The sequence below is a fragment of the Chelonoidis abingdonii genome, chromosome 7, assembly GCF_003597395.2.
Source record: "Chelonoidis abingdonii isolate Lonesome George chromosome 7, CheloAbing_2.0, whole genome shotgun sequence".
Lineage (NCBI taxonomy): Eukaryota > Metazoa > Chordata > Testudines > Testudinidae > Chelonoidis > Chelonoidis abingdonii.
The window spans coordinates 16,389,021-16,454,358 of record NC_133775.1 but is presented as its reverse complement, the minus strand read 5'-3'; the positions used below and the strand labels follow the sequence as shown (position 1 = coordinate 16,454,358).

Here is a 65,338-nt window from a genome sequence, read left to right as displayed (position 1 = left end):
CTGTAGCACACCCCTTGTTCCAGAACACAGCCCCTTCCTACAACTAGTGACCCCTCCTGCACCCTGAACTAACCCTTTCTGCACAACCCCTAGGTAGCCCCCCTCTACACCCTGAACTACACCCCTCATGCACAGACCTTGTTAAACCCTCACCTGCACCTGAACTACCCCATCCCAGCAGCAGCCCTAGCTACTCCTCTGCCTGCACCTGAACTACACCCCTCTCTGCATATAGCCCTACGTCCTCTGCCTGCACCCTAAGGCACTTCGCTAAATGGCACCCTGGCGGAGTCCACCACCAGATACTTTCTGAAGGGAATTACTAAAGCCAGCAAACATTGACAGGAGGGACCAGGAGCACGGTTGGAATTCAACTTAGCCCTGTAATTCAATGAGGAAGGGGCTGACATTGAATAAGACCCATTCAAGGGTGGAGGAAGCCAATTATCTCTACTCTTTTATTTTTAGTCACAGAAAAGCCTGGAAAAAAATCTGGAAGGGCAGCCCCGGAAGAAGGACTGCTAAGGCTCTACAAAGTGGAGTCTTGATCAAATCCTGGGGCAGCTAACGCGGCTAGACACACCACTGCTTTTGACCTAATGGCAAACCTATGGTGAGGATGGTAAATAAGTAAGAAACAGGGGGTGGGAAATGAATACAGGCAAATAATTTGCAGGCCTTGTAATAAACGTTGAGCATGTTGATCAGGTAGTGTCAGTAACAGGCATATAAACCAAAAACTTTATTCTGTGTAAAGATATAGAGAAGAGCCATGAAGATTTTAGTTGTTAGGAGCAGGTAGGCTAGCCCACCTCCTGACCAGTTGTTTTTAGGTAACTGATCCTGCCTCTCTCAAATAACCCTGCATTAAACACATCCAATGATATTATTTTTTAAAAAACTTTTTTGGTGTCAGCACATGGTAAGTAGCTGTTGTTTCAGTCCAGCATTTCAAGAGCAGCTAACTTTAATTCCAGTAAACACGTTATACTTATTGTATTGAGCATTGTTATTCTATTGCAGAGAACAGCTGGCATGCTATCAACATGCTATTTACCCTCAAGACTACCTCGGAAACTTCGATCATTACACCCATTTTTTCAGAGGCGTAACTTTCTGACTCTTTTCATTTTTGAGGCGCAATTTTCTGGGCCTGCCTGAGTCAGTGTGAATGAAATTTTCACTTTAGAGTGTATACGGTTCAGCCTCTTTTATTGTGGTACGGGGTGAGTTCCCCTCCCCACCAATGCTGTGGATGTGAGAGTGAGAACGATGTGTGAAATAGATCACTTTAAATGATTTTTGGCCTAACATTGAAGTGTCTGGGGGCTAGAAAGTTGCATTTTATTAAGGAGAGAATTCTTAAGGAGGTGCTTTCCAGGAGCCTGGTCGTTTGGCTGGTTTAGGTTTGAAATCATACCTGGTGTATAAATTTAACAGCAGCTATTTCTGTTTTAAAGCAAGATGGCTGAACACACGAAAACATACTGGATCCTGGCTAGGTGCAGTGGTTGCTGCTGCTCATGAACTGTATATAGTCCTGTGTAGGGAGGGTTGATTGCGCTCAAATAACTTATCCAGCTCTTTTAGTTTTCTTTGATGTATACAAGGATGGGATGCAACAAAACAACAGCAAGACATTGAGCTATCATGCACACTTCTCAGTCCATCCTTTCTGTATCAGCTTCTTATTTGTTTGCATCATCTCTTCTGTTAACAGTGGCTCTTGAGAGAACTAAGTTTCAGTCATCTTTTAAATCTCTTTTAAACATAACACTGAAAATTTATCCATGATCTCAGTGCTTTAGAAAGGGTGGACAAGGATCCTTGTTTCCTTTTACAGACGGAGACACACAGAGATGAATCCCTTGCCTAGGTCAGGTTTCTGAGTAGCGCCGGGTTAGTCTGTATCCGCAAAAAGAACAGGAGTACTTGTGGCACCTTAAGAGACTAACAAATTTATTTGAGCCTAAGCTTTTGTGGGCTGCAGCCCACTTCATCGGATGCGTGCAGTGGAAAATACAGCATCCAAAGTGGGCTGTAGCCCCCAAAAGCTTATGCTCAATATAAATTTGTTAGTCTCTAAAGTGCCACAAGTAGTCCTGTTCTTTTTGCCTAGTCAGAGAGTCAGCTGTCAGGATGGAGAAGAAACCACAGCTATGACTATCTGGCAGTTTCGCAGGAACACCACTGCCCCTTGGAGGAAAAGTGGTCAGTGTCAGCAGGCTGCTACGGAAAAAGGGACTGCAGGAAGAAGCCAAGAAATTGAGAGTGGTGAATGCATGCTGGGAAAGAACAGTTACTTACTTTAGTAACTGTGGTTCTTTAAAAATATGTTGCCCATGTATATTCCACTTGTGGTGGTGCGTATGCATCCCATAGACGAGATCAAATTCTTTTGAAAAGCAGCATCTCTTAGGATGCGCTTGTGTGCTGCATGCCCTGTGTGTTCCATAGCCAAGTGCAATCAAGGGCAAAGCAGCTGAAATCGCTAGACAGAATTGGGTGTTATAGAAGACAATTGCCTCGTGTTACCAGATTTGCCCGGTTACTCTTCAGGGGTGGGGGAGGGGCGGTCTGTAAGTCTATCAGTGTGCTGCTTGTGTCAGTTGTGTTTCCATATGGAGCTCTACTTCCCTGCTGCAAGTGCCCTCCCAATGGAGCTCTCCTGCAGGACCTAGGTTCCCCAGGGCTGGTTCCTCCAGCCCCAGAACCAGATGAACACACATATTAACAAAGCACGTCTGAGCGACCGGGTCAATCAACACTTTCAGGCTGATCCCTGCCCCCTTAGTATGCCCTGGCTCATAGGCTGGGCCAAGCAGCACATTCAAGCTGCATCCCTTAGATGCCCACAGGTTCAGCACATCCCTATCCCCACTTTTCATGGTACAATTGTGCTAGTAGTAACCCATTCGATGAGCAACCCATAGTATTGTTGGGCTCTGCAGGGAATCTTAGCTTAGAGAGAGAGAGAGAAGCAACCAGCTTAACCGTAAAAGTTATTTATTGAATAATAGTGATAAGTACAACAAGAAAAGCCAAACAGGGTACCCCAACGCGGCATCCATGGGGCATCTAAATGCACCCGCGTCCTGGCCAGCATCTGCAAAAAAGCCACCAAATTTAGTCAGCATTTTGGGGGCAACGCCTCTCGATGACGCCAACTGCTGTCGGCAACCGCCTCATTGAGAGGCAGCGCTGCCGAATTTCTGCAGCATTTAGAGGCGATGTCTCTCGATGAACCACCGCTTGCTGCCGACAAGTGAACATCATCGAGAGATGTCGCCGCCGAAATACCCATGAATGAATTGGACAGGTTTGGTATTGTGCCACGGAGATTAACAGGAGAGGGGCTCGTCATGCACTCCTTATGTCCTCTTCTGAAAAAATATCCTCTGGACTCACTGTTGGAGTAATTTGGCTTACCAACTCTCCTGGCTATAAGAACATGGGCAACATGTCTGCACGTTTGCTCTGATGCAGAGGAGGAGAAAATACATGTCTTCATAGGATGAGCCCATCCTCTTGGAGTTCTAGAGGATCCTGAGTGTCCTGTGCAGGAACTGAGGTGGCCGATTACGGGCAAGACGGTACCGGGGACTAGGAATTTCTTTACAAATGCCCACAAGGTGACTCTGGTTGTTTGGTTACTTCCAGTCACAGCAATACCGTGAATCTTCCTGGTACCAAGAAGTCAGTTCTAGAGTGTTTCCCTCAACATAGCTGGTTGCATGTAGGTGTAGTGGATGAGGGCACAGGAGCACTCCATATTAGGTGCCAGTAATAGAAAGGTACACTTCGGCTCCTGACGGGCGGTGTCGGTGACCATGTCAGTGCTCAGGTGTCAGTCAGCGATACCTGATCTGGGCCTCAAATGCTTGCATCTAGTTGGTGTCAGTAAGAGAGTGCTTCATTCTTATACTCCCGAGCAGTGCTCTTCCTCCCTCTCTCCTCAGAAGATTGCCTTGAGAAGGTTTGGAGGCTCTTGACAGTTTCCATATCAGCATGTAAAGTCTGGAGCTTGGGGTGGCCCGGGGCTAACAGAAGCAGTAGCAGACACGATCTGGTCCAGTTTCTTCCTTATATGGCACAGAAGATACATTCACAGGTCTTTCACAAGGAAAAACGTTTTATGGAAGGATTCCCTCCCCTTCGGTGTCTTTTTTTTTTAAAAAAAGGCAATAAACTAAGCACTTAAGTGCTATATATGCTTCACTGAGGCAGAGTGCAGCATTTTGATCTCCATCATTGATATGAACAGCTGCCTTGCAGGAGGGACATACTTAAATCCTGTGAATTTAGACTCTGCCATGTTTTTGGGAACTGCGGGGTCCAGTACCCATACACTCCTGAAGCTGGAGACCTTGTCTTTTTTATTGTTAATTGTGCCAACACAAATAAAAAAGGATTACCATACTAAGGAATACTAAGCTCAAAACTAGGAACACTTGCAGAAAGACATGGATGCTGAAAGATTTCCGTCTCACTGCCACTGGGAGGCAAGACGAAGTGATAGTAGTTGTGGCCACTCTGCCTTTGTACCCTTGGCTACAAAACACCAGAGGGCATGTAGGGTGTAGGAGCAGTCCAATGGACCAAAAATCCAATCCCTGTGCATATGCACGGCTAAAAAGTGGATAGAAACGGCCAATCACTTGAAGAAAAGTTAGTAATGTAGCTTAAATGAAAACAAGAGCAGAAAGGTAGGAGGAGTAAGTTATGCAGGACTTTGATGGCAAGAACGAGAAGCTCGAGTTGCTTTAAACAAATCTATAGCTTGTAAGCTACAAACTTTTCAGGCACAGTAATTATGACAGCACCCAAAGGTGCTGATCAAGGACACCATACAAACTAAAGGATAGAGACGGCTCCTATCCAAAGAATTTTATAGTATAAAGGACTGCTAAATGCAGACTTAAAATAAAGAGACCACTGAATTCATTTTAAAACTCTTTATGTGAATATAAAATCATATTTTCCAGAGAAAGAATAAAACCAGAGTTTTAAAAATTAGTGCATTTTTTCCGTTCCAGTTCTATGTGATAACACAGTCTTTAAGTTTGTTTTAAAAACAGAAAATTTAGACACTGATATACAGTAAACCTCAAACCTGGCAGAACAAGTGGAAACAAAAGTAAAAGTTTTGGGAAAGTTACCTTATCAGACATTAATTAAGTAGCATTTGTTATTTGAAAAAAAATTCCTAATCCATAACTGCTTAAATAAAACATTAGTATTGCTTTTACTAGTTGTCATGAAGTAAATGCTTATGATAGAAAACAGAATACTTTTGCATATTTCTTAAGAAAAAAATCAATATTAGGTGAATTTTTCATTAATTTCACTGAATCTATCTTAATCTCTTAAAATATACGTGTTAAAGCTGCCTGATACACCTAGGAATGACAGAAACTAATCCAAAATTAGGATTATTAATGGAAACAACCAGAACAGCCATATTTCAACCAAACGGGCAGAGTTAATCCCATACAAATATATCGTATTACAAATTAAATTTAATGGTCTCACAGCAGGTGGAATCTCTATCCCCAAAACCATCCATGAAACAACGCTCTAGTAATTTACAACATAGGGTTCAAAGGGCATTTTTTCTTTCATCATTGGATCTATATTACCAGCTTTATTAGAAAGTTACTTCTTTCCAACATTATTAGCTGTATTGGAGAAATACAGCAGGAGTCAATTATCTCATTTAATAATCTGTGTGCATTTATAGCTGTGACATCTGGACACAACATAAATTAGATTTATCATGAGACAGCCAACAGCCCTAGTCTCTGAATCAGACCACACTAAGTAAATTTGGTAAACAATACGAGTTGTACATAGCTCAGTAATTTGTAGCTAAACAATTCAACACTTTTCTAAAGAGTGTGCCATCAATAAAGATTCTCAAAACATGCTCAATATAAAGGTTAATCCTACAACATCTTTTATTATACCACCTTAAAACAAGTGGAAAGGAATAGTACATTAATGGCTCGTGATCAAATACTGAGGTCTGTTGATCAATTCCTCACTCGCAGGTGGAGGTCCAAATTTAACCAGACACATGAAAATAGTTCTTCTACAACTTCTGATTAGTCCTGAACAGATGCTAAAGTAGTAACATATTGCTTTACCAGTTCCAATAATTTTAAGTAAAATTTCATCTGACAGCTAAATACATAGTGATGGCCATCCCAGAAACACGTCATACAGATAATCCTTCTCTGAAGATCCAAGCTTTCCTTGAATAACCACTAAAATGCTTACTGCTACTTAGCTGACACAGCCTCAGCTAAGTAAAAGGGATCATATTCCTTATTCAAGTTCTTTGGAACTGGTGTCTGCAGTTTTGAGAAGGGTTGGTGAAAAGATTCTATTCCCACTAGCACCTGACTTTTGCTATTGACACTACGACATTAATGTGATAACGTATGACAGAATCCATTAGGACTACGTTCTAGATGAGTACTTTCAAAAGGAAGCCGAAGAATTACTGTGTTTTTGAAATCACATTTACAGGGAAAAACACCTATTCAGTGCTATTAGTGATAATTCTGTTCCACGTTTCACAAAGAACATACTGAAATATCAAACCTTTTAAACATAAAAGAGTCATGCTAAGACATCTGCAAAAGTTCCCTTCCCACCCAAGCACCCATTTCAATCAAATAGTAGGCAATCAAAGCTTAGAAACATACAAAAACACAATCTAGCAATATCAATGCATCAGTAAGAGACATCAACAGAAGCACACAATTCTGCAGGACAGACCTTGAAAGACAAAACAACAATAATCCAATTAGAATATTTATTACAAATAAGTGTAGTATACGGTTAGATTTAAGCTCTCTCTATTGATAAACATTTTAGGAGGAAATCAAATTGAATGTTGATATTTATAATACTGTAAAGAGAGCAAAACACTTTTTTAAAGAAACACGAGTGGACAGACTTTTCCTGTAGAATCATGCAGGAGGTCCAGTTCCAGAATTATCAGGACCTTAGGGCAGCAAGAGATCAAAGGATAAGCCTTATTTAGAGGCTTGTGAAGTATCTAATGAAATGCAAAGCTACTCAAAATTCATATTTCATTACAAACTCAAAAAGATCTAATTTTGCAAGCAAAATTGAGTCCAGATTTCAAATTAATATGGCTTTAATACTGAAAAGATGCACACATTCTTTTAATCCAAGCATGTAATGTTTACTATACGATAGGTATGGTAGCCTCACACCTTTATCTTAGTTTGCTAGATTAGGTTTCTTTTCAATCTGCTGTGACTTCATTCACTGTTATTTTACTATTGATGTAACAAACTGGTCTAGTCAGTTTATAAAGATCATGGAAAATTCAAAAATATTTTTAAAGGTGCTTTTTTGTAAGTTGTTGATGTGAAAATAGCCATTTTGTAAACAAATGTCAACTGAAGTGTTGTATGGATAGGTGTGAAACTAATTTTTATTAAAGCTACTGTTAAAATTATCTAACAAACAGGTTTAAGAAAAGAGTGTCTATACATCTGGGTATAATGCTTAAATTATCCCAAAGTACAAAGTTTGATTTAGAAGTCATAAAATATAGATAGTACATAATCTGCAATATCTCAAATTACATTTAATAAATGTAATGATACAGATAAATTTCACACCAATCCATCTAGCTATGTTCATCTTCCGAGGTCTGGAATACCGGATGTCTTCTACCTTTATCTTTCCCATGACAATCTATGTTACTAACCATGTGCAAAGATCTCTCCATTAGCCTCTCTGCTTGATGTGATTAGTTCACAATAATTAAGAAAATATATAAAAACCCGAGGAATGAGAAAGAGTGATTTCCATGTGCAAAGCTGTTTAACTGAACTGAATAAATATTAGGGATTTCCCCCCTCCCAAAGACTGTAATAAAAATTATATATTACAACTACATTTTAAAGGTGTTTTTTTAAAAAACGTTATTGACTACTACATTAATTCAAACAGACAGACTTTTTGGCTTTAGTGAATTCAGCATGTTAAAGACAGGTTTTCCTTAAGAAGTATATACACAAATTTGAACAAATTAAGTAGTTACTATTTTAAGTAGACTGAAACTTTCTGCTTCTTGATTGAGATAGTGATATATCTTCTGTCTTAAAAGTTAAGTCCTGAAGTCACTAAACAGTTTTGGAATGCCAAAATTCTCTTGATTCACAAATGCATCATTTTAAAACTATGGACTCTTCTAGCCAAAGGACTGATTTTTCTTTATGTTATAAAGATCTAGCAAATATACCTAATCTTATCAGTTTTCTGATGTTTTTCAAAAATTGTTCTTCTGTTAAAAAAGTCAGTCAATTCCAGACTAAAAATATTAAATATAATATATATTGCCAATTTTTGTATTTATATACAATATACTGTGAAGACAAATATAAATCTTTAAAGCTGTGCTTGTAAACACATACTTCAGTTATTCAAATCTACTTCCATCTAGGTGCTGCTTTTTAGAAAAGGTTGCTGGCGCAACAGTCTTTAGTAGACTACGTGTGCTGATGATTTTTAGAAACCATTCACCAAATTAATTTACTGTTGTGTATTTAATAAGTTTTGATGTTAAAATAGCTGAAGCCCAGCATCACAACCTCTTTCTCGGTCAGGTAGTAACAATGGAAGCCACAAAATATTTTAAGGACACTTTAGTGTAAACATTTCCTTTGCGGTTTAATCCGATGTTGCATTAGGTACTTTAATAGAGAGACTCCGTCTGGCGTTTGTGACATGTCGTTGCTGTGCTAGGAAAGAACGCGCAGGAGGGCATGACCCAGGGTCTTTGCAGGTACTGCTACCCATCAGTCTGGATTCCATACTGAGCTTCTGGAAAGCCAGGCTCTGGGAAGAAATAAAATAAGCGAATGAGACATCTTTTTTACATCATCAAATGCAGCTGAAGTTTTGCATTGCATGTCCCAGTTCCATTTTCCACTCCCTGCCCCATCCCTGGCTTTCAGTCAAGTTTCTCTTTCCCCTCATCACTCCCAGTCGTCTTGTTTCAATCCACTCCTTTCTTTTCCCTAGCCACATGGAGGAACTGTGAGGGTCTTGAGCATGCTCAATGAAAACAGAATCTTAAGCAGCTAAATCTCTGAAGTCTAAAATCTTCTCTATGAGCACATGGGAATTGAAACATTTCAAAGGCTTATAACTTAGCCAAATTTGAGTGGATTTTCACGGAGACAGCAAAAGGCATATTCCCTAATGCAAAGGCCATGCCTGTGCCGAAGTTCAGGATCCTGCTCCAAAGCATGGGGGTACTAGAGGTTCTCAGAGGGAAAAGTTGTGTGTGTGTGGTGTGTGTGTGCACGTGTGTGTGAGAGAGAGAAACATTGCGAACAGAATAATAGAAATGTAGAGCTGGAAAGGACCATGAGAAGTTAGTTATCAAGTTGAGCCCCCTGCGCTGAGGCAGGACTGAGTATGCCTAGACCAGTGGTCCCCAACCTTTTCGTCTGGCGGGTGCCAGACGAAGGACCATGGCAGCGGTGGAGCATCTGCCAAAACGCTGCCGAATTTCTCGGCATTTTGGTGGCGACGCCTCTTAATGATGACGCCACTTGCCACCAGCGACATCAGAGGCGTCGCTGCCGAAATGCCACAGAAATTCGGCGGCATTTTGGCGGATGCTCCACCGCCGGTCAGGACGCGGGTGCATTTAGATGCCTCTGTGGGCGCCATGGCGCCCATGGGCACTGCGTTGGGGACCCCTGGCCTAGACCATCCCTCACTGGTGTTTGTCCAACTTGTTCTTAAAAACCTTCAGTGAAGGGGATTCCACAACCTCCTTTGGAAGCCTACTGTGTAACTACTCTTATAGTTAAATATTTCCCCCCCCCAATATCTAACCTAAATCTCCCTTGCTGCAGATTAAGCCCATTACTTCTTGTCCTTCCTTCAGTGGACGTGGAAAACAATTGGTCACCATCGTCTTTACAACAGCCCTAAACATATCTGAAGATTTATCAGGTCCTCCTTCAGTCGTCTTTTCTCAAGACTAACATGCCCGACTTTTTTAAACCTTTCTTCACAGATCAGGTTTTCTAAACTTTTTATCATTTTTTGTTGCTCTCCTCTGGACTCTCTCCAATTTGTTCACATCTTGCCTAAAGTGTGGTGCCCAGAACTGGACACAGTACTCCTGCTGAGGCCTCACCAGTGCCAAACAGAAAAAGACAATTTATCTCCCATGTATTACATATGACACCCTGGTTAAATACACTTCAGAATGTTATTAGCACTTCAGAATGATATTTTGCAACTGCATTGCTCTGTTGACTCCTATTCAATCTGTGATCCACTGTAATACTCATATTTTTCAGCAGTTCTACTGCCTAGCAAGTTACTCCACATTTTGTAATTGCGCATTTGATTTTTCCTCCTTAAGTGTAGTTCTTTGCACTTGTCTTTACTGAATTTAATCTTGTAAATTTCAGATCAATTCTTGAATTGGTCAAGGTGGTTTTGAATTCTAATCCTGTCCTCCTAAGTGCTTGCAATCCCTCGCAGCTTGGTGTCATCTGCAGATTTCATAAACATACTCTCCACTCAATTATCCAAGCCATTAATGTAAATACTGACCAATACCAGAGCCAGGACTGATCCCTGTGGAACCCTGCTTGATGCACCCTCTCAGTTTGACAGCAAACCATTGATAACCATTCTGAGTATGGTCTCTCAACCAGTTGTGCAACCTTATAGTAATTTCATCTACACCATATTCCCTAGTTTACTTATGAGAACATTAAGTGGGACTGTCTCAAAAGCCTTGCTAAAAATCAAAATATAGCACATCTTCTGCTTCTCCCCGCATCAACAAAGCAGTAACCCTGCCAAACAAGGAAATTAGGTAGCTGTGGCATGATTTGTTCTTGACAAAGTCATGCTGACTATTCCTTATAATCCTATTTTCCTCCAGGTGCTTACAAACTGATTGCATAATAATTTGTTCCAAGATCTTTCCAGGAATAATTCCCTGGGTCGTCTTTGTCCCCCTTTTTAAAAACAGCTACTACGTTTGCCCTTCTCCAGTCCTCTCCAGACCTCACCTGTTCTCCATGAGTTCTCGAAGAGAATTGCTAATGGTTCAGAAATTGATTCAGCTAGTTCCTTAAGTACTCTAGGATGAGTTTAATCAGGTCCAGCTGACTTGAATACATCTAACTTATCTAAATATTCTTTAACTCGTTTCCCCATTTTGGCTTGCATTCCCTTTCCCCTTGTTGTTAATATTGTTTGTGTTGAGTATTTCGATACCATTTGAAGCAAAAATAGTTTTTGATACTTTGTTCTTACAAATGACTGAACTGTTTTGGCTGAAAATTTTTTTCCAAAAACACCTACTATGCAGAATTTGAGTTAAATTTTGGCAGATAACAAAAAAACTTGTTAAGCAACTGAAAATACAAGTTTCTAATGGGAAGTGTCAGGCAACCTTAATACTAGGTGGTGCTAATAGCCCCACCTATCATATATATTATTGTTTTAGAAAAAGGCTATTTTAGCCTTATCCTTGATGTCGGTGCAAATATAAGTGTAGAGAAATGGGTTTTTCCTTCCATAGCTAACCAAATTCGTAACACATCTAAAAAAATAATCCAGGTCTCAAAATCACCTAAGAAGCATTCAGTGAAACAGGCTTTAAGTATGGAACAGATCAAGATGGCAAGAAAAATGATAGTTTCAAATTGTTTATCAGCTCATCCTGAGTACTTCTGACTTTTAAGTTACCATACTGACAGACAAGTGGAATGTTTGGACTCACCTTGTTATACCATGCAGATACAATTAGCTTTTCTTCATAATCACGCAACTTGGCGATCTTACATTCACTCTAGAGAGAAAGAAACAGATTTAGAAATAGACAAGGGAATCTTAACTACTCAAAAGTTGTGAAAAGTGTAGATAATTATATATACTTTATCAGAGTCCACTCTCCTTAGAGGATTTGACTGAGATAAACACAGTAGTGTGATATACAAATACTGTAACTCAAACAGTGTAAACAATTATATGGATTTTCAAAAGTGGCTATCAAAGTGATGAAATTGTTTATTATTATAATAGACTACTGCAAGAAAAGGAACCACCTCTTAACATGACAGATGGATAAAATTTTTAAATAACGCATCATTGTAAACAGGAAACCTTTTTGTGGATATATAACCAAGAGTATGTTCAGTGCAAATATTTCAGAAAGTCATAATTCCATTGTATGAGCAGCCATAAATGAGCAATTGTCCCCACTGATTTAATAATCTAGGGTCCTAGTCTACTGTCAGTACACAGAAAAGTCAATGGGAATTTTGAGTGCAGAACAAATGCAGGATCAGGCCCTTAAAGATTTAAAAACTGTGTTTAGAAATTTTATATTTAGCCAAGTAGCTGTCACTAGGAACAGCATTTTTAGTATAACCTGTGTAATATTTTAGTGTCTCTAATATTATTTTAATAACTCTGTTACATGTAATGAGTTATGTATTTTGATATAGACTAAATTATACTTAAAAAGTCACACTTTCCATTCAACAATGCATGGTATTATACAGATTTCCAATTACCATAGTGCACTGGTAGCATTATAGTTAAACTACAGTTTACTTTAATTCTCTCTGAGAAGTTTTAAATTCATACACACATTACTTTTCATAAGGAATAAAACACTTAACCTTAAAAATAAACACCTTTTATACACACACACACACTCTTGACAGATTCACCTCAGGATAGAATGTCAGCAAATCAAGGTCAAATCTCTGTGCTTGATAGGTTGAGCAGTTCAAGTAATAGAAAGGCAACTGAATCAAAGAGACTCTTTGCAGTGTCTCACATACAAGTGAGATTTCCAGTTAGGACATACAATTGGATTTTTAAAAGAAAAACAAGAAGAGATAAGTTTTACCTCCAGTGCTTCAATTTTTTTGTCTCTCTCCAGTAGCTGCTTTCTCAGCAACAGAATTTCTGCTGATGCTGGATTTAGTTTAGGGTCTAAGGTTTTTATCACCTGTATAAAGAAAATGAATATGTTTGATGTTTCATCTTCAGCAACCTCACATCTCAGCTGGAAATAAAACCTGCAACAGTGAAATTCAAATGAAGGACACAAGTATGACAGAAGATGGCAATTAATAAGGAAGTGTTAACAATGGCTTTTCATATTTGGGGTTATACTCTGCATTATGCTGCATGCAAGTTACAGAAACCAAGCAATCTGGCCTAAAAATGTAAGATAAAACCACTTTTAATACAGGATATTTGAGAAGCCTGTCAGCATCACTGATTCACAGAGGTGGGGTGATGGGGAGGGGAGAGAAGAGAGACTATTTGTATAGAAATATACCACTCACATTTCTTGCTTTCTCTAGGTACATTTTATATCTTTCTTCCATTGCTTTCATGTCTTCATCTTTTTTACGCAAAGCTGCCTCCAGCTCATCAATCTTTTGAGCTATTTATAAAAAAAAATTTAAACACACCAAAATGACAGGGACTAGAGCTTCATCAATATTCTGCTTGTATTACTCCTAAGGGAATTCTGCACCTCTGTGCGATGCAGAATTTTGTGGAAATTAATGTTTTTTGCACAGAATTTTATTTCTCTCACAAAAATGGGCTGTAGTGCTGCTGGCTGCCACTAGAAGCTGCTGGACCCAGCAGAGCCCGGCTCACATATTGAAGACACTGCCGGAGGGAGCGGGAGAGAGAGCTAGAGAGTTCCCCACAGCTGCAGTTCCCCACACACCCTGAGGGAAGGAGAGGGCGGTGTGCAGGAAAATCTGTGCAAGCCCAGGATAGAGCATCAGGCTGTTTCTCCTTCTGGATCCCAGGGCTTTACGGGGTAGGGGGATTGGTGTCTGGACTGCTGGGTCCCCCCGCAGCTGGACTCTGGGGGGGGAAGAGTGTGTGGATATTTGGGCTCGGGGGTGGGGGGCATGGCTGGGCTCTGGGAATTAGGGGGTTTGGGTGTGTTGGCTGGGGTCGGTGCCCAGCTCAGCTCTGGGGGTAAGGGTATGTGAGTGTCTGGCCCCCTGCCAGTTGGGCTCTGGGGGAGATGGGGGCAGAAAAGCAGGAACTGTGTTGTCGTAGGGGTTTCTTTAACTCTTCACTCCTTGGGGAAATTTTGTGTGTGGCTGTATTGTTACAGACATACTTGCTGACAGGTACTTCGAAATAAATTACCAAAATAATTGAAACTGGCGTGATTATGTAGTGTTATTTTAATAAACATAATTTGCAGAATTTTAAAATAGTCTGCGCAGATTTTTTAGGTGCAGAATTCCCCCAGGAGGATTGTATTTAGGATGTAATGCCTTAGGCTCCTGAAGAGTTCTAGGCCATATCAATATTTCAGTGTAATTTAGAGAGAGATAAATGATAGAGCAGGTGAGAAGTTATTTCCAAGAAATTATTTATATTTCATTAGCACTAAAGGTCCCAAGACTGAAGTCCTATTGTAATGGACAAATATGTACCACACATGCGCGTGCACACACTTATTTTTCTGTTTCAAGTTTACCTTAATTTTCCAAGTTAAACTGGTATGAAAATGTTATCTCATGCATGGAGGCAATTATGACTACAGAGGTACTTTCAGGAGCAAATATTATGTAACCTCATGCAGATACTTACAGTTCTGATTTGCATCTGGCTGGAGCTCTGCAAAAAGTGCCTCTTTTTTCTGTAACTCATCCTGGACTTCATTCAGTTTTTCCCTATGGATTCAGAGATTTGATATAGAGGTTAGGTTAATGCAGGGGCAGGTAAACTTTTTGGCCTGAGGGACACATTGGGGTTCTGAAACTGTATGGAAGACCAGGTAAGGAAGGCTGTGCCTCCCCAAACAGCCTGGCCCTGCCCCCTCCCACTTCCTGACCACCTCAGAACCCCTGACCCATCCAACCCCCCTCCTCCCCTGCTCCTTGTCCTCTGCCCATCCCCTCCTGGGACCCTCTGCCCCTAACCACCCTCCCCAGAACCCCACCCCCTATCCAAACCCCCCTGCTCCCTGTCCCCTGACTGCCCCAACCCCTATCCACATCCCCACCCCCTGACAGGCTCCCCGGGACTCCCATGCCTATCTAACCACCCCTTGCTCACTGCCCTGACTGTCCCCTGAAAGCCCCTGCCCCTTATCCAACCCGCCACTCCCCACCCCCTTACCATGCCGCTCAGAGCAGCAGGACTGGCAGCTGCACCATCCAACTGGAGCCAGACACACCGCTGCACTGCCTGGCAGGAGCTCGTAGCCCTGCCACCCAGAGCGCTGGTGACATGGTGAGCTGAGGCTGCGGGGGAGGAGGGACAGCAGGGGAGAGACCGGGGGCTAGCCTCTCCAGCTGGGAGCTCAAGGGCCGGGCAGGATGGTCTTGCAGGCCGGATTTGGCCCATGGGCCGTAGTTTGCCCACCTCTGACTTAATGCTAGCATCTCACACTCTAGTAACTGAAAACTTGTGTGAAAATTCTTCAGTGTGATGTTAAATATATTGAAAAATGATACAGGTAAAAAAGATTTGTTGTTGTTGAAATACCAAACTATTCTTTCAACTGAACATAAAAAAAAAGTATTAAAAAAAGTGAAAAAAGTCACTACCCCTGAGCTGAGAGACTTGGAAAAAGGCATATTTAACTCCAAACTTAAACAAGAGCACACTATCCTCCTCTGGAAAGGGACTATAGAGGTTGAAAGAAGTTCTTTCAGGAAGCTGAGGGGGCTGTGGCAGTGACAAGAAAAAAAAAAGTCATGGTTATAAAAGAAAAACTGTCCTAGAAAAAAGGACAATTACTTACCTGTACAGCACCTGTTATACTTTGATATGCATTGTGCACATATACATCCCACTGTAGGCGCTTGTGCACCCAGTGCACTCAGGTTAGAGACTTTTTGCTAGCAGTAACAGCAGGCAGTGCATGCAACCCTGCTAGCCTCATGGCCGAAGCAGAGAATAGAAAGGGGCACTGTAGCAGAGTGATTACCCGCTCCTGCCTGGAAGGGCTTGAAACAGCCCAGGAGAGGGCTGTGGCTGGGGCAAGAAACCTGGGCTGATTGGGAGAAAGCAGGCTTGGCTGTGGCCAGGTCCCAATCAGGCCCAGCTGGCCCCCTATAAGAGGCTGTGAGCCAGAAGCCCAAACAATCTTTCTCTGCCTGTAGAGAGAGAAGAGCCTGGCCGCAGGGAGCTAGAGACAAAGTACCTGAGCAGAGCTGGGCTGGGGACAGGCTGAGGAGCTGGGATGCTCCAGCCTGGAAAGCCCCAGGCTGCGGCCTAGCATTGGGTTAAAAGGTACTGGGGGTTACAGAGGGTAGCCCAGGGGTAGGCCAAGGCAGCAGGTCCAAAGACTGAGGAGGTTACTGCCAGGGGGCAGCACCCCATGTAAAAGGGCACCGGGTCCAGGAAGGGACACGAGGGCCAGAGGACAGGTAGATCACCGGCCTGCAGAAGGTGCTCCAGAGCTGGAACAAGCTAATTCCCAGAAGTCACTAGCAGGAGGTGCCGTGGGGGTGAGCCCGCACCTCTACATGCACACTGCCATGCGGTGTGCTCTCCACACCAGCCCAGCAGGAGCTGAAGTAGGCTAGGTGGGCCCAATAGGTAATTGGCCTGTAAGCAGGGGAGGTTTAGGCTGGAGGTAGTTATCAAGGACAGGCTCACCTGTGCAGGAATGGGGAAGAGGCTGTATAAAGATTTTTTTCAGTAAAGTTAGTTAAACAAACTGAAGCTCAAGAGCAATGGGGAGCTCCAACTCTTGCTGTGAGTGGTAAGAAGGAACTGAGGGAGAGGTGGTGGCCATACCCTTTCGCCCGCGGCTCTGTGTGAAAGGATGGCAGGGGTGCATACACTACCTGCTAGCACCGCTGGCAAGAGTCTCCGACTCGAATGCCTTAGGCACAATCACTCAAAGGACAACCATCACAATAGTTAAAAAGCCTGTGGTGCTGGGAAGGCAGGGCAGTTTGGTGCAAGCTTAAACAAAGGGGTAGAGCTGTTAGACAGGATGTGTCCAGTCCCAGACGCTACTTTTCAGAAAGTTGAAACTTACATATGCATGTTGCAAAAGCGGGGGATTGATGTGGACAACACTTGAAGGAGGAGAATATGTATATTCACCCTGTTTGCCTAATACACTGTTTTCAAGGGACCTCAGAACAGTGACTGGCAAAAAACAAGGCTCATATCACTATGAAGCATAACTGCCAAGTTTTGTGCAGGATACTGTTTGCAAGTTTAGTGACCTAATTTTCATAGAATCATAAACTAGAGCTTGTGGTCAACACACACTGCTCTAAGCAATGGTAGAGGTAGGACACGGAGCTATGCAAAACCTGGCAGCTTTGGCTGGCATAGATGAGTGCTGGGGTTTCTAAGGAATAGGGGGCTTGCAGGGTATTGGGTCACAGGGGCCTGTTGTTCAGGAAGTGGGGCAAACTAGGTGCAGTTGGCTGCAGGAACATAGGAGGGAGAGGGAAGTTAGCGAGCACCCTGCGGCCTCTCTTTGCAGAGCTGAGAACCACTGCCCACCCTGGGAATTCCTTCCTGACTGAAATCCAGCAAGGTGAGGAAGGAGAGAAAAGATGCCTGCCTGGCTGACCACTCGACATTGCAGCAATGGCCCTGGGGACCAAAAGGCAGAGTTTCTGCAGCTCAACCAGAAGTCTGAAATTCAGACTGAGCCACAGGCAGGTGTCACAGACCTGTCAAATGAGTGACTATCATGTGACACCTGGGAGCCCAGATGAGGTGACTGAAGGACAGAGTGGCAGTTTCAACTGGATTTCCCATCTTTGGAAATAAGGCTGACCTTTAATAGTGCTTATATGTATTTACTGCTTATATCTAAAACTTAAATTAGAGGTCCGTTTCTTTTTTGGCTGTATATAAATATCAGTTAACTTTACTTACATATGTGCTTCTAACTTCTGCTTCAGCTTGCTGGACTATAAAGGTAAGAGAAGTAAAAATGAATTTAGATACATAATCCCGAAAACTAAAAATATAACTCTAGGTGCATATACAAATGGGAGCTCCAACTTTTACCAATAGTTTTCTTCAAAAGTTTCACTTTTTGGATACTTTTATCATGCATATTTTACTGCACAATTCAGAAGTTAATAGTCTCTGTGCAATCAGATAATTTTATTCATATTCTGTGCATCACTCTGACATTCTGGATTTTATAGTATACTTCTTGCTATAGAATCATTTGGCAGCAAAAGTGGAAAGGCTGCGACAGTTCAAAGGAGGAGGCAGAAAGAAGAAAACAAAGAAGACATGATTACAAAAGCAGACTTCAAATATTTTTCATTCATTAACTTTATATCTCAATTTAGACTATTAGAACATTTAGAAATTTAAAATGGGTTTATTTTAAAATACATAGTACATATTGTAATATTTTCCTGTGTTTGAAATAATTCACTCTGAAACCGTTAGAACAAAAACAAAAAACTAACCTGCTCCTCCTACCAAAAAAACACTGCAAATGAAGCCAATTCATAGGATTTCCATCTAAATTTTGAGTGCTCCATAGTTTACGAAAACACTAGTAGTAACTTTGGCCTTGACTGTTTACTAGGAAGAACTGTAGCCTCAACTGGCATGACTTTCAGCTTCAAAAGGCTAATGTGATTAACTTAAGAAAAAACACAGTAGTCAATTATATAATTTGCCAGGGTGATTTACAGGCAGCATTGGTCTTTCCAGATTCTGCAACTAGTAGGATCTGGGGACAGGACTACTTGCCCTTTCCACAAGAAGAAAATCTCCCCAATCCCATAAGGGAATAAAAATCCAGAGGCAATTCTGCGAGTATAATTCAGAATCTGAATCACTCGGTTAGGCTTATTCTAGTATAGAAAATTCCTTAGAATGATTAAAGCCTGTCATTCAAACACAAAATAAAAAACGTAAAAACCAAACACCCACAACTGCTGTGCTTTGGGTCATAATTTTCACTAGTTTTTCAAGACCTATCAATCATAACCTGAATTTACTACTCCTGAAAGCAAGGATGCAAGTAAATAAAACGAACGTAAACTGTTAATTTTAATTAAATGTTTAAAAAACTATAATTGTAATTATTTAGGATTACATCACACATATTTTTGAAGGGAATTGGTAGACAGAGGACATTATAAAACATGTCTTACAGTGAAAGACTCTGAGGAGGTCAATCTGTTTTGTGATCAAGTCTTCCTGCAACCTTCTCTTTGTTAAGACCATCTACCAATACCAACATGGCAAACAGAAGTTTTATAATAAAAAGCTCTTCAGCCCAGCAGATAAAAGGTATAACAAGATCCAATAGCTTGAAGCTGATGCTAGACCAACTCAGACTAGAAATAAGGTACAATTTTTAACTGTGAGGGTAATTAACCATTGGAATAATTTACCAAGGCTATGAGTCTGTCACAGAAGTCATGGATTCTGGCTAGGGCAGCCCCTGGGCCAGTAGCACCAGTTTGGGTGTGTGGGAGGGGGCTAGACGGTGTGGGGGGCACTTACCTTGGGGTGTGGAATTCCCACTGCCATGGCCCTGCAGCTCCTAAGTGGTGGAGGGACTGCGGGGGGGCGCCCCCGCAACTCCCATTGGCTGCTATACTCGGCCAATGTGAGCTGCAGCAGCTGACACGCTTGAGCCCCTCCACTGCCTAGAAGCTGCAGGGACACTGAGCCGGGTAGGGAGCCACTATCAGCCCCACCAACCCACCCCACAGCACCAGCAAGGGTCTCTGTTCCCCACCCCTGGAGTACCCATGGTCCCCACCCAAGTTTAAGTCACAGGTATTTTTAGTAAAATCATGGACCCCAGGTCACGGGCCGTGAATTTTTGTTTACTGCCGGTGACCTGTCCATGTCTTTTACTAAAAATATCCATGACTAAAACATAGCCTTAGTCTTAGTGGATTTTCCATCACTGGAAATTTTTAAATCAAGATATGTTTTTCTAAAAGACATACTCTATTTCAAGCAGAGATTAATTCATATGAAGTTCTATGGCCTGTGTTAAACAGGAAGACAGACTACAATGGTCCTTTCTTGCCTTATCTATGAGCCCTCAGGGCCCATCCCTCTTATGAGAGGAAGCCCCCTAAGGATCCATCATGACAGGAGCAGAATGGCAGGCAGTGCAGCTACTATCCCTGTAGGCACACAGTGACAGTTAACTTGCACCACTTTGTCATGTAAGTTTAAGTGAGGAAAAGTTATTCAGAAGAGTAAGACTGGCTCTAACAGCTCTGCTGCTTTTCCACCTATGGAGCAAGAACTCCAAAGAAGGGTGTTCAGTAGAGTTGGGGAAACGTAGGGGGCATGCTACAGACAACCCTTCCTTCTTCTGCATCCTGATCCTCGGATTCTGGCTCTATTCTCTTCTCACAGAGTGTAGGGAAGCGTTTAAATTTTATGGTTTGAAAAGCTGCATTTCATTTTTAAGTTGCTTAAAACAGAAGTTTTTGAGCTGGGACTTTGCTGCTCTGAGGGGACTCATGGCTCCCCAGTTTGGAGAGACTGAATTTCCCTGTGTCTGGATGCTGTGGACCCATTCCTGTAAAGTTTGGCTTGCTCTAGACCGTCGACAGACTTATCAGGCAGAAGAGTTTTATTTTATTTTGTCTATTTAAAAAAAAAATCACAAGAAAGATGGACCCAAACCCTGAAAAAAGGATTTATTCTCCCTGCTGCAAATTACTATCTCTTAGGCTAATAAAAACCCCACCAAGCCACAGCCTTGTTGTTGTTACAATAATTATCAGCACCAGCAAGACTGAAAGGGAGAAGGGGCACTATTCTTACTACATTTAAAGAAAGTCTGACACTAACACAAGAATTTTGAGAAAACTGGTCAGAGGTCTCCACCTGCAAGAAGTCTGAGAACCACTAGCTTTCACTTACTCCTTCTGTCTTGGATCCTTGCTCTTGCAAAGTCTTTTGGAGATCCTCAATCTGTTGTTGCAGCTCTCCAATACGCTCATTGCTTAGCCTGATAGAAGGTAAAAGAACTCAGTCACTCATCCATCTTTAATAATCAGGATATGTAGAGTGAAGTTATTCCCCTACGCATCTGGGTTATAATTCTTCAGTAGGCTTACACAAAATGGAAGTGTCTGAAGTCAATATATATATTTTGTTTGTGCATCAGACCTAACGGTAGCTGTTGCAGGCAGGTGCTTGGAACATTTACTGGACACTTAGTAGTCCGTGGGCTAAAATGTACTTTTTTGGAGGGGGTGGAAGGGCTGTATAGGTGGTAGACAGTGCCTACCTGGAGAGAAGGGAAGTGTCTGTGATACCTGAGAAAGTGCTGGGATTCCTGCCCGAGTGCTGCCCCTAGACTCTATTTCACGGCTTCATCTTCAGTATCAGCTTTCGGAGTTTGATAAATTTGAAGTCCTTCCTCCCCACCCTAACCCCTTCGGGCTGTAGGACAAGGGATGTTACTTGCTATTACCTTGAGCACCCTGCCCCATACCATAAAGCCTCCTGGCTTCTAACAACAGGGAGCGTCTCTACTATTCTCTCTCTCATCTGCTTCTGGATGTTACATAGGGTGTCTACTAATCTAGCCCCTCACAGCCTCTACTGCCTCCAATGCTGGTCTGCATTTGGAGCTTCCCAAAGCAGCAGCAGTGAACTGGACATGCTTCTTGTCCATATAATTGGTGCCCACAATGTTCTAAACAACAAGTATGAAAACTAATGAGACTGATGACCTTCAAAAACATAAGGGCTAGTGTTTTTTTTAAACAAAGACTTAGACTTCAGATGTTGATGGCACTGGTCTCCCAACTGAGCAGGGAAAACTTCCTTCTTGGAAGTGGTGGATAGAAGACTGCATTTTTCCCTTCCTGCTGCAGATGATTTATCTGATACTAAAATATTAAGTATTTGGATACTTTATTGGGCAATCTGGTAAGATTGTATGAGCTGATGTATTTTGTTTTGAAGAAACCTTAGCTTTTGGGCTGAGACAATGCAAAGTTTCAATCTCATTCAAAAAAAACCCTTGCAAATGTAAGAGAATGAAGACGGGATAAGACTGGAACATTTTAAAGTGGCCAACATATAGTCTCCTGTCTGTGGATCTCACACGCATATTCATAGGTTTTCAGCAAAAGGTGTTTGCAATACTCTTAAAAATTTTAGCAACTTAAACTACTCCTCAATTGTTATAGCCTAAGATAAAATTCATTCACCATTAACTAGTGGAGAAATTCACCCAGTACCACAACTCTGGCTCCCCAGCCCAAAGATCTATAGTTTGAGCAACGTAAAACTATGGTGACCGATTTTCTTCACCCACTCTAGGGCTACCAAAGATGAGTCCTAAAGAACATCCTCTTCAAAGAATACCAAAGCATGGAGCAGCCATATTTGGCCTGCTGACATCTTTTTTTGCAGGTTTACACTTTCTATGCTCTTTGTCGTTTCCGTACCCCTTCCTCTTTGTAATGACTGCATCAATGCTTCCATTAGCCAAAGGACAGGACAAGTGGTTACCTCCAACTAGTGTTGGATAAGCAAGGCAAGTCACACTACTTCCCTTCTAAAGTTTCAGTCCTGAGATTATTCTCTGTAGTGCGATTAGCTGCTCTTTTGTCTAACTGGTGCCAACTCCAAACTGCTCTCAGGTTTATAAAAGAAGATAAAAAAAACAAACAGCAGGAAAACAAATCACCTTTTCTCTGTTTCCAGTTCATTCAGCATCCGACGCTTTTGCTCTAGCTGTTCCTGGAGTTCTACAATACGTTCATTTTCTGAACCTTCTTGTTGCAAGAGAAGCATCTTGTTTTCATGCTGCAGTCGAATAAACATTTCTCTATGGGTCAAAAACAAAAAGTCTCCATTCTGTGAAGAGTTTATATAAATAGTTCTCGACTAACTAAAAAGAAAGTAATTTTGCAGAAGAGATGGCATTCCAGTTCACCAGGATGCCAGTGTACTGAATGTTCTTCAATAAACACAAGTGTCATAGTACAGTATTAGCAAAAACAACCTGAAAAACAACCTCTCACCCTGAAAAAAAAAGAAATTTCATCAGGTGGTGTCATACTGACACCTTCAAAGATCATCAGCAAAGTTGGAACCTCTAGATCTAACACTCACACCTCTTCCACTTGAGCCAACAGAGTAACAGATAGGAACAATCATCCCTTATGTGGAGTAGAGAGGGAGGAGGCAATCTGTCAGTGAGTTTCTCAGCTATTTGCTGATAGCAAAGGCATAAAAGTCTCAGGAATCCTAAATTCCATTCCAGGCTCTGGAAGGGAGTGTTCTCTAGTGGGCAGACTTCAGTCAGTTTCCCCAAAGCTTGACCCTTTCTACTACACCCCACTCTAACCTGTCCCAGTCCTGTCTCTTCCCCACCCTTGTCTTCTTGTCCCAATCCCATTCTCCTTGATTACCCCATCCCAGTGTCCACCTGGGCTTCTCATCCTACTTCCAGTCTCCTGACCCAGCCAGTCCTAGTATCCCCCTTTGGGCTCACTGTGAATCCCAAGATGATGTACTTCCCCCAGCCTCATTCTTGGAAACTGCTGAGCTTAAAAAAACCCCCACAACCCTGTGGCAGACACCTGCGTATAAAGTTTCAGTTCAAAAGGTTAAAGATTGGTCAGCTGAAAACAGGGTCTTATAATGGGAAGCGTTGAGCAACCCTAATAATAGGTGGTGTTACCATCCTGCCTATAATATTATTAGGCTATTTCTAGAAGTTGTCTTTCAATTCTTCTATGAGAAGAAAACACATTTACTGTAGTATTAGTAAGACATATAACACCACACCATTCAGGGCTGAACCTGCACTTTGCAAGTCTTACATGATTGCCTATCCTTGGTTCTGCCAGACTTTTCACATAACCATGGCAAGTTCTTAACTACTCTGCTTCAGTTTCCTCATCTGCAAAATGAGGATACCTTCCTACCTTATATAGTGTTATCATAAGCATCTTTCCCAATTCTGAACCTTAGCGTCCAAGTGCCTAGCATGAACCTCCAAGCTTAATTACCAGCTTGGATCTTATCTCGCTGCCACCAGACAGGACTTACAGCGCCTGCCTCACTCTGGTCCCCCAAACTTTCCCTGGAGGGACCCCAAGACTCAGAGACTCTGAGTCTCACAACAAAGGAAAATAACCCACTTCCCTTCCCCCTCTCTCTCCCACCCAGACTTTCCTCTCTGGGCTAACCTGGGAGAACTGAGGCAATCTCTTACATCACAATACAGAACAGCGTGTCTCCTCTTTCCAACAAGAACAACCCCAAATACAGAAACAGAATGGATTCCTCTCTTCCCTCGCCACTTAATTCCTCTGGTGCTGCAGAGTTACCCTCCGTAATCTAACACAAGGGAATCCCTCCCCTCGTTTCCTTAGCCTACCCAGAGAGAAACCAAACAAGTCTTAAAAAGAAAAACTTATATAAAAGAAAGACAAAAGACTAAGATATATAAACTCTGCATCAAGACAAACAGGGCTTATTGCTTTATAAAAATAGATAAACAGTCTGATCCAAAAAGATATTGCAATTGTGGAAACATTCCAGCAGCTGCACACATGAATACAACCAAACACCAACTAAAAGGCCATATTTGTTCTACGTACTTACATTTGATACAGAAGAAGATTAGAAGATAGAAAGAACCTTCTCATAGCTGAGAGACAGACAACAAAACTCAGACCCCAAAAATTCCCTCCCTGACTTTTGAAAAATCCAGTTTCCTGATTGGTCCTCTGGTCAGGTGTTTGGTTCCCTTTGTTAACCCTTTACAGGTAAAAGAAACATTAACCCTTAGCTATCTATTTATGACAAGTGTGTTGTGAAGTTGAGTTTAATTTAATGTCTGTAAAGCATTTTACTAGTACCTTCCCTATAAGAACATCAAAATGCTAGTTTTTTAGTTGAGAACAAAAAAAAACCAAACAAACCTGTATTCCACTGGTAGAATTTCAGCAGCAAGATTCTCATGACTTTTTACAGCAGATGCATCTGAAAAGACATGACAAATTGACAAATTCACTTCCAGATAACATACCAATCTATTTTAAAAAAAAACATCAAGAAAGTACCTGCTTGAGTCAGGTGATCCTGTTGCATCTGAGAACACCGGAGCTCTTCATTCGTTTCTTTCAGAGCATCACGCTGTACTATAAGTCTCTAAGAAAAGGTCAAAGCATATTTAAGGTAGAAATAAGACAAAATTGTTTCGTGTTGGCACATTCCATCAGGAATGAAAGATCAATCATTTATAATACTATGTTCAGGACATGAGTTAAATGTTGAAGGCTTTTGATAATGTTTACACCAAATGCTGACCTATCAATTTCCAAATTACAAAAACCAGTATATTAAAGCAACTATATATAATTTCTAGTGCTGAGTCTCATCCCTATGGTAGCACTACTGATGCCTAAGAGCATCTGAGAAATTATTCTCAAGACAACCATAGTGAAAAATTCTGGCCAGGCCAGCACACAAAATAAAAGATCTGAGAGACTTTCTAGTGAGTCTGAGTAACACTCATGCATGAGACTTACCTCTTTTTCTTTGAATAAAGCTTCATTCTTTTCTTCCAGTCGCTTCAATTCAAATGCTAACGTATCAGCTCTTTTGGACTCCTCCGAAAGTCTGTTATGAAGCTCCTGGACCTTGAATGATAATGACATAGAACATACACTAAATATAATGCCTAAGATTTTATTAATATAATTTTTTTAAACTCTGGCACTCTTATGGGTGGGGGAAAAGAGGGCTGGATTAAGAAGAGGAAGGAGATTATGTTCAAGTAGTTGGTTATTCACATGGTCTCAGAAGCCTAATAAAGTAGGTTTCTATGGTTGTTGTAATTTAATCAGAAATAAAAATGTATGTGTCTCTTTGCTAAATGCAACCAACACACATGGTTCATCTTGGCCAGCAGCATTTTTTCCCTTAAACGAAAGACACAGGAATTCTGATAACTAGTTTGGAACTTTCAGAAGCAAATTGTTGTGCACTTCCAAAAATGAAAACAAGATATTTTAAAAAATGATTTTTTGAATCAGTAAGACAGTATAACATATCTAGAGGAAGTCAGCTACATATTAAACAAGACAAGACACCTAATCAGTACTTCTCTCAGTGAACTGATGGGTTGCACACTGCCATAAACTGCAGGTCAAGAAATGACCTCAGTTAAGCCAGTTGGTGAGAGTTTGGAAGGGAAAAGGGGAAATTGAGAGTATATTGCAGAGCTGGAAGTTTCTTTATAAACAGTCTTGACACCAGCCCCAACAACTGTTAGATCAAGCAACCCAATTTTGTTCAGTCAACTGTAATTATATTTAATAAAAATACACCTGATAACAGTTAAGATGTTGAGTACAGTTGTTGCCTTACCTGCCTTTTGTATGTTTCCAGCTGAGCACGTGCTGCATTTGCCTTCTTTAGCTCTTCCTCTAGGCTGACTGTATTATGCATATACATAATGTTGGTGTCTTGCAGAGACTTCACCTGTCGGCGGAAGTCATTCAAGTCCTCCAGTTTTTTACGATACACTTCAACTGTTGACTCCAGTTTACTTGCCTTATCTGCAAAAGTTCTACAAGAATAAAAACAAATTATGGAAACAGTAAGATGTATTTTTCACACAAACAAACTACAACAAAGCAAATCAATAAGTTCTGCCCCCATCTGCAAGCATGGTTCTAATTAGCTTAGACAGGGAGATGCATGCATATATCCAAGGCTAGAGTTACGTCATCTGAGTAAAACGAATGCGTTATTTTAATTCTTAGCTGTAGGGTTGATATGGACTCATAAATGCAAAGTTTAGTTTTAACAGTAGTCACTGTGGAGGTGCAGGCCCACAAACCTGTGTGCTGACATATGCCTTGTAGACAGAGACTGTATATTAAATGGCCCCATAAATTCATGATGGTGTTCAAGTTAACACAAGTGAACTATGCCCTAGGCTACAGATTGATCCTGCAGCTGTGTAAGGCTGCAAAATACCAGTGCCTCTATCTTGCAGGAATAGGTACAAAGCTACAGTATATTATTATACAGGTTTTGGAGATCATTATCCTATGGGTATTTTTGCCAGGAGGCATGACCAACGAAGACAAATTGATCAGTTCCTTTTAAAAGGTACACAAGACAGAAAGTGTTCTGTCTAAATAATATCAAGCTATTTTGATGCAGAAATGGATCTTCATTTTACTGGCACAAAAGAATTAACAAACTTTTAAACTAAATATTGAGTCACTTTATTGTCTGGCATCTTACAAAATTAAAGATTAGCATAGGAGTAATTACAAAATCCAGTCTCTTATACTTAACCTGATGCTCTTCTATGAACCTTGATACAGTGTAAGATTGGAATATATTTTATTCTACATTGAATTATCTGTTAGAACAATAAAAGAGTAACTTTATATTATATTTCTAGAAATATGATAACACCATATTCACTTTCTGTACTTCTTAGTAACCAGTTTAGTTTACATATGTTGAACTGCACTCAACATGATGAGTTCTCATCATGCTTGCTGTGTTTTGCCCCTACTCAGTCTTGTAATCCTGAACATACAATCTAACTAAAATACTAATGCAATAGTTAAGTTTCATTTTCACTTGGTTTGAGACTTGTATTTGGGCAATTACCCTTTTTCTGTATCAGAAAAGGAGGGCCTTTGCCAATAAAAACATCCCGTTAGTAATAAAATCTATTATGATTACAACATTCTCATTTCCTAGGGTATTTTGTGTTTTCTACCTCAGGAGGAGAAAGGTTGTATCTTTTAGTCCTGCTTCATGTGGGAGTCTTTTGCGGAATAATGTTGATATGCAGAGTACTGATTGTGGTCACAAATTTACATTTCACCTTCCAGTTTTCTTTTTCACTCTGATCCTTTTTTCCATTTAGTTTTAAGTTTGATTGTGGTAAGACAAACTGTGTAATTTTATACAGAAATGTCTATCTTTAAATATGAAGCTTTGGCATTATCATTCAGAACCTTCAGTCTGAATGGTAGCTATGTTCACTACATACCTAAGAACGTCAATTTCATCTTTTAGGGCCCTAGATTCTTCTGCCAAACAGGTCAACTCATCATTTCTATGTTGCAGCTCAATCAGTTGTTTCTCCAGATCTTCACAGTGAACACGATAATCATCCTTTGCAGCTTCAAGCCTTTTGTAAACAAGATGTTAAGAAAATATAATTTCCTACCTTTTGTTCACAGAACTAATATGATCCACTCTTTTTGAAACAGTAAAAAATATTCAAAGTACATAAAAGTAGCAGACACAGAATAAAAAAGGTAGTTAAATCCTGGAAAAAACAACTAACAAAAGTATTGTCATGGGGCTATTTACTACACACACACTATCATATGAACAGATCTGTTAGTTTACTGTGTTAATATTTTACTCAAAGGAGTTTTTGGTTTATTTATAACTGCCGTAAAAGAACACGTGAATCACTTAAACCTAGACAATGTTGGATTTTTATTAGTATAAATCACCACATGAAACATGTACTTCAGTTCTTATCCTTGGTCCTGCCTTTCTCCCTCCCATTTAGAGCCCACAATATTTTAGAAAATGGTAGAAAGAAAAGAGGAAGCACTAAACTATACCTTTAAAAATACAGTTTATATTAATTCAATGACAGAGAGAAGCTTTCAGAATAGTGAATAGAAAAGTGAACTGAGAGGGAAAATCCTGCATATTTAGAAGAAACTCCCATCACATATGACACAACAACATTTTGAGAGAGGATTAAATAAAGCCGCAAGTTATATCATACCTGAAGTTTTCTTCCTGCAGTTGTTCTAGCTGCAGCTGTGCATGGAAATACTTTTTTGCAACAACAGTATTTGGATCATCAAGGGAGCCATCTAACTGGTCTAATCTGTCATTCATGACCTCATTTTCAGACATCAAGCTGTTTTTTTCATCTTGAAGGGCAGCCACCTAGTGTACATAACACAACATCAAGTTTGTAAGTCCCATCCAATTGCCAAGAAGAACCCAAAATAATATATTATAAGATGCCACCAAATAATTTGTTTGTTACATTGAGCATTTGAAGTTGAGCATTTGAAAAATTTAGAAAGTGATTTATAAATACCCTTAATCACCTAGCTGCTTTAGAGTATGAAAGTTGTCAACCAAGGAAGTGTGCCTTTTTTTTTTTGCTTTATAAATGAAAACTATCTTCTGGGGCATGCAGCATTGTAATAAATATGAGGGGCAACTGATATTTCCAGATATTATGAAAACAAAAGGAAACAAATATAATATGATTAGTCCAATAAAACTATGCCCATAGAAACTGAACAGAAACAACAACAGTAGAATGAAGAGTATTTCCCATTTGGATTGTGTACTAACAATAAAAAGCAGAATGGCACTGGCTAGCATACTAACATGGCACGGCCATGCATTCAGCCATGGATGGTTGTGCAAAAAGCAGGTCCAAGAGCCACAAGCTAATAAGCAGACACACAAAAAATCCTAGACGGCATCATATAGGGCATGCATTTTTGCAGTGACTGAACTGGTTGGATTTTGAAAGTGTTCACAGCTAAGCAAATGGGAACACAACATTACACTAAGTTGGTAAGTATATTAAAACAGCCATAAAATGGGCAAGGATTAAAAGACGGAACCCTTAAGCTCTTTCTAGTGAAAGATGATGTGTTAATTTTAATACTTCATCACACATCAGAGCATATAGCATGTGTTAGTTAACTGGCACTTAAACAGTAGAATGTGCTCTTTGGGTTATGTTTTCCTGAATCGTAAAGGAAACCTACCTTTCTTATATTCTTGGAAAATATCAAGGAAGACTGAGACCTTACAAGTGAATTTATTAAGAATTAGTTTAAATGAGAAAGGTCAGTCATTATTATGACTTTGAATACATATGCAGCATACCATGGTGGCAATATTTAATAAGATATAAAGTTAGCATAATAACCTGAGGCAATACTGAAAGATTTTTTTTTATTTATCCATGATTATATCACAATTTAAGTGCCTATAATTAAATAGATGTAAAAGAAACCAACAGCACTCTCCCACCACTTCACTGAGTACTTACTTTAAAGGTTCTATTCTCTGAATATCTGGGAAGACAACTTACTGTATATTTGCAGACCTAGAGCAAATCTGTGCCTTAAGAGTCTTTTATTATTCCCTGTATAAGGCCTAATCCATCTTCAATCATGGAGACGGTACACACTTTTAAAAAGCAGGATGTTTATTAACTGAATGTCTCATTCATTTCCTTCACCCTCATTTCAGGTCCCTCAGAGTCACATTGGCTGTCTCTTACTTCATTTCAACACCACATACATTATGCTGAAACCATGGTTCACCACTGGACAATGAAATGAACAAATACATATTGTGTAATTTAAAAAATATGGACACCTATTTTACAAAATATACTTTCCATTAACTTTAGTTACCATTTGTACATTCGTGCTCAACTATACATATTTTTAACGACTACTCCTGGTCATGACATTCAAAGAGGATAGGCCAACCAGATTTGTGTGAACTGCCATCAAGTTAAGTACTTCAAACAGAAGTCTGTAACAGCTGTGTGGTAGTTCTGACTTCTCAAAATGATGCATGATAGGTATCATAGCAGAACGAGAAAGGGCAATTTGGGACTGAAGCAGAAATGGCTGGCATCAAGTTACATGCTAAAATATTTCCCCAGCCTTGCTATTTGGTAAATTCGGAACAATCATACATTTACAGTGGGTGCAATTATTTCACCTTCAGTGAATGCAATCAGTCCATTACAATGAATTGGTTCTTAATATATTTTTAAAAGGGCTAAAGCTATTGTTAGCTGAAAATAAGCATGGAACATTTTTATAAGCATTTTTACTATTCACAGCTATAGTATTACAATGACTGCTTACTAGCTGCAAGATATCAAGATATTACACCAAAAAATCTTTCATACTATGGATTAGCAATATAATTTTCCAGTAGTTGCAGGGGAGCTGAGTATGGATTTACATTAAAGGATAATATTTCCAACAATCACATGTATGAAGCATTTCAGCGTCTGGAAGCTTTGTTTCAGTACAAACTGAAAAGGCTAAGAACTTTAACCTCTAAAGGCATTGCATTTTGCAACTGTTTAACAGAGCTTCTATTTCTTAATGTCACATATTTGAAAAAGGTATGTTCATGTCTCCTTACCTGCAGGTCTAGTTCTTGACATCTTTGCTTCAGTTCTTCTTTTTCTGCTAGTGCTTCTTGAAGGTCTTCAAAGGCTCTTTTCATCTTTAAAAAAAATGATTTAATGCAAGTTAGATATATTGAAATTAAGATTATTTTATATGTTCCCTGTCTGTACAAGGAGGGACATGTAAGAGAGATATGACAGAGAGAGAGTAAGGCACATCTCTGCTGCAAAAACAGACAGAAAAACTGTAGAACCAGGTTCTGAGATTTGCTGCCACAGGGGGTTTGGTTTTGTTTGGTTGTGGTTTTTTTTTGTTTTTTTTCCTCCAGATGTAGACGTACTCAAAGTGACTTGCTTGCCTAAAGTCAGAGAGAATCTGCAGCAAGGCAGAAGACTGAACCTGAGATTTCCGCATACAATCAGGCTACTGACCATCCTTCCTCTGATAGCTATAGGAAGGTCAATGTCATCATAGGGGAGGCATCTGAGTTCTTTCTTAGGGAAAGAGTGCTTTTAAATTAATAATTCTACTTCAAGAACAGACCTCTGGTGTCTGGGTTCACACAGAACTCAAATATTTTCCAAGATCTCTCTGCAGTATGCACTCATCTGTACTTTCTAACCTTAATGGAGGTTGATAGCACTTACTCTTTGCTCTTCCTGTCACATCCTCCTGCAGTCTCTACTCAGGCAACAGAGATGGTAAGATCAGCCATTTCATGTCTTTTTTAAAAAAGCTAAGTTTATGTGCACTGTTTTACTCAGCCATTCACCTACCTCTAGCATTATGGGTGACAATGAAAGATAAAGAGTTAAATTTACTCTAACATCCTAGGGTAGCATCAGCATGTTGCTCTGCCCTTTGTGAAATACAAGTCTGGGCATCGATTTTGGTAAGCTGATCTGAGGGAAACAACCACTGGCTGGTAAAGTAAGAAGCAAGTTAATTTGTATGGATGAAGGACAAACTTTTTTCGTTGGGAGATGATGGGAGAGGCACCTTTGTGTCTACTCTCTGAATTTACAAGCACGGTATGATGTGAATAAACTATTTTTGAAACTCTTAACATTGCTTTGACTGCTATAAGAAACATAAGGCAATTACCTGTTGTTCCATTTCACCAGATGTATCACTTGTGACAGAACTCAGTATTTCCTTGCTCATGAGCTAAAAACCAAAAATGGCACATAGATTAAAATAGTGCAGATATACTGTAGAGCTAGTGGCTTCTGTTATTGAATAAAAAATTAGATTCCACCTTTCCCCAATTTAACTTCTGCAGTTGTTAGTGTGACAGATACAGCAGTTTCCTGCATATCCTTGGGAAACCGTATTGAATTAAGGTTAAGTATCTTTGGGGTCCATTGTATTAAATGAATGGCTTATGTATTATTGTGAACCAGGACGTACATAACTTTTCTAAGGGGGAGATGTGATGTGAGTACAAGGGATTATATTGAAAATGTGCCACACAAGAATGGACTTTTGGGACAGCAAGTATGAAGTGGATTTCCTGGGGAATACATAGGGAGAGGTTAATGCAAATTCCCACCTGTTTATGCAAAAACATAGCCTTCTGAAACTATGCTCTGATGAGTGGGCCACGTCTGCTGATTATCTGTTCCCGGAGACAGGAGACGGAAGGTCTGAAGTGTACTAAGAAATGGTGAATTGCCGAGCCAGAGCTCTGAATCTGAGACAGCTATGAACTTGAAACCCAGAAAAAACCCAGCTGCGGGTTCTGAAGGACTGAAACCTATCAGAGCTTGAGTCTGGAGTTGGTGGTGACCACTGGTAAACTTTTTAGCATGCATGAAGGTTCTTTTATTATTAAATATGTTTTCTCTGTAATGCTTTCATATTAAGATTAAAGAAACTTATGATTGTGAGCCATGCTTCTGGGAAAAAAAACAACAAAGTGCAGACACTGTCTTGTGGGGATAACAGTATAGGCAGGGAACCATGATGCCTAAAAGAACAGCCAGTCAGGAGAGAGTAAGATGCGGGTCTTCATGCAAGGGAGGTGATGGCTGGGAGCTTAGAGTGGATGCTTTTGGTGGAACATGGAGGGGGAATACAGATGCAGTTGCTCTGAAACTGTGACAGTTAGTATTTGAGTATTACACTGTTACACTTAACTATTAATTCAAATCTACAGTACACAGAGAAAGTACTCTGTTCTTTTAACAAAACAGGTATAGTATCTTGATGGGTTGGTCCCACTGAAATCAATAGCAAAACTCTCATCAATTTCAATCGAGACAGCTGTTCACTCAATGAGTTTAACCAGCATTATCAGCTGTCACACTCCAGTGTTTCTTAGATCAATTGGCATGGAGGGAACAACTGGAAGACTAGTATAGAGTACTGGATACTGTGTTTGCCAACTATCACAGCTAATAAGCTCTGCCTCTTACTCAAATCTTTTGATAAAAAAAATAGTCATAGTGCTAGACCCAGACTTTAGTCAGAAGAAAAGTTAAATGAGTCAAAATATGTAGCAAACAACATTCTGATTAGCAGAACTATATCTACACACAAAACCTTAGTACCCTTAAACACAACTATTGAAACTAAAGTTGTATTAGGTTTTATTACTGGATATATTTTCAGTGTAGGATAGGTGTTAGTAGAATCATAGAAGATTAGGGTTGGAAGAGACCTCAGGAGGATATCTAGTCCAACCCCAACTAAATCAGGACCAACCTCAACTACATCAAAGAGCTCCAAGTAAAACAGAATTCACCAAACTCAGAGAGCTGGTATGTAAGGTAACATGGGAAAAAGTTCAGGAGAGCTGGTACCATGCAGAAGTCAGAGCAATTTAAGGGTTGCCCTAACTTCCATCTGCTTTTAACAGCCCCCTAAGGACCAATACTCAAGTGAGGATCCTCAGAACACAAAGTGTGCTCTGGCACAAAAGCTGAATTGACAACAGATAGCACAGAGCTGTTTACAAGACATAAGGGGAATGCTCAACTGCCTTTGAGGAAGCTTTCTGGTTCTTTTGCTGGTGATCAATGCAAAACAGCTGGAGAGGGAAGAGGGGCAGGGAGTAAAGATCTGGCTCTATATATTTACATTCAAGCTTTCCTGTTGAAAGTTTTAGGCTATTTATACATGAATTATTACTTACCTCTTGAATAGCAGCCATAACAACATGTTGAACAGACTCTTCTAGGGTCATTATATTTTGTATATGTTCTGTAGTGGAGAAAAAGTATTTCCAATAATTTACTTATGACATTTACCGTAAAATGGCTTGAAGTGGCATGTGTTCTGCCCTCTCCACAAAGCAGACATCCATGTATAACAAAGAACATGATAAGTCTATGACAAATCATTTCCAAAAAAGTTATTGCTCTTATTAAGAATAGTTTCAGAGACGGTGACATATTAGTAAACATGGAGTGAGGACCTATATACGTAGGCCCAATTCTCCCATATGTTTACTCCCATAATTTCAACAGGTTGCATCATATGGAAGTTTGCAAGATTAGATTAAGGACAATTTTTTCCTTCTGAGGTAGGCATATAGCTCAGAGACAATTTGGCCTTTTGAACATTCTAGCACTAGAATATTAGCAGTCAAAAACATTTTGCAGTAACTAAGAAAAAAGAAGAAAGAATGACCAGATCTAAAGCTTTACAATGCAACCTTTTCCACAAAGGCACCTGTTGTGTCATAGCTTATGTTATGCATAACAAAAGCTGTAAATTTCTATTTACAGCATTTCACAACACAAAATTAAACTACTATTTAAGACAGAAGGGCTTGGTTTAGACTCACAAGAGACCAAATTCAAACTAAGGCCTTTTATTCCAGCACGAAAGTTGTAAAATTTGCAACACATGACATATTAGAACAATTTAACATCTTGTTTACCATTAGTACTTCTAAACTTTACAGTATATACAAAGGAGTGAAAAGCCTTTAAATACCTATATTTCCAAAGTTTAATTTGACCCTATTATGTCAACTTTATTTGGTTGGTTTGAGTTTTCAAATTTTTTGGTGGAGAAAATCTTGTCACTGAGATAGCACAGGAAGTGTGATAGATGAAATGTCATCACTAATGCTTTCTCAATGCAGGATGATACCACCTTGCTTTCTAAATACTCACTGATGGAAGACTTTAATTAAATGACTATTTTTTTTTTATTGAATAATCAAAGTGTTTTCCTGCACTGTAATGGGTGCTTATGGGAGCATTAACAAACAAAAAGCAATCACCTTAGACCTTTACAGATAAATAAGAGATAGCTTAAACCAGGGGTTGGCAACCTTTCAGAAGCGGTGTGCCTAGTCTTCATTTATTCACTCTAATTTAAGATTTTGCGTGCCGGTAATACATTTTAATGTTTTTTAGAAGGTCTCTCTCTATAAGTCTATATATTATATAACCTCAACCAGTGCTGTATTGTAAAGATAAACACAAGGTTTTTCAAATGTTTAAGAGCTTCAATTTTAAATGAATTTAAATTGTTTGATCTTACGGCCGGCCCGCCAGCCCACTGCTGGTCTGGAGTTCTGTTCACCTAGGCCGCGGCGGGCTCCGCGAGGCCTGTGGCCGGGACCCCGGCTAGCAAGGGTCGTCAGCCAGAACCCCAGACCAGCAGCGGGCTTGCGGGGGCCGGTGGCCAGGACCAGAGGGCTGGGGGCAGAGGGTGGAGTCAGAGAGGGGTAATGTGGGGGGGGGTGTGGGTGGCAGGGCCAGAAGGGGCGAATGGGTATGGGTGGGATGCCAGAGCAGGGCTAGGGTTTGGGTGGAGGGGGGGATGAAGGAGTGAAGCAGAGGGCTGCGTGTGTATGAGGAGGTAGGCTCATAGCCAGGTGTCTGGGGGTGTGCAGGGCTCAGGGCAGAGGGCGTGGTGTATGTTGTGTTGGGGGTCGGAGGGTCAGGGCTCAGGGCTGGAAGTGGACCTGGCACCTTAAGACTCCAACCCTGGTGCTCCTTGTGCTATCAACCACTCCCCGCCCCTGAACCAGACCCCCAGAACTCCCAACCCATCCAATCGCCCCCCTTCCTGCCTGCCCGCAACCCTCATCTACACAGACCCTTACTTCCAGGGGGGGGAGGGGGGGGTGACAGGACCCCCAGAACTCCTGATTGAATACTCCCCAACTCCTTGCCCCGACACCCCTCCAGAATGACCCCACCACCATAATGCCTCCCCAGGACCTTCCTTCTCTCGGTCCCCTAAAATCCGACGCCCCTGCCCCCTCACAAACCCCGGGACTCCTATGCCCAATCCAACCCCCCCTGCTCCCTGACTGCCCCCTCCAGAGACCCCCACCCCTAACTACCCCCACATCCAACTCACCCTGCTCCCTGTCCCCTGTCTGCCCCCACCCCTATACAATCCTCCCAGCCCTGGGCCCCTTACCATAAGGCTCCACACAGAGCTAGATATGCTGCTCTATGGGATCACACAGGTCTGCCCCTCCAGTTGAGCGGGGAGCATGTCTGTCTCCCCGAGGAGCCAAACGCTGCCCCGCGGGAGAGCGCAGTCCTGACCCCCAGAGTGCTGCATGCCACGGCAGGGCTCCAGGGGAGGGGAGAAGGCGGGGGAGGGGCCGGTGGTTTGGTGCGCTCGGCCCGGCGCTCTGGCCCGGGAGTGCGGACTTCGAGGTTTGCCGTGCTGGGAGAGTGGGGCCATTTGCCCTCACCGTGTGCTCGGCTATGCTTCTGCTCCCTGCCCCTGCTGGGGGAGCAGAGGGCAGAGGAGAGTGGGCCAGGCTGGGCAGGATTTTTAATGGCACGCTGGAGTCCCGGCAGGCTCCAAGGTGCTATTAAAAATTGGCTCCCGTGCCGTCTTTGGCACACGTGCCATAGGTTGCCGACCCCTGGCTTAAACTATTAGTTTTAAAATGTATTTATTTGTAAATTTTATGCCTGGACACATATTTTGTTATCAATCTGGGATTGTATACAGTATAAGTAATAAACGTAAAAGCCACTTTCCAGTTCACTTTTAAAGAAAAATATATGATGCCAGGCTAAGAACCTGTATGCAGACACACTTTCTAAAGTTGTTATTAGTTTTCACAAACTCCAGTTTCAAACAGTTTACGATAATAATATTGTACAACATATTAGCAGAAAGAGGCTAACACCTACTGTTTGATTCAGGAACAGAAAGTATATTTTGAATGTGACATTAATTCCATCTTATTTTGTAAGTGTGCTACTATTTGCTATTTCCTAAAGTAAGGGTTGCCTGAGGAGGTTTTTTGTTTCTAGGTATATCTTCAACAGGTGAAAACGGCATGTACCTTGTTTCTTTTCACAGTTGACTGCACAACCTAAAATGAGCTGCAGTAACCTGCCCAGCTCTGTAGGATCTGAATGTTCAGATATCTGATTTAAGTCAGGAACAAGTTCTTCTGAAATCTGCTGACCTAAAAACTGTAAAATATAAAAGATAAGTTTGGCATTTCAACTATATGCATGATGAAGATTTAGCATTCATATACATATTCATCCATCATGCAAAAAGATCTGGCCATCCCCCGCAGTCAGTTGCTCTCCCCCACCCTCACTCACTTTCACCAGGCTAGGGTGGGGGTTCGGGAGGGGATGCGGGCTCTGGGCTGGGGCCAAGGGTTTCACAGTGTGGGAGGGGCTCTGGGCTAAGCCTGGGGCAGGGGGTTGGAGTTTAGAAGGGGGTGAGGAGTGCAAGCTCTGGGAGGGAATTTGGGTGCAGGAGGGGGCTCCAGACTGGGGCAGAGTGTTGGGGTGCAGGAGGGGGGTATGGGGTGCTGGCTCTGGGAGGGGACTGAGGGCTGGAGTGTAGGAGGGGTGGAGGTGCTGGTTCTGGGAAAAGGGTCAGGGCTGTGGCTTGAGGTGCAGGAGGGGGGTAAGGGTGCAAGAGGAGATATGGGGTGCTGGCTCCGGGAGGGAGCTCAGAGCTGGGGTGTGACTTCCCGCCGGGCAGCTCTTACCTCCAGCGGCTTCCAGTCGGTGGCACAGCATGGCTGTCACTAAGACAGGCTCCCTGCCTACCTCGGCTCCACGCCACTCCTGGAAAGGGCCAACGTGCCCCTGCAGGGGCGGGAGAGGGGGCAGCACGTGGCTTTGCGCGCTGCCCCTCTCCGCAAGTACCGCCCTCGCAGCTCCCATTGGCCACAGCTACCCATTCCCGGCCAATGGGAGCTGTGGGGGTGATGCTTACAAGCAGAAGCAGCATGTGGAGGAAGACCCCTGCCTCCAGGGCAGTGGACCGCCCTGGCTGCTTCCGGGAGCGGCGTGGGGCCATGGCAGGCAGGGAGCCTGTCTTAGTGGCAGCCCAGCTGCACAGCTGGAGATCACAATCGACTGGGGGATCCTCTAGGATCAACCAGTCGATCATGATTGACTGGTTGGTGACCACTGTTTTAGATAAACACAATTTACCAACTTAGTGGAAGAGAAGGACATAAAAAACTAGTCTGTTTTCATTATTATATTGTGTCTGTCAAATGGAAGGTGGTTATCCTGCACATAATCATATAATTAAATATATTTTTGTTTTAAAAAAAAAAAAAAAAAAGACATGTTCAAGCAGGCAGAATTAGGGTTATTTTGGGAATCCTAACTTTAAACTGCCTCACTTCAAGGCTCAAGGTTGGGTGGTGTATTAACAGTTGGCATTTAGTACTCTTTTCTTAACAATCAATCTAACAGAAAAAGTACAGTGATCAAATTATTATTTTGTCAAAATTTGCATGTGTATTTAATTAAGTGTCTGATCAATTTATTCATGTTTTTTGCCCCCTCCCTGCAAGTTTTCCAGAACAATTTGCCTGGGGTCTTAGTACAGAAATTAGATATTTCAGCTTAAGAGATCACTTTGGAAAGTAACAATAAGGAGCTTTGAATAAAAGTGACTCTCTCAGTCACGAGTAAAGTAAAATTATTCAATGAGTAAGTGGATTCTGGCAAAAATAAATACAGATTTTGAAAGCTTATTGTGGAGAAAAGTAAGTGATTAAATGTCAAATAAGATTATCCTTGCTTATTTAAAAAAACTGCAAAAAATATATTCAGAATGTTGCATTAAAAGCTAAGAGAATCTGTTTTTTCTATTAGCAGAACCTAAGAGCAGCACCACAACATATTTCACAGGATGTTTTCCCCCCAGGGATTTCTCATCCAAACACTTTTAAGACCTCGCCCTAGTTAGCTTCTAAAGCCAAATAAGGTTGCATACTTTTCCACAAAAGGATGCTTTTCTAAATATGCAATATCAAAAACCTCACTTTCTTCTTATATGGCAGCAAGCATGTTTCTGCAGGATAAGCAATTATTAATGTCATAGTAAAGAAGCAGAATCAGTCCGTGGAGAATTTCACTTGCAGCTGGCCAAACATGTCTGCTGCTAAAAACATAATGGACTAGACAGTGTAAATTCACAGTGTTGAGTTCAACAGAGTTTCCATTACTTGGTCAAGTAATAGCATGTCTGAGAAATAACCATCACTCCACCCAAACAAGTTTTATATGTAGCCTCAGTATTTCTCTATTGAGAGAATTTTCATTTATACCACACTATAACACACATTTCACAAAAAGAGTATCATTATAGGAACAGTTTAGTATTATTCTATAGTCAGGATTAATTTTAGCGAAAAAGACCAATCCTTATTTGTTATATGAACAAAACCAACAAAACTGCTTCTTTTTCCATACCTCATGATAGTAGTCCATTATTCCTTGCAGAACCTTTTTCAGATTACTGGCCTAACAGTGTATAAAAGATAACATTGGTTATATGCTACTATTAAGAACAGATACTTTTCTCAGACTAAAAACCCCCAAAGTTTAATCTGACTGCATTTTATTTTCATTTAAAAATCTACACAGTAGTTTTATGAGAAAAATATGTAATGATGCTGGGAGAGAATTAAGATGAGAAAGGAATTGCATGTGAAACATAGATTATGGTAAAATATGTTTAAATCAGTTACATACAATTTGAATGTGTGTGTTAATTATTGCTCTTTTTGACACACACTCCCAACACTATAACATAGTAATATTAGATAAACTCGGGAAACATCACCCTAAGTGACTACAAATAGTTTTTGCCAACTTTCATTTTTGGTACCTTTATTCTCCAGTTGTCACCAACATCTTCTTTAATACGGCTTAGCCATGATTCATCAAACCAGGCAACATCTCTAGAATAAAAATAAACCGTATTTACTAAACATTAAAATGGCATAATTCAAATGAGACATCAGACCTCCAGCGTTAGTTTTATATTAGAAAATTCACTACAGTATCTGAAGAGGTACATTATTGGAAATTTTCTGTCCTGGCGAGTGAATTCTACTGAACAAGATATCAATGCTAGGTAGTGAAGACACTCTACTCTGCAGGGCAGAAGGAATTTTGAGGCTTCAAGAATATAGTGCAGGGGTGGCCAACCGGCGGCTCCGGAGCCGCATGCAGCTCTTCAAAAGAAAATATGTGGCTCCTCCCAGGAATCAACTCTGGGGAAAAAAATGGTAGGTGCTCAGCACCCACCGGCAGCCCTATCAGTCCCCCACCTGCCAACACCTCCCCCCATCAGCACCTGCCCCTCCCGCCCACCCGCCACCATGATCAGCTGTTTCGTGGCATTGCGGCTCTGGGAGAGAGGGGGAGGAACGCCCAGCCCCCCTCCATCCCCCAGCACCTCCCAACATGATCAGCTGTTTCATGGCGTTGAGCCTCCTCTGGGAGGGTGGGAGGTGGGCTGGGTGCGCGTCCCCACTCCTCCCTCTCCCTCCCTGAGCCATCTCAATGCCGTGAAACAGCTGACTGCGGCAGGAGGCGCTAGGGGAGGGAAGAACAAGGACCCGGTGCACAGCCTTCCCCCTGCTACCTTCTCCTCTGTCTCCTTGCCTGCTGCCCGTGTTTCGCATCAGGAGGCTCTGGGAGGGAGCGGGGAGGAGCAAGCACTCATCTCACTGGGGGAGGGGGGCAGAATAGGGCAGGAAGGGGCAGGGTTGGGGGTGGGGACATGATGAAAGGGGTGGAGTGGGAGGTGGGGCCTGGGGCAGAGCCAGGTGTCCAGAAACCCCTGGCTGGAGCCTGGTCTCTTTCAATAAAGTACACATAAATTTTAATCAAAATTTTTCTTACACCATCTAACAATGGAAGGCAAGTGCAAACGGAAAAGAAAACACACAGATGAAAATCAAGGCTTCCAACAGGAGTGGGAGCATAAGTACTTTTTCATTGAACGTAATGATAAGGCCTTGTGTCTTTTTTTGCCAGACATGTGTCTCTAAGTTCATATCTTCAAATGTGCAGCGTCATTTCACTTCTAGCCATGCACATGTGGATCAAGAATTCCCACAAGGCTCTAAACTCCACACTTTAAAACTGAAAATTTTGAAAAAACAAACAGGTTTAGAAGCCCAATTTGCCACCCGATTTGCCAACCAAGCGCAGACTGTAACGTTAGCCTCCTATTATATGGCCTGGCACATAGCCCATGCAAAAAAGCCCTACTCTGAAGGCGAGTTTATAAAAAAGTGCCTTACGGATGCGATTTCAATTGGGGTCTCCAGAGAACGAGAACCTAAAGAAGAAAATTTCTGGTCTGTAGCTTTCACATCACACAACAGAACCCAGAATCTCTGACTTGAACAGTGACATTGAATGGCTACTGCATTTGCAACTTCAGCAGTGTGAGTATCTGAGCATCGCTTTGGATGAGTCGAGCGATGTACAGGATAAACCTCAATTATCAATATTTGTCTGGACTGTGCCTGACGACTGTGTTGTAAGAGAAGAATTCCTGGATATCGTCCCACTAAAGGGCAGAACTCTTGGACGAAATCTAAAGGAGGCATTGATGTTGCTAGATGCGAAACACCAGTTCCCTTTACAGAAGCGATGGGGCTCCATCCATGTGGGGATCTGTGAATGGATTAGTAGGGCTTTGTAAGTGTGACGAGAGCTTTCCCAAATTTTGGACATTCCACTGTATTATTCATCAGGAGAAACTGGTAACTAAAAATCTCAAATCTGATCATGTCATGAAACCAGTCTTCCACATTGTGAATTTCATTTGCTCAAATGCACTCAATCACAGACAATTTCAAAATCTAGTCAAAGAACTGGATGAAGACAACTTCCCTGCTGATTTGCCATTTCACTGCACAGTTCAATGGCTCTTGAGAGGTAAAGTTATTTCCTGTTTTTTCAAGCTCCTAGAACCAGTAAAATTGTTTACGGAGGAGAAGCAAAGAATACCCCTGAGCTTACAGATCCTGGGTGGGTTCTAGACTTGACATTTCTTGCACATACGTTGCTGCATTTGGATAAACTAAATGTGGACTTACAAGGAAAATTCCAATTGCTCTCTGATCTAGTGCAAAGTGTATTTGCGTTCATGAACAAACTGCAGTTGTTTCACAGACAAATGCTTGAGGGAGAGCTGACACACTTTCCCTCAATGTCACAACTTCCAGACAGATCAAAAGAAGATGAAGTAGAACCCCTAAAACTGAGCACAACTAGATATGCGAGCATGATTAAAGATCTTAAGGACAGTTTTGAGGAAAGAGTCCAAGCTTTGCAGCAGAAAAGACCTCAAATCAGATTTCTGATTGACCCTTTTAATGCTGAAGCTGATTGTCTGAAGCCCCCTTTAGTTACTGACGAAGTAACATCCCAGATGGAAATAACAGAACTTTTGAAAGATGACAGATTCAAATTTGTTCAGAAGACAGAGGGGACTCTTACTTTCTGGAAATCTGTGCCAAAGGATAAATACCCCAACATCAGAGGTGCATCCCTAAAATTAATCTCGATGTTTGCCTTGACCTATCTTTGTGAGTCTGCTTTCTCAACACTCAAACATGTGAAATCCAAGCACCAATCCGTTTTGACAGCCAGCCACTTAAGAGAACTGCTGTGTGTGAGCACAACTGAACATAAACCAAACTTCAAGGGAATTGTTGAAAGCAAAGATTGCCATAAGTCCAACTAAGTAAAACACTAAGACAAGTTGTTATTATCATTAACTATACATTATAAATGCATAATAAATATACACTATCAAATTATATAATGATTGTGTGTGCACATACACACACACATATAATTTATTACATAATACTGTGACTCTTTGGCAATGTACATTGCTAAATTCTGGCTCCTTCTCTGGCTCAGGTTGGCCGCTCCTGACATAGTGAATTAAAATTAAAACATAAATATCTAAAATATTTCTTTACTGTGCCTAGTATTTATGCTTTGTACCAGACAAAAAAAATCATGTTTATGTTTAGAATAAACAGTTAAAAAAAATCTGAACTGACAAAAGCCAGCTACAGCAATTACAGTTAGAGTTAACATATTTATACACGTATGCTATAACAATTGAATTAGTCAAAAGAATTAGGAAAGAAAAAAAGTTATTTGTTCTAGATTGTCATTTCACATAACTTTTTGTATTTCTTTTCAGAGCCACTAATACAATGTTGTCCCACTGAATGGATCTTGTTAGCATTAAGAGACATTTAGAAACTTTAAAGGACCAGTTCACATGCATGCTATTAGTTTACCAATGGAACCTTTTTAACAATATTGGAACAAGTTATTAAACAATCAATTTGTAAGCATGTAGAGCATAACAGTGTTATAAGGAATAGCCAGCATGGACTTGTCAAGAACAAATCATGCCAAACCAACCTAATTTCTTTCTTTGACAGGGTCTCCAGCCTAGTGTAGAGGGGGAAACAGGATATATGATACATCTTGATTTTAATAAGGCTCTTGTCAGATTCTCACAAGTCGTTCTCACAAACAAACTAGGGAAATATGGTTGAGATGAAACTACTATTAAGTGGGTGAAGAACTGGTTGAGAGACCGCACTCAAACAGCAGTTATCAATAGTTCGTTGTCAAACTGCGAGGATGTAGTTACTGCAGGAAGATGCTAATTAATCTGTGCTGACTGTGGTAGGTGCAGTCTGTTAACCCTGCTCAGATACAGAGGTGGGTGCTGCCCCTTTGGTCAGAGGATCTAGGCAAAACAGTCCTCAGGCAGCAACCCTAAGAGCAGCCAAACTCAAGGAGTAATTTTGGGCTTAAAGTTGTGTAACTTCACGTTGAATCATTTTGTTATAGCCAAACCCTAAGAAGGTGGTTATCTTTGCCCTTATCTAACATGTGCATACTATGTTTTGGAGCATGCTGGGAAAAGCACCTGCTTACACTTATCAAATTGCTAATCATCAAAGCTGTGTTTTTAAACAGTATATGGCCCCACATTAAACCCTTCTTTTCTTATCTGAGCCAGCAGTAAAGAGGCATAACACTATTTCGGTGACAGTAAGATGTTCTGATCTTGTGTCTGAGCTGACAGCAGTTTCAAACAGTGAGCATGCCACCAAAGTGACATGTCCACTAGTGTTTAACTCCACTCCGCCACTCCAACCCTAATTCGCTATTGAAATCTTGGCAGGACAGAAAAATATTTTTAATATCTCTTCCATTTTTTAAATAGGGGTTTTCCCATGACAGCTTCAATACTTGAACTATAGAAGCTCCCAAATTACCCTTAAAACATAATGGTCAAGACCCAATAGCAGTACTACGCAAAGACATGTAAGTTGAACTTCCAGTTCCTCTCTCTAAAAGGAAAGTAGAGCAAGGACTCAACCACTGATATCCATGAAAATGGTGTCAAAGAGAACTCATGATCCTGTACTTCTTGCACATTCTGACCTGCATCTAGTTCCTAAATTCTCAATAGCAGTATTCATGGGATAATTTATCCCAATTAACTAACTGAAAAAATAAAAACAATTCATGAAGACACAGACAGAAAAGAGAACGGTGATGATCCTAATGTTTGTATTCCAGAACATTTTTTCCACCATGAACAAGACACACCAACGATTAGATGTACGCTCCCAAAACATTTTCCCATTAGACTATTCTGTAATAAGGAGACAAGATGGGTGCATATCTTTTATTGGACCAACTTCTGTTGGTGAAAAAGACACACTTTCAAACTCCTGAAGAAGAGCTCTGTGGAACAGAGAAGAGCTGAAGAAGAGCTCGTCTCTTTCACCAACAGAAACTTGGCCAATAAAAGATATTAACTCACCCATCTTGTCTCTCTCTTATCCTGAGATCAACACAACTACAACAATACTGCAGACATATTCTGTAATAAATCAAATTTCCATAGCAAATTAGTTCCAAACAATCTATAGGATATAAGGGGAAATCTGTGCTTCAACTATGCTTATACTAAAAAAACAAAACCAAAGCTCTTAGGAGAAGAGGGTGGAGAAATTACTCCAAACCATCCACTCTATCATGTTGTTGATATTCAGTCAGTATCAACCCCATAATAAAGGCATCTTTTTCGCTCAGTTATAAACAACCGTGTCATACAAGTTGAGATATGTAACATTTTCTAGGAAGACATACATTGTTATTCTGCATATCTGGTACTTTGGAAAAAAAAGTACGAAACCTAAATAAGAATGTAGAGTAATTTGATATATACTTTTTGAACTTAACTGTCAACTTACATTTGATGAAGTACTTGTGCCATTGCAACACCATTTGTCAAGTCTTGAACATCTTTGCAGGGTCCAGTAGTATTAAATGTCTGCAACTAAAGACAGGCAAACAATATGTTTCCAGTTCAATATAGAAAGAGACAGGAAATTAGATGCAATTCTCTATTTGTCCTTAGTATGAACCTTTAGCAAGATGCCTCTTTATTTTAAGTAGCCTGGAACATCAAAATCCCTTCCACAAACTGAATAATGTGTAAGCTAAGCCAATAAACTATTCCTGCTCAATACTTTGACAGAAAGGCAATTACTAATATTGGCTTAAAATGTTCAAATATGCTGACCTAGTGTTTTTCCATAGTAGTGGTATTACTATCTCTCATTGTAAACTAAACTTGTGAATTAACATCAGTTTGAGAGACTGGTGTAACATTTATTTGTTTCTTAAATTAGGTAACAAAGCTTCCATTTTGGATGTTTAAAACCCTCATCAAAAATTTGCTTAAAAATAATAAAAAGAGAAATATTCTAATTTCAAACAATCCCAATTCAATCATTCATAATGTGTATGTTAAATATAAATGTCCACCTCCCTTAACACCTTTAAGATTATTGGGAAAAAAGTTATATAAAAACAGGTGGAGATGTGTGCTTTTGGGTGGCAAAAAAAAAGTATGGCTACAGAACAGTTATCACATTCTTCAATCATTCTTAGCTGTTTTCATATTCTTAGAGTGTGCAAGTGTTGCATATTGGAAATATACTTGCTTGGAACACGGGAAACTCCAAAATCACCCTTACATTTTGGACTGCATATCAAACATAACTAAAATTCACAAAACTCTTCTTTAATATATAATAGTACTTTGAAGCTTTTATAAAAGAGCTGGAATAGAAGACCAGGAGAAAGGTACATAACAGACAATGAACATTTGAATTTCCTAATGGTTGTATATAAAGAAGCTTTTCCCATTTAGTCCCTCATAGAAATATGAACAAAAATAAAATTAAACATCACAGCCCCATATTCCATCTACCAACCTTCATCTCTCCTACAAAAACTGATATTATAGGAGCTGATAGGGGGAGATGGAAGTGTTAGGCAACCTAACACCTTCCATTATAAAAATGTCTTGAAACCTTTTAAGAAGCTCTAACACCTTCATTTGAAGTTTGCAACCTAATTAGGCGTCTTATTTTTGTATGAAATTACTATTTATATTACTGTAGCTCCTAGAGGCTCCAGTTAGAATCAAAGTCCCATTGTACTAAATGCTACACACATACATAGTGACAGACAATCCCTGCCCCTAAGAGTTTACAATCTAAGGGCTCAATCGTTGCAAAGTCATGAGCCCAGGGTAAGGGACAGTGTTCTGTTATGCTCCACCAGGAGCAGCACAAAACATAAGAACATAAAAACGGTCATACTGAATCAGACCAAAAGTCCATCTAGCCCAGTATCCTGTCTTCCGACAGTGGCCAATGCCAGGGGCTTTCAGAGAGAACAGAACAGAACAGGTAATCCCCCAGTGATCCATTCCCTATTGCCCGTTCCTAACTTCTGGCAAACAGAGGCTTGGGACACCACCCCTACCCATCCTGGCTAATAGTCATTGATGGACCAATCCTCCATGAACGTATCTAGTTCTTTTTTGAACCCTGTATGCTAGTATACGTTTAGTTTGGTTTAAGTGCAGCCTAGCGAAGAGCCTACTTCTGTTAGTCTTTAAGGTGCCACCGGACTCCTTGCTATTTTTGTAGATACAGACTAACATGGCTACCCCACTCAAACTTGGTACTTCTGCAGTGTGTTTTTAAACTCTTCATTGCTGGTAATGGCAATATGAAAGCAAATAGCAAGGGTCGGGTTTTTTGTTTTGTTTTTTTAGTATTATACGAGTCTGAGCAATTTTCATAGATTTACAGGCTGATTTTAGACCTCTGAAGACAATGGGGGTTTGCAACTGACTTCTGTGGAAGCAGGATCCATTACTTGCAGTAGAATCATTTATAGAAAAGTGACATGAACTTTGCTAAACTGACACTGTGAAGAGAAATATATCCCAGGAAAATTCTATCCCTTACCCCATAGCCTACAGAAGTCAAAGGCACTGAAAAGGACCAGGGCATGATTCCCTCAGTGCAGTGTAGGGCTGCCACAAGCACCGCAGTCCATAGGCAATCTCTGACAGGCTGCTGCAAGACAGAGCATGCAGGATCATCTCTAACAGGTGCTGGGGCCCATTTCAGCACCCAGTACAGCCCAGAATCCAGCTTAAATCACCTTTGCTCTCCACCCCACTGGGTGGGGCAAATACTTTCTGCCTTAGAAGCGCAACTATTAGGCTGGCGCATTGCATATGCTTTGAAGGGTGTATTACACATCTTACGACATAATTCTTATTTCTCCTAAGATATTGCATATTCTGTCACCAAAGAGAGTTATACATTTTAAAGTAGGACCAAACACATATACAATTATCAGATAGGTTTCTATGCTTAGATGAAGGGGGGAAAAACTGAATTTCTGCCTGAGGATCCAGGCTGGAGGCTCTCCAGCTGCTACCACGGCTACATAAGCTATGAAGACAAGTTCTACAGATTTAGCCTCCAAAGAGATTTTGAATAGAAATGTTTACAGATTTTTTACAAGTGAGACGAAAGAAAAGATTATGGTCCAAACTAACATTATTCAACCACTCATGGAGAGGAAGTCAACACTAAGAATGTTTACCGGTTCTAAATGACTGAAACTATAAGTACAGCAACTACTCATTTAATGTTTCAATGTTACGTCCCTGCTCAATTAGGGAATGTGCTCATTTAAAGTTGTGCAATGCTCCCTTATAACGTTGTTTGGCTGTCTGCTGTAAGATTCTACGGAAGAGCAGTGACTTTATAAGGGAGCACTGCACAAGTTCCACTTCTCTGCCTCCTTCCCCTCCCTCCCACCACTTCCCCCTTAGGACTTTCTGGGAGGGAGAGGCAGGAGCGGGAAGCCCTGTGTCTGCTCCGCTCCTTCCCCTCCCTCTCAGAAAATCCTAAGCACCGCCATTTAGCTGCACTTATGATTTTCTGGAAGGGAGGGAAAGGAGTGGAGATGCAGGACTTCCCTGCTCCTCCACCACCCTCCCAGAACTTCGTGCTTAGGACTTTCTGGGAGGGAGAGAGCGCTGCATCTCCACTCCTCCCCCTTTCTCCCAGGAAGTCCTAAGTGCTGCCAAACACCTGTGGAGCGGGGACAGGAAGAGGCAGGCTGGAGCATTCCTGGCAAAATCTGAGCTTGTTCTCTGGGAAAGCTGCCGCTGCTGCAAAAGTGCTTCCTAATGTCCTTGCCTGCAGCGGGCTGTGTCTGTATGGGGTAAGCCAGGGGCACTTCCCAACCACAGTACAGTACTGTACAGTATATGATATAATGCCAAAAATTCCTCGGAACCTAACCCCCCACATTTACATTAAATCTTATGGGACGATTGGATTCGTTTAACATTGTTTCATTTAAAGTTGCATTTTTCAGGGACATAACAACAACGTTAAGTAGGAGATACTGTACAGAATATCTTAAATATGGATTTCTTCCCCACAGGCAGCCATTCAACATTCTATAATGCAGAATATATCTGCATCTTCCCCTGGGTCTGTGGGAGACCAAATAAGATTTTAAGATTGCAGCTTCCATATACTGTAAATAAATCTCGACAATAATTTTTAAAAAAATCCCGAGATTGATCACCATATTCATGCCATCCATCTCATCTGCCAGAGTTATTCCAGATCTGCAATACTACCTACTAGAACTTGAGAGGATAAAATAGCTCCTCTAGATATCCAAGACTTTTTTTCTCATTTGCTTACAAAGGGTAGTAGAAGCACTCAAAGGCTTGGCTAAGAGGTGTTTCCTTAGGTACTTACTGTCTCAAGGACATACAACTTTGGGATCACAGGAGTTAAGTTTTATAAGTTTTGCTTGAGAAAGTATTCTAAACGACATTATAAGAAGTGTACATACTGAACAGAAGGGAAAACTAGTTTCCTGTCAACATAAGTAGGAAAGTAGGTTACTGACTATGGGCATGTGTCATAAACGGATAGTTAAGGGTTAATGTCTCTTTTACCTGTAAAGGGTTAAGAACAGGGAACAACACCTGACCAGAGGACCAATCAGGAAACAAGATTTTTCAAATCTTAAGGAAGGGAAGTTTTGGGTGTGGGTCCTTTGTTCTGTTGCTTTCTAGGCTTCGAGGGTGATCACACGTCTCTACAGGCTCTCTAATCTTCTGTTTCCAATTTGTAAGTACAGGTAGAAAGACAATATAGGTTTTTATATTGTTTTTTGTATTTGCAAGTGTGTAGTTTACTGGAAATATTTAAATTGTATTTTTTTCTGAATAAGGCTGTTTATTCATTTTTTTATAAGTTACAGACCTGTAATATTTTTCATATTGATTACAGAGACGATTTTTATGTCTTTTCTTTCTTTTTTATTAAAGCTTTCTTTTTAAGACCTGTTTGATTTTCTTTCTAGTTGAGGCTTAAGGGGATAGGAATCTCTGTGCCAGGATTACGGTCTCTCTCAGGGAAAGACTGGGAGGGGGAAAAGAAGGAGGGGGAGAGTGAATTGTCCTCTCTGTTTTGTAATTCAAGAGTTTAAGTACAGTAATCTTCCGGGTAACCCAGGAGGGGAAGCCTGGGAGGAGGTAAAGAGGGGGGAAGGGAGATGGGTTATTTCCCTATTGTGGTCGTGAGACTCGAGGCATCTGAGTCTTAGGGTCCCCAGGGAAGGTTTTGGGGAGACCGGAGCTAATCAGGGGCTCCACCCAAAGTCCTGATTGGTGGCAGCATATCAGATCTAAGCTGGTAATTAAGCTTAGAAGTTTCATGCAGGTACCCAAATTTTGGATGCTAAGGTTCAGATTTGGGAATTATACCTTTATGACAGCGTGATCGTGAGTGCTTGACTTCAGTGTGAGGTAAACACACTCATGCTTAACTTTAGGCACATGAGCTGTCCCACTGAGACAATGGAACTACACATGGCCTTGAAGTTAAGTATGTGTCTTTGGAGGACAGAGGCATAAGTAATGCCTGGACATCATAAAGGCACGTCAGTGCATTGGATGGATGTATTTGTCACGTAACAAAAAAATAGTCAAATTCTGCTGTAAGTCTAAAGTAATTATGTAAAAGCATAATTTGCCCACATGCCCCCTCTGATATAAAGCACAATGCTAAAGGAAATTCAAGAGAAGCAACTGCTTTAGTATGTTAAGAATCTATCTATACACTATCGTTCCAGGCACTTAAATATCTAAGACGCTGACACAGGTGTCCATGACACAAGCCTACTCTAAAAATAGCTTCCTCCTGACTGTTGCTGCAGGTATTATTTCCATTCTTATCTCAATGGAAAATATTGTGGTTTCTCTAATATGAAGGGAATAAAGGCTCTCTTTTCGGGGACACAGTTCAGAAAATCTAAGTTTGAGGACTACTGTGGAAGTAATATGTTAGACGACAGAAGTTCAGTTTCTCCTGGGCACTTATAAATATATTTTTGTTAATTTGAGTAAGCTAACTTTTTAATATTTGAAAATACAGTATTCCACGACACAGCAGACTGAAGAACATACTAATTCTGTGATGTCTTTGAAATATTAAAAAGGCATCCAATATGTACAAATATTAGCTAACACTTGTAATTCACATTTTCCCCTCCCCCAAAGGAGGATATGTATTTATGCTACAGGGATTGCATCAACCAAAGGGAAGATTATGAATAAGGTGAACATCCCTTTGCAATACTAATGATAATACAAACCACTTGAGCTTCTCTCTCATGACTACCCAGAATAATTGAAACCACTTAATATTATAGATAATTATAGCTCACAGGTCTCTATTAACTATTCCTTTCAATACAAAGCATCTTCTTCCCACCCCACTGCTATTTTGGAAGTGAATTCTATATTAGACATAGTTATGGAAAATTAAAGTTGCATAGACTGTAGCAGCATATAGCTATTAATATCATTAAGCGTTCACTAACTTATGAGTTACATCAGTGAAATAAGAAGTTAGACCAGAAAAACAAAACCACAACACACACATGGCAATACATATACGCTGTAATAGCAACACAAACAATCTGAACATACAGATTCTCATTTTCACTAAGGCCCCTTTACTAAAGGGACCTTTACGTGGAAATAAATTATAATTACACTCACTTTATGATCCCTTTCCATGATTAGATCTGTATAAACACCCAAAGTATAAATGAGAGTTAGGCCCATAATGTCCAAAGCAGCACTAATAAAAAGTTAGACACACCCATTTCAGCCCTAAGAAAAAATTCTGGAATTTGGATATATGCTCAAGTTGTTCTCACCTATGCTATGGTGAGCCTTAGAATAGGCTATTTTTTTTGTATATTAATGGGAAAAAATTAAAAACCCTGAAACAATGCTAAGATGAAGGAAAGGAAGACTGAAAAGAGATACAGAATTTAATTTTTGTACATGTTGAACATGTAAAACACTATGGGGGTGCCAGCACAAAAAAATGGAGTGAAGAAAAAAGCATGAAGTTATTTTTAAACTATTATATAAGACTCTGAATTCCATGACCCAGTAATAAAACATACCTATATATTTACAAATACTTTACTCCATATATGCATGCACACAGTTTGAATTTGTTGGAGGAGTAAAAAATGGGGTTCCCCTTCCTATAAGTACTACTAAATCATCTCTATCTTGGTTATTTTTTTATCCCTGCATTTCTAAATTACTTCTACAGAATGATTAATTCTCCTTCCCCATTCCAATTTGGCACCCACCAACCGGCTAGTATTTCCAAAGAAACATTCTGGACCAGATAGCCCTGCTATAACCTAACACTGACTTTATATAATTCCTACTGCAATCTCTCAGTATTTGGTACAATACAGTTCCAACAAAAATCTTTTGACAAAGCCACTTTAAACCTGCAACTCCTGAACTAGAGAGACAAGAAATCATCCAAAATATGAGCAAAACTGAAAGCGAATGTTCAATTTCGATTAAACAACTTGTCTGTTGCACATGCAGCGCTGCACATTTTGAAGAGTTTGAGAATCACTGTATTAAACGTTTTAAGATCTTACATTTTTGCTTTTGTCAATTGAAGTCTGCACTTTAAAGTGTTAATTGGGTGTAAGTTTCATTTTATTGCTTTTTGTTAATAATTTAACAGGCTTCCAAACCAAAGCTAATGCTGAAAAAATAATGATCACACTCACAGCATATTGGGATCTGAGAATGGTCAAACCTGTCCACTGCTCCAAAACCATTGTTATTTCAACAATGACTTGTTGGTTACAAGAAATGTCACTTGGTTCTTATGCAAATTATAACATAACAGCAATTTTTCTACCTATAAAAAATTTCAGTTCCAGTTAATTTGCTTCCTGATCCAGGAAAAAGTATAACAAGCCATGTGGATGGGGGGGGGGGAGTGGTAGATGTAGTATATCCTTACTTTAGTAAGGCTTTTTATACCGTCTCCTGTGACTTTCTCATAAATAAATTAAGGAAATACAACACAGATGGAGCAGCTATAAGGTGAGAGAGCATAACTGTTTGGAAAACTGGTGGTTCTCAGTGGTTAACAGTCAATCTGGAAGGGCATATTGCATGTGGTTCTGCAGGGATCAATTCTGGGTCCAGTTCTGTTTAATATCTTTATCAATGATTTAGATAATGGTCTAGAGAGTACACATATAAAGTTTGCATACAATACCAAGCTGGGAGGGGTTGCAAGTGCTTTAGAGGGTAGGATTAAAATTCAAAATGATCTGGCCAAACTGGAGAAGTGGTCTGAAGTAAATAGGATGATATTCAACAGGGACAAATGCAAAATACTCCACTTAGGAAGGAACACTCAGTTCCACACATACAAAATGGGAAATGACTGCCTAGGAAGGGATCTTGGGGCCATCACTGACCACAAGCTAAATGAAAGCCAACAGTGTAATACTGTTGCAAAAAAAGCAAATATCCTTCTAGGATGTATTAACAGGAGTGTTATAAGCAAGACACGAGATGCAGTTCTTCCGCTCTACTCCATCCTGATTTGGCCTCAACTGGAGTATTATGTCCAATTCTGGGTGCCACATTTCAGGAAAGATGTGGACAAACTGGAGAAAGTCCAGAGAAAAGCAACAAAAATGATTAAAGGTCTAGAAAACATGACCTATGAGGGAAGACTGAAAAAACTGGGTTTGTTTAGTCTGGAGAAGAGAAGAGTGAGAGGGGACATGACAACAGTTTTCAACTACATAAAAGTTTGTTATAAGGAGAAAGGAGAAAACCTGTTCTCCTTAACCTTTGAGGATAGGACAAGATTCAATGGGCTTAAATTATGGCAAGGGCAGTTTAGATTGTACGTTAGGAAAACTTCCTGTCAGGGTGGTTAAGCACTGGAATAAATTGCCTAGGGAGATTGTGGAATCTCCATCATTGGGGATTTTTAAGTGCAGGTTAGACAAACACCTGTCAGGGATGGTCTAGATAATATTTAGTCTTGCCATGAGTGCACAGGACTGGAGTAGATGACCTCTCAAGGTCCTTTCCAGTCCTATAAGTCTATGATTCTAAGATTTCCCTTCCCAATCTCTTACAGCCTTGGTTATTAGGTCAGAGGCATAAGCATTAGCAGTATTTTCCCTTTGCATATTAAAAGGGCATAAAAACACTCCAGTAAACCATGATTCTTACTGATGCATAATTCAGAGGTCTGCAGTCTTTTACCACAATCGAGAAGCTGGTAAAAGAACATATCAAGTCTGATTCCTATTTCTTTCCACTGAACAGTTAGAGAAAATAAAAAATATTATCTCTCTCACACACATATTATAAATTACTATTTTTTAAAAATTAACAAGACTCTGCACAGGTATTATTTCAAGACAGTGGCCAAAGAGGTTTTTTGTTGTTTGTTTTTTAATGGCATGCACAAAACCATTGGCATTTAGACAAGATTGTTGCAGATCTCTGATAACTTAAATGATAGGGCAGACTTGACATAAGTCACACTCAGCTGTTGAGAGAAACTTAAAAGAGAGGAGTAGATTAAAGAGAGAGAAGGAGAATTAATTTTAAACAGTGTCTCTCCTCATCTCAGGTGCAAAATGTTTATATGTTTAAGAGGTACATTTACAATCTCCACTTTTTAAACAAAAACTTCCTCCTGTGGGACTTTATTTTAGAAGTAGCCATAGATATAAACATTTAATCAAACACGGAACTGCATAGCCTTTCATCAGAGGTCAAGCGATTGCTTTAAAGTGAACCTGAGAACGAAGGTGTCATTCTCTTTGTGACAGAGACATTTGGAGCAGGTCAGCCTCTTCGATCACACCCTCATAAGCTGGACTGTGGTCTGCGGTTGTAAGAGGTGGAAAGGAAACATCCCCACCCCACCAAACAAACAAAAAAGCAAATACAAGGTTCTGGATGCTGCAGATCAACAGGGTCTGGAATTAAAACCAAACCTCAAAGCAGGTTAAAACATGAGAGAAGAGTTTAATGCTTCCAGAATGCTGGTAAAGAACAGTCTTACTCTTTGTGGATTTAAAAATAGCAGTGTGAAACTAACACAATATTGAATGATGATGGCGATACTAACCAGGTCTGGGGGTTTGCCTCAGATCTAAAAACGAAACCAGAACTAGCTCTCTCCTGGTATTCCCAGCTTCTGTCACATTACAAAACACACACCGACATAAGCAAGAACTCAACCGGTTGTTTGTGTAGGTGGCGTGGATGCACTATATAGGGCGTGTAAGCTGAGAGGATATTACACAGGGGTGAGGGGAAGGGGGCATTGCATAGGAGGGAGAGATATAATAAAAGGGGCATTTTAAAAAGACACCCTCCTGCAAACCCCTGCGGAGAGAAAAGGGGACAAGACCCACTCGTGACAGAGACAAGCCACGCTGCTAAGGTAGCGAACGCCACAGCCACGGGCACGGAATTATAGCAAGGTGCGGGGGGGGGCATTACACAAGATAGGCGCCCACGGGCGAGGGGCAATGATACAGCGCGGGGATCGCGATCCAGGCCACTAACCGGGACGCGGTGTTCACCGGGCATGGGGATGAACACACGGGGCAGGTGCACAGGCTGGTGACTGTAACAAGGGGCACGTTATGAGGGGCGCAGGGGGAGGTTACGGGGATCGCATGCAGCGGGCAGCGCGCTGACAGGACAGAGCCCCCGCCCGCCCCAAGAGGGGTCAGGCCGCCCCGCCCCGCGCGTACTCACCCAGAGCATGAGGCTGTCGCACAGCAGCAGCTCGCTGGGCTTCGCCTCCATGGCGGCAGCGGCGGCTCGCTCCTCCGAGCGCTGGCCGTCTGCTCTCTCAGGAGCGCTACGTAACCAGCTCAATCCACTAACCTCACTTACGCCCAAAACAATGCGCAGATTACGTAACAACACCTCCTACCCCGCGCTAGTCACAGTCACTCCCGCCCACTGGCCTGGGCCTTGACTGACATGGGAGTCCTCCAATCACTGGAAGGGAAGGCGGAGAGTCCTCCAAGCGCCTAGCCAGCACGCCTTTGCACCAATCAGGGAACCCAGAGGCGGGGAAGGTTCGGTCGGGGACCGAGCGTTGATGGGGGCCGCGCAAGGGAAACCGGGAGAGCTGCGGGCTGGGGCTTTAAGAGCGGGTGAGCGCCTAGTCTCAGCGGGAGATTCGTCTTCATGTGGACTAACCTCTCCGCCCCAGCCACGTGCAGTTGTCCACTCCATTTAATATATGGAGCTATACCTCTGTCCTAGAACTGGAAGGGACCCTGCCTTCACTAGCAAGACCAAGTACTGATTTTTGCCCCAGATCCCTAAGTGGCCCCCCCCCTCAAGTATTGAACGCATAGCTCTGGGTTTAGCAGGCCATTGCTCAAACCAGAGAGCTCTCCTTCCCGTGGTCACTGCTGCCACCGCCATTTCCACCAAAGCACCACAGCCCAGTCCCCCCTGCACGCAGCCCCCTCATTTCCTCAACTGCCCTCCAGCCCCTCATCACTGCCGCCACCACTCTCTCCACCAAAATACCACAGCCCAATTCCCCTGCATGCAGACCCCTCATCTCCTCAACCGCTGTCCAGCCCCTTGGCCACTGTCACAGCCACGAATCACCCACCACCAGCGGTCGCTGGCCCCAGTCCCGTCAGCACCTCCTACTAGCTGCCATCACCACGGCAGCCCCAGCATCGGGGGCCCCAGCCCTCCAACCTGTCATCGCTACCACCTTGTGCACACAGGCCCCTTGGAGCCACTACCACCTCTGCCACCTCATCCACATGCCCTCATCTGACACTGCTTTGCCTCCCATCTCCACCCGCTCTGCTGCTGCCCCTGCACAAAACTGTTTCTCAGCATTAACTATAGTAATAATTGGTTTCAGAGTAGCAGCTGTGTGTTGTGTATTTGGTTGTCATGGTTTTTGTTCCTATGGCAACTGAGTTAGATTATTAGGGGATAGCCCAGCCAGCTCCGGCCGGTCAGGCGAACTCCGTGTCTGTAAATAAATGGTAGTTTTGTTAGCTGTCTGCTGTCTGGCCTCAAGTGATTTCTTCCTAAACCAGCTGCCCCCAAGGATATAACAAGTGGCGATGATGGATGGGATTCCGGTGCTGCTCCAGTAACAGAAGGAAATAGAAGTCAAGGTAAAGAACAAACAAACAAAAACTGCTTGTTTGCACTGACTGTGAAAGTGAAACTAAAAATCATGGCTACGCTGACTGGGCCACTGGAACTTTTTGATGAGAATATAGTGGAGTGGCATGTGTATACTGAGCGTTTTGAGCTTTTTGTTATTGCAAATGACATTGCAGAAGTGAAGAAGATGCCAATATTCTTACGCAGCTTACTACACCCTGTTAAGCCTGAGACTAAATCTTACAGTGACATTGAGGAAATCCTGGGGTCCCATTTTTCCCCAAAACCACAGTAATTGCTGAAAGATATCAGTGCCGCAAAAGAGCCCAAAAAGAAGATGAAACAGTTGTACAATTTGTAGCAATTTTAAAAAAGCTAGCAGAACACTGTGAATTTAAAGAGATGTTAAATGATGCCCTGCATGACAGATTAGTGTGTGCCCTCTACAGTGAAGCTATACGGAAGCGCCTACTGACAGAGGCTCAGCTTACATTACAGAAGGCTGTTGATATTGCTGTCTCTGTGGAACTGGCTACAAGGGAGGAGCAATACATCGGTGCATCCCCTAGGGTGCAAAAAGTGTCACAAGAACCTACCCACAAAACTGTGCAGAGTCAAGAATTTTACCACTGTGGTAAGCCAGGTCACCAGGCATCAGAATGCTGGTGTAAGGACCTGGTGTGTCGACACTGTGGCAAAAAGAGACACATTGAGTGTGCCTGTAAACAAAAGAAAAAGAGGCCTGTGGTCTGGCCGGCAAAAAGAGGAACCCTGCATACCCTAGAGCAGACCCAGGATGATCAAGGTGACACCTCATCGCAAGAGGAAGTGCCACTGCATGTTTTGTCTTTGGCAGTGGGCTCACACGAATACTGGGTAACCCTGTTGTTGGACGGCAAACCTATACGCATGGAACTGGACACCGGTGCAGCTGTCTCGCTGGTCTCCGAGACTGTGTATAAAGAAAAGCTACAGCATCTTCCGCTTAAGGCAACAAAAATTATTCTGAAGACATATACGGGAGAAGCTGTGCCCATGTTGGGCACTGTTGATGTTAAGGTGGAGCTCAATGGACAGGCTGCTAAATTGCCACGGGTTTGCCCTAGCTAAGATCCAGCGATGAGGAGGCCTTCGTCTTTCTTTTAAAGTGGAAATTACCGGGCGAACTCTCTGGTGTGTTTGCACCTGAAAGTACGATGGCTCAGGTCGCAGCACGACAGATGAGGATGGTGGTATCAGCTCGTGCTGGGCAAAGGCATCTCAGCTGCCAGCATATGGAGGAGACAGTCAGGAAACAGTGGATCTGAGTCAGTGTCTTCACCAAGAGTGAAGTCAGACCACTCAGCTGCAGATGTGTCCTGAGGCCTGCATGACCTTGGCAACAGCTGATTACATTTCGCCGCCAGGTAAGATTCTCGCAGTCCGGAGTGTACAGGTCCTGTCTGATTGATGATCATGGCGGGACCCATGTAGCCTCTGGAAGTATCAAATTCCGAGTCAAATAGGCGTCACGCTAGATTCGGTCTTTGCTCTGGGTGCCTGTCTGATGACTTGATATTGCGCTGGTGTGGCACAATTTGTCGGGTTCAAGAAGGTTTCAGCAGATCAAAGCCAGTGTGCGCTGTCGTCCCATCATTAGAAAGGCCGGGCGATCCTGGGCGTAGCGATATGAGGTGTTTTGTAGGAAGTACTAAGAGATCTCAGACACTTTTGAATGGAGTTTGTCCCTTGCTGATGCAAAGCATGTTCATTGTCGCACAATCTGTCGCTAATCTCGTGGATGAGATGATATGGTGCTGACATGATTGATGTATCCCATTTGCCTCATAAAATTTTGAAGCTCCTGAGAGACGAACTGCGGTCCGTTGTCGCTCACAAGTGTTTCTGGCGACTGAAACAACAACATGAGCCCCTAGTTTTAATAGTACTCTCTGCAGCAGTGGAGCATTACAGAGACATGGCCATTTAAGAGGCATACTGCCATCAAGAACTGCTCCTTCAGGGCCTAGCGAAGTCAATCGTAATACGTTGCCACAGTTCGGTTCAAGGCGAGTCCCTGGTGTAGGGTGTGCCACCCGGGACAGTCGTCCTCAACGCCTGAATGACAACAACTTTGCCTTCTCTTACAATAGCACTGTTCCAATCCGGCCCACCAAAAATTAGCTTTCGTCCTTACCCCTACAATTGGCCTGCGATGCCTCCCTTATGGAGTAGGAGCAGTCGTGTCACACATTTGCCTTCGGGAGAAGAGAGACCTATTGCTTTTGCTTCACGCGCTCTAAGCAAAGCAGAAACTAACTACGCCCAAATCGAACGTGAGGCATTAGGAATTGTTTTGGAATTCGGAAGTTTCATCAGTACCTGTTTGGACGCGAAGTTTACTCTTCTCACAGACCATCGACCTCTGACATCAATTTTTGGACCCTACACAGGCATTCCCCATTAGCTGCTAGTCGTATGCAACGCTGGGCATTGTTACTTTCAGCACACACATATGAAATCAAATATCAGAAATCCACTCTGCACAGCAATGCAGATGGCCTCTCAAGGTTGCCTTTGCCGGTCAACATCAAGATAGTGCCCAAAGGAAATCATCTACTTTGAACAGGTAGAGAATACACCCATCACTGCTACTCAATATAAAGAAGGCAACTCGCGTTGACCCAGTATTGTCCCAAGTTTCATGGACCTGGGTGATGCATGGAAAATCTCGACAACCTCTCCGGTCTCACTCGACCTTGTTACCTACATGTCCAGGAGACGGAGTTATTGTCCAATCTGGTTGTTTGTTGTGGGGGAGAACGTGTCATTATTCCACCGCCACTGAGATCACAGATGTTAGAACAGCTACATTCCCGGTCACTGTGGAATAGTGCGCATGAAGGAAATTGCACGAAGCTATTTTTGGTGGCCTGGATTGGACAGTGCTATTGAAGAGAAGGCAAAAGCTTGTATGTCATGTCAGGGTGTGAGGAATGCACCCGGTGGGCACCCCTACACCCATGGGACTGGCCTGAAAACCCGTGGCAACGTATTCACATTGACTTCGCTGGCCCCCTTGAAGGAAGCATGTTCTTGATGGCAGTAGATGCCCATTCTAAATGGCCAGAAGTCTCTGTAATGCAGTCCACTGCTGCAGAGAGTACTATCTAAAAACTAGGGGACTCTTTAGTTGTTTCAGTCTGCCAGAACAACTTGTGAGCGACAACGGACCGCAGTTCGTCTCTCAGGAGTTTCAAATTTTATGAGGCAAATGGGATACATCACATCATGTCAGCACCATATCATCCATCCACCAACGATTAGCTGAAAGATTGTGCAGACAATGAAACATGCTTTGAAATCAGCAAGGGGACAACACTCCATTCAAAAGTGTCTGGATACCTTCTTACTTTCCTACAAAACACACTCATGCTACGACCCACATCCCCGGCCTTTCTAATGATGGGACGACAGCTGCACACTTGCTTTGATCTGCTGAAACCTTCTGAACCCCGACAAATTGTGCAACATCAGCAGCAATATCAAAGTCATCAGACAGGCACCCAGAGCAAAAGACCGAACCTTTAGCCTGGGACAGCCAGTTTTGACTCGGAATTATACTTCCAGAGCTAAATGGGTCCCTGCCATGATCATCACTCAGACAGGACCTGTTTCCTACACAGTCCGGACTGCAGAGAATCTTACCTGGCGGCGACATGTAGATCAGCTGTTGCCAGGTCATGCCAGTCCTCAGGACACATCTGCAGCTGAGTGGTCTGACTTCACCTCTTCTGGTGAGACACTGACTCACGAATCACCTGTTCCTGACTGTTCTCCTCCTTACTGCTGGCAGCTGAGATGCCCCTTTGCCCAGCACGAGCTGATACCACCTCCTCATCTGTTCGTGCTGCGGACCCTGAGCCCATGGTACTTTCAGGTGCAACAACACCAGAAGTTCGCCGTAATCCACTTAGAGACAGAAGGCCTCCTCATCGGCTGGATCTTTAGCTAGGGCAAACCCACGGTTATGGGGCAAAATAATCCCCAGGGTTTAGCTGGGAATGGAGGCAGTCTACCCTCCTTCTCTAGTCTAGTGTGTGTTATATTTAGGGGATGTTCTTATTAGGGAGGGAGGAATATGTTGTGTATTTGGTTGTCATGGTTTTTGTTCCTATGGCAACTGAATTAGGTTATTAGGGGATAGCCCGCCAGCTTTGGCCAGTCAGGCAAGCTCTGTGTCTGTAAATAAATGGTAGTTTTGTTAGCTGTCTGCTGTCTGGCCTCAAGTGATTTCTTCCTAAACCGGCTGCCCCCAAGGATATAACACTGTGTTAGTCTGTATCCGCAAAAAGAACAGGAGTGGCACTTTAAAGACTAACAAATTTATTTGAGCATAAGCATTTGTGGGCTAAAACCCACTTCATTGGCTGCATGCAGTGGAAAATACAGCATCCGATGAAGTGAGCTGCAGCGCACAAAAGCTTATGCTCAAATAAATTTGTTCGTCTCTAGGGTGCCACAAGTACTCCTGTTCTTTTTATAGTAATAATTGTTACAACCTGGCCCAGTACCACTCTGTATGGTCACCAGTCTGTTGCGGGTGGAACCAGTTGCTTGGTCGCCCATGCTTTGTCTTGAATGATCCCTTAGAATATGTGGTAACTAGTTATGATCATTTATTTTTGACCTTAGCTGTGACACTCTGAATACTTTTTCCAGATCTGAGGAAGAGCTCTGTGTGGCTCAAAAGCTTGTCTCTCTCAACAACACAAGCTGTCCATCTTTTCCCATCTCATCTCTCTCTAAACGTTCATCGAACATTATTCTTAAGTTACAGGTTGGGATAGGGAGGCACAAGGAAGCCAAGGCCCACATTCTCTAAAAGTGGCCACTGATTTTGGGTGCCAACTTGGAGACTGTTGGACATGATTTTCAGAAGTGCTAAAGTTCCTACAATTCCAGTTGATGTCAGTGGGAGCTGGGTATACCCAGCATCTCTGAAAATGAGGTCATAAGTGTCTCAAGTGGGACAACCAAAAAACAGATGCCGAACTTTACAACTGTCCAGAATGACTTGTCTAAGGTCATGCAGCAAGTAAGTGGCAGAACAAGGAAATAGGAGCCACTTCTGTATCTTATCCACTAGACCACACTGCCTTCTACTATACTGTGAACAGAAAATTGGGATGTACTTAATTAAAAGCTGAGTCAGGCTGAGATGGTTGGAATTTTTAAGAATGAGTGATGTTACTATCAGGATACACCACCTTTAGGGTGTGGTACAGTCTGGGTGGTACAGTGCAAAAGCTTTGCCCATTGTAACTTGGTTGCAGCAAGGAATAAAATAGATAGTGGCCTGCAACAAGGAAATCTCATGTTGTGGTAACTTGATTAATTTTTTCTGTTGATGTTTCTTGTTCTAATGAAAATATTTTTTAGTTAATTGAAGGCATGACTGGCTTCTTTGGATCATAACAAACTAAAGACTGGATGTTATGTCTGAGTGGTACAACAATAGTTAAGGTTTTATTAAGTTGGTATAATTGTTTTAGCAGCAAATAGAAGGTTTTCTCAAAAGTAATACAAAATTTGCTTGTTAAGTATTGTTGGAAAAATTCCATACTTGAAGGAGTAAAATATAGACAAATTACTCTAGTTAAGTCTAATATTGCTTCTTATTTCCCCCAAGCAGTGCAGGGAAGTCTGAGGACCAGTTATAGAGCTCTCGTCTCTTTTCCATTCTGGATTGTCATTTTTTCCTCTTACTTTCTTTAATGTCTATAATCAAGTACTCAGCATCACTGTATAGCTCAGAGCACAGATACCTTATCTTCTTCAGCGGCTGCTGTTAATGCTACTCCAGAGACTGTTAGTTTGTAGGGTCTCCAGGGTGACACAATCTGTTCACTCTCTCTTTGCCCACAGAGAATGTTCTCTGACAGAGTTTGGAGAGGAGAAGAATTGAATTCCTACTCTTGAACTCAAGACTCCTCTCCACATGGTAATAGCTGGTGCAATCAGCTGTGTCACCACAGAGAGCTGTATAATAACTGCCCATACAGATTTCAAAACAACCTGGGATAGATAGACTACATACTTTTTGTGCACACTTGGATATCTAAAATTTAGGAGCTATTGATTTTTTTTTGGTTTCAATGAACAGGTATAAGAAGGATGTATTCACTCCCCATGACCTTAGCTATGATTTGTTTTCATAGGAATATAGACATTGCCATCTCCCACAATCTCTTATACTGTTTGATTTTTATCATTTAATTATGTCAGTTGGTTCTATTATATTACACATAGGTTCTTATAGTGCCCTCATCATCACAGTATCTGAGTGCCTTTCAATAGCGCTTTACAGGTACGGCTACACTCCAACCTCCCACCCCGTGGTAGCAAGTCTCAGAGCCAGGGTTAACTGACTCGGGCTTGTGCTATGGGTTAGCAGTGTAGCCATTCCTGCTCAGGCTGCAGCCTTGGCTCTAAAACCCAGCAAAGGAGGAGAATCTCAGAGCCTGGGCTTCAACCTGAGTGGGACTGTCCACACAGCTATTTTTAGCCCAGTAGGGCGAGCCCTGTCAGCCTGAGTCAATTGGCCTAGGCTCTGAGACTCACTGTTTTTTTATGCAGTTTAGACATACCCTAAATGACATGACTAACAAACAGCTGTGACATGTGGTTTGTTTTTTCTTTCATCTGCAGTCAAGGGAGAATTGTGTGTCGTGCAGTGTTTTGTTTTTGTAATTTTTTAAGATGTACAAGCTTCTGTGTGTTTATATTAGAGAAGGCAAGGTTGAAAAAGAGTGCCTTGCACTTGTAGGTGGTGTTTGTGATGGAAGTTCATTCGGCAGTCTCTGCATGATCCCTGAGAAAGCTTTATCTCCTGCCTAGACAAGCTTTACACTTATGATAGAATGTTCCATTGTACCTATAGAGCGGAGGTGTCAACCACAGTCCTAATCTTAGAGCTTTAGGCCATCAATTAGATATGCGAGACCTGGTCCATTGAGCACCTTTAAGATAAGGACTGAAACCTTGAACTTTACTCTCTATTGTGTAGGAAGTCAATCTAGAGAGGGAAGGACAGATCTGTTGTGCTCACTGTAGCGTGTGTTGCTGAGGAGATGTGCTTGCAGCATTCTGTACTAGTTGAAGTTTCCTAAGGGTTGATGGCTTCATGCCCAGGTATATTGCATTGCTGTGGTCCAGATGGCAGGGTGATGAAAGCATCTATAATCAAGGACAGGTCATTGAGTGCCAGGATAAAACAGAGGATATGCCTGTACTAGAGCTGAAGGTGTAATTTCTAGTTCAAACAGACAAATCCACAATAGGACTGATCAAGCGCGTGTGCTAAAAATAGATGTGCAGTACTAGCAATAGGACAGGCTAGCTGCCCAAAATATGAGTCTTCATTAAACATTAAATATGTATGCGGATGTGGATATCCACAGATATAAAGTGGATATCTCCAGAGTTGCAGGGCTATCGTGACAATGAGCGAGACCAGCAGGGCCATGGTCAGCGACTGGGCCAGGAACCGCAGTGGCGAAAGCAGCAGCATGTCAGGCTGCTGCTCGCAGAAGCCAGTGCCCAACCTGGGCAGCTCCTTCAGTCTGGCTGTACTGCCCCCAGCCCTGCACACTGGGGCAGGCACCAGGCTCACCAGCAGCTGTCCCTGGTCATCTGCATATTGCTCATTCTGACTAGTTCACCTATTGGCTGCATGTGAATATTGAATAGGACTGGACAGAGAATAGATTCTTGCGGGACTCCACACGTAAGAGGTTTTTGTGGTGGAGGTGTAGTTTCCCATCACTACTCTTTTGGTGTTTCCCTCCAAACACTTTAGCACATTTCTTGGGATCTCTGTCATCTCTCACGACCGGGACAACAGT

General features: G+C 41.7%; 1 protein-coding gene across 2 annotated transcripts; it reads right to left on the bottom strand.

The window, feature by feature from the left end:
• Nucleotides 1-4,940: 4,940 nt before the first annotated feature.
• On the bottom strand, nucleotides 4,941-56,261 carry HOOK1 (hook microtubule tethering protein 1). Of its 2 annotated transcripts, none has more exons than XM_032789239.2 (22): nucleotides 56,055-56,261; nucleotides 45,760-45,845; nucleotides 40,323-40,395; nucleotides 39,905-39,955; nucleotides 37,510-37,642; nucleotides 34,369-34,436; nucleotides 32,337-32,399; nucleotides 31,246-31,329; nucleotides 28,826-28,992; nucleotides 28,067-28,207; nucleotides 26,413-26,614; nucleotides 25,572-25,682; nucleotides 25,104-25,191; nucleotides 24,963-25,023; nucleotides 22,715-22,855; nucleotides 20,932-21,019; nucleotides 17,941-17,975; nucleotides 14,674-14,756; nucleotides 13,392-13,492; nucleotides 12,947-13,048; nucleotides 11,810-11,878; nucleotides 4,941-8,883 (listed from the first exon to the last, which is right to left on the bottom strand). In XM_032789239.2, the coding sequence occupies exons 1-22, from the start codon at nucleotides 56,103-56,105 to the stop codon at nucleotides 8,716-8,718; spliced, it is 2,166 nt and encodes a 721-aa protein (XP_032645130.1). In that variant the 5' UTR covers nucleotides 56,106-56,261; the 3' UTR covers nucleotides 4,941-8,715. The 2 variants fall into 2 exon arrangements, with proteins under 2 accessions (XP_032645130.1, XP_074923744.1); XM_075067643.1 differs by lacking the exon at nucleotides 56,055-56,261 and adding an exon at nucleotides 55,082-55,219.
• Nucleotides 56,262-65,338: the final 9,077 nt, after the last annotated feature.

Excerpts from the sequence above, each read along its gene's own strand:
- HOOK1 (XM_032789239.2), bottom strand. The coding sequence starts at position 56,105 with ATGGAGGCGAAGCCCAGCGAGCTGCTGCTGTGCGACAGCCTCATGCTC. Across the intron at positions 45,846-56,054 it reads GCGACAGCCTCATGCTCTGG|TTGCAGACATTTAATACTAC; the intron begins GTGAGTACGCGC and ends GCCTGTCTTTAG. Across the intron at positions 34,437-37,509 it reads CAACTGTGAAAAGAAACAAG|AACATATACAAAATATAATG; the intron begins GTACATGCCGTT and ends TCTCCACTACAG.